Source organism: Drosophila tropicalis, unplaced genomic scaffold, assembly GCF_018151085.1.
Source record: "Drosophila tropicalis isolate 14030-0801.00 unplaced genomic scaffold, ASM1815108v1 contig_593, whole genome shotgun sequence".
In the NCBI taxonomy this organism is placed as follows: Eukaryota; Metazoa; Arthropoda; class Insecta; order Diptera; family Drosophilidae; genus Drosophila; species Drosophila tropicalis.
Genome location: NW_027173070.1, coordinates 22416301 through 22488389, shown reverse-complemented (window position 1 = coordinate 22488389; position 72089 = coordinate 22416301). Strand labels below are relative to the sequence as shown.

General features: G+C 37.0%; 2 protein-coding genes across 4 annotated transcripts; one reads left to right on the top strand and one right to left on the bottom strand.

The window, feature by feature from the left end:
- Window positions 1-21780: 21780 nt before the first annotated feature.
- On the bottom strand, window positions 21781-36349 carry twz (BTB/POZ domain-containing protein twz). Its single transcript, XM_068290494.1, has 5 exons — window positions 36062-36349; window positions 35748-35810; window positions 23470-23577; window positions 22919-23400; window positions 21781-22842 (listed from the first exon to the last, which is right to left on the bottom strand). The coding sequence occupies exons 3-5, from the start codon at window positions 23562-23564 to the stop codon at window positions 22403-22405; spliced, it is 1017 nt and encodes a 338-aa protein (XP_068146595.1). The 5' UTR covers window positions 23565-23577; window positions 35748-35810; window positions 36062-36349; the 3' UTR covers window positions 21781-22402.
- Window positions 36350-54085: 17736 nt separating this feature from the next.
- Window positions 54086-55974, top strand: LOC137577400 (uncharacterized). Of its 3 annotated transcripts, none has more exons than XM_068290856.1 (4): window positions 54086-54260; window positions 54342-54873; window positions 54934-55054; window positions 55623-55974. In XM_068290856.1, exons 1-4 carry the CDS (start codon window positions 54112-54114, stop codon window positions 55811-55813), a joined length of 993 nt encoding a protein of 330 aa, XP_068146957.1. In that variant the 5' UTR covers window positions 54086-54111; the 3' UTR covers window positions 55814-55974. The 3 variants fall into 3 exon arrangements, with proteins under 3 accessions (XP_068146957.1, XP_068146956.1, XP_068146958.1); XM_068290855.1 differs by having other exon boundaries at window positions 54321-54873; XM_068290857.1 differs by lacking the exon at window positions 55623-55974 and adding an exon at window positions 55114-55264 and having other exon boundaries at window positions 54321-54873.
- The last annotated feature ends 16115 nt before the right edge of the window (window positions 55975-72089 follow it).

The window sequence follows — 72089 nt, the reverse complement described above, 5'->3', positions numbered from 1 at the left end:
CCGAGATCTGCGTGTTCATACAGACGGACGGACGGACATGGCTAGATCGACTCGGCTGTTGATCCTGATCAAGAATATATATACTTTACAGGGTCGGAGAAGCTTCCTTCTGCCTGCTACATACATTTTTGCGACTTTAATACACCATTTCACCCTATGGGTGTGTATGGTATAAAAAAAAGCTAGAATAAGCTAAACATAAAAAAAAAATAAAAAATGAGCTTAGCACAAAAAAACACCAAAATAATAGATTTATGAATTTTACGAAAGTAAGCAAATTATTTCATTAACTTCATTTACTGATTCGGCATATTTGACAGATGATTTAATTTCTTCTAGGTACTTTTTTGGCCGATGGTAATTATGATAACATTTGCCATGACATTTGCGTACCCACAAAACAATCTTCCAAATCATCATTTAAAACATTAATATTGGCGTTTGAAGGAATTATGATATTTTTAAGCGCATTGATTGCCGTACAAATTTACATAATTAAGAAGTTTCAACGAATCAACCTGTCATCCTCATAAAGCATATTCAAAATGTTTGCTTTGTGACAACTTTCATTTGTCTAGTTTAAAATATGCCAATATGGCAACACTGCACACATGGGCAAATCGATAATCGATGATTTCTACTATCGACATTTAAAGGAATCGATGACGGCGTCAATCGGACTTTGCCCAGCTCTAGTCAAAAGCGAACCTGCAAATCATTCGCTTTAGTTGTTTTGAGTGGCACGTGGAATAAGAACGAAAAAGGTGTTCAATTGAAAAGAAGAAAACCTGTGAAGGTTTTTATTATTGTATGAACTTATGCTTTTCAGCTTACACTTCCATAAAACAGCCAAGGAATCTAACCCAGATCTGAGTTTTTTAGTTGACTAATAAATTTTCTAATGAACGTGGAAATATGTACATATGTACATATATGTATGTACATATGAACATGTGTATATGTATGTACATATATATACATATGTACCTATGTTTTTACATATGCATGTGTACATATGTAAAATTTTGAATCTGCAATTCGTGATTCGTTTTACAACTAGAAAGCTATTTTAAAGCAATCCAAAATTCTAAGCAATCCCGTCCATAGACTAATAATAACACCCGAAGTTAACGTTATAGAATATAATTGTTTTTCAGCTACATTTAAAGCATAACTGGGAAAAGGTTTTCAAAGTGCAGTTGTAGAAGAAGAGACGGTCAAGTGCGTCGCACCGAAATTCGGTTACATTGCATCATATTTTAACTCATCGAGAACAATAATACCAAAAAAATACCAGCAAATGAAATTTATTGACCATAATATGACAATGACAAAAAAAACTTTAAAAAATCTTTCTATTAAAGCTAAACCAAATTTGGCTTTAACTGAACATTGCAATGACTTGGTGCTCCGAATTGACAAAGTGTATTTACTGTCTGTATTAAATTTACCAGACATTTTTTTATGACTTGCAACTAGTGCTGCAAAAACATCGATATTTTTTAAATAAAAAGTCTCTCTCGCTCCTTAATCGCATAGAGATATCTCTGCCATTTGGATGGCAAAAGTTTTTGGATTTTCTTTTCGCTTGAGCGTTCCAGTTTAATTCTAAGGTTGCGTTTTTGGCACAGTTATTAACAGGCACGTGTCAAACGTAAAGAAGTCATTGATAATTGTCAGTGTTGAAGACCGATCTGTCCTATGTGAGCTATTTGATATAGTGGTCTGAATCCGAGATACACAACCCGTGCAGTATAAACAACGGACGGATTTGAACTTGTCTTGCCATGCCGATCAAGAATATATATGTATATGTCGGGACGGTAACACTTTTACTGAATTCACTCATGTTTTTATACTTGTGACTTTTAACTTAATCACTTTTTATTTAGAACTGTGTGGTTAGGGGTTTATTATCCTGAACTCTCTTCATTGGTCATTGACTTCAATAGAACTGCAACTATATCGGCAACTGCAACTATAAATGTACAAAATTTTAGATACAATTTTCCACATAATTCAACGTGTCCTTTCGAAGTACATAAGAACACAATCTTTTTTTCGGAATGTTCTAGAGTATATAACTCTTTAATAATTGCGTGAAAGAATGAAAATTTTAGAAAGGATGCCTCCGGGAATCGTTTTGATACCTCATCGTATATTTTGGGGTTCTTCTCAGCAAAGCACTTTAATACGTCGATTGAATGGTTGTGGAATATGCGATCGATTGGTTCATTGGTCAATTCAACTGTGTTTGAAAAGCATCAAAATTTTAGCTTCAACTTTATTTTCTTGAAGAATATGTACCTAAATTAACCTCTTTGTTTCCATAATCTTATGCGTCACTCGCCATGATCAAAACATTCGTTTTAGACTTGTGACAAGACAATTTCATCTGAGTCATTCATTGGCCATTTGACAAAATGTAAAAAATTTTAGATAGTCCTTTCGAAGTACAATCTTTTTTTTTTTTGGAGTGTTCTAGAGTATATAACTCTTTAATAATTGCGTGAAAGAATGAAAATTTTAGAAAGGATGCCTCCGGGAATCGTTTTGATACCTCCTCGTATATTTTGGGGTTCTTCTCAGCAAAGCACTTTAATACGTCGATTGAATGGTTGTGGAATATGCGATCGATTGGTTCATTGGTCAGTGACTTCAATTCAACTGTGTTTGAAAAGCATCAAAATTTTAGCTTCAACTTTATTTTCTTGAAGAATATGTACCTAAATTAACCTCTTTGTTTCCATAATCTTATGCGTCACTCGCCATGATCAAAACATTCGTTTTAGACTTGTGACAAGACAATTTCATCTGAGTCATTCATTGGCCATTTCACAAAATGTAAAAAATTTTAGATAGTCCTTTCGAAGTACAATCTTTTTTTTTTTTGGAGTGTTCTAGAGTATATAACTCTTTAATAATTGCGTGAAAGAATGAAAATTTTAGAAAGGATGACTCCGGGAATCGCTTTGATACCTCCTCGTATATTTTGGGGTTCTTCTCAGCAAAGCACTTTAATACGTCGATTGAATGGTTGTGGAATATGCGATCGATTGGTTCATTGGTCAATTCAACTGTGTTTGAAAAGCATCAAAATTTTAGCTTCAACTTTATTTTCTTGAAGAATATGTAACTAAATTAACCTCTTTGTTTCCATAATCTTATGCGTCACTCGCCATGATCAAAACATTCGTTTTAGACTTGTGCTTTCAAGACAATTTCATCTGAGTCATTCATTGGCCATTTCACAAAATGTAAAAAATTTTAGATAGTCCTTTCGAAGTACAATCTTTTTTTTTTTTGAGTGTTCTAGAGTATATAACTCTTTAATAATTGCGTGAAAGAATGAAAATTTTAGAAAGGATGACTCCGGGAATCGCTTTGATACCTCCTCGTATATTTTGGGGTTCTTCTCAGCAAAGCAATTTAATGCGTCGATTGAATGTTTGTGGAATATGCGATCGATTGATTCATTGGTCAGTGACTTCAATAGAACTGCAACTATATCCGCGGTATGTTGCTGTATAACAAACTCTTAAATGAAGTTTTATATTGTTTGAAAAACGAAATTCTGAAAACTGTGTTTGAAAAGCATCTGCCCTGATCGACTATAAAGCGCGTTGCTACACCAATTAGAGAAAATTGAAGTCTTCATGGCCTTGATACAGCTCTCTGGGTCTATTTTGAGGGTGTGATATAGGTGTACGAATTTTGTAAAGCCATCAATTTGGACGATAATCTACTCTTTTAAATCACTTTTGCCGCTCAATTGGTCAGTAATATCCACGTGGACAGAGTGTGACTTGGCCGTATATTTACGGATATACTTTGTCAAGGGTCTTTTGCCATCCTAGGTGCATGATCGACTCATGTACCTGGTTCACCACTGACCTTCTAAAAGTTCGAGGTACAACAGTTAAACATCGTGTTTTACCCATTTTTTGTATTCTGCAAAACAACATTCCTTCTCTTAAATCATATGTTTTAACTATGTATATCGTCAGACATCTCGTTGGAATTCAGCACGCAACACTGGTTCACGTACTTCTGTTAAAACAACCCCTTTTTGTTTGTTAATGCATCTTTTTAACGTTGATTTGCCAAGTGTCCGGGCTGGCCACACTTAATACAGGTAACTGACGGCTTATCCTGCTGAGTTGCAGCATTAGCTTTTTGTTGTATTTTCATTCTGCACTCGGCAATTTTGTGTCCTCGTTTCCCAAAGAAACGACACGTCAGGCCCAGAATCGTAATCACGGTCAACATTACGGTGCTTTTGAAATGTGAATGCACCAAGTTCAGATTGTAGTCCACTCCTAATTCGTTGCCAGTGGTTGGCCACATTCTAACAGCTATTTCTCTATGTTTTAGTTTTGCCAGTTAGCGTTTAAAGTTGTCACCAAACGGGTAGCGTAAACAGCGAGGCATTTGCCATTAGTTTTGCGGCTGTTCAGCAAGTTTAATGAAGCAAGTAAGTCGACTCGTCGACTTGGGTATACCATACACCTGGTGAAACAAATATTTCAAATTTCGAAGACCAAATGTATGTCTATTAAATTGTTTTTACATGTCTTATACTATGTGCTATCTCGCTCACTCTACAAACACACGAGCACTCTAGCGCCGCCACTAGCCAACGTCCAATTCTGGCCTTGTGGACCGCGTAGTAAAATACGTTCATAACAATATTTTGCATGTTTTTAGTCCGATTTCAATAAAATTTGGTAGTTTGGTAGAAATAGATAAGATTAATTAGGCTGCCAATTTAAATGCGATAGTCAAAAAACTACAGGAGGAAATCGGTTTTTTCTAAATTATAAATTCTCCGCGCATACTATGCTAGTATACATACTAAATTTGGTGACTTTAGCTTTGTTAGTTTTTGATAAAATCAGTTTTGTTTAATTTGTGGGGGCAGAAGTGGGCGTGGCAAAATGTTTAAATAGCCAATATCTGCGCGTCTATTAAGCTAGTCTACATACTAAATTTGATGTCGGTAGCTATCATAGTTTTTAAGAAAAACAGTTTTATGTGATTCCTGGGAGCGTTGGGGGCGTGGCCGAAATTCCAATTAACTCTGAACATTTGCATACTACACGAGTATACATACCAAATTTGGTGACTCTAGCTCTTATAGTCTCCGAGATCTGCGTGTTCATACAGACGGACGGACGGACATGGCTAGATCGACTCGGCTGTTGATCCTGATCAAGAATATATATACTTTACAGGGTCGGAGAAGCTTCCTTCTGCCTGCTACATACATTTTTGCGACTTTAATACACCATTTCACCCTATGGGTGTGTATGGTATAAAAAAAAGCTAGAATAAGCTAAACATAAAAAAAAAAATAAAAAATGAGCTTAGCACAAAAAAAACACCAAAATATTAGATTTATGAATTTTACGAAAGTAAGCAAATTATTTCATTAACTTCATTTACTGATTCGGCATATTTGACAGATGATTTAATTTCTTCTAGGTACTTTTTTGGCCGATGGTAATTATGATAACATTTGCCATGACATTTGCGTACCCACAAAACAATCTTCCAAATCATCATTTAAAACATTAATATTGGCGTTTGAAGGAATTATGATATTTTTAAGCGCATTGATTGCCGTACAAATTTACATAATTAAGAAGTTTCAACGAATCAACCTGTCATCCTCATAAAGCATATTCAAAATGTTTGCTTTGTGACAACTTTCATTTGTCGCGGTTAAGGCAAAGTTAAAGCTAAGTTAAGATAAGCTATATTTCAAGCTAAGAGCATTTTAATTATTTTCCAAGCTATTTGATTTTAAAATAAGCTAAATCTAGCTTAAAATATGCCAATATGGCAACACTGCACACATGGGCAAATCGATAATCGATGATTTCTACTATCGACATTTAAAGGAATCGATGACGGCGTCAATCGGACTTTGCCCAGCTCTAGTCAAAAGCGAACCTGCAAATCATTCGCTTTAGTTGTTTTGAGTGGCACGTGGAATAAGAACGAAAAAGGTGTTCAATTGAAAAGAAGAAAACCTGTGAAGGTTTTTATTATTGTATGAACTTATGCTTTTCAGCTTACACTTCCATAAAACAGCCAAGGAATCTAACCCAGATCTGAGTTTTTTAGTTGACTAATAAATTTTCTAATGAACGTGGAAATATGTACATATGTATGTATATGTATGTACATATGAACATGTGTATATGTATGTACATATATATATGTACATATGTACCTATGTTTTTACATATGCATGTGTACATATGTAAAATTTTGAATCTGCAATTCGTGATTCGTTTTACAACTAGAAAGCTATTTTAAAGCAATCCAAAATTCTAAGCAATCCCGTCCACAGACTAATAATAACACCCGAAGTTAACGTTATAGAATATAATTGTTTTTCAGCTACATTTAAAGCATAACTGGGAAAAGGTTTTCAAAGTGCAGTTGTAGAAGAAGAGACGGTCAAGTGCGTTGCACCGAAATTCGGTTACATTGCATGATATTTTAACTCATCGAGAACAATAATACCAAAAAAATACCAGCAAATGAAATTTATTGACCATAATATGACAATGACAAAAAAAACTTTAAAAAATCTTTCTATTAAAGCTAAACCAAATTTGGCTTTAACTGAACATTGCAATGACTTGGTGCTCCGAATTGACAAAGTGTATTTACTGTCTGTATTAAATTTACCAGACATTTTTTTATGACTTGCAACTAGTGCTGCAAAAACATCGATATTTTTTAAATAAAAAAGTCTCTCTCGCTCCTTAATCGCATAGAGATATCTCTGCCATTTGGATGGCAAAAGTTTTTGGATTTTCTTTTCGCTTGAGCGTTCCAGTTTAATTCTAAGGTTGCGTTTTTGGCACAGTTATTAACAGGCACGTGTCAAACGTAAAGAAGTCATTGATAATTGTCAGTGTTGAAGATCGATCTATCCTATGTGAGCTATTTGATATAGTGGTCTGAATCCGAGATACACAACCCGTGCAGTATAAACAACGGACGGATTTGAACTTGTCTTGCCATGCCGATCAAGAATATATATGTATATGTCGGGACGGTAACACTTTTACTGAATTCACTCATGTTTTTATACTTGTGACTTTTAACTTAATCACTTTTTATTTAGAACTGTGTGGTTAGGGGTTTATTATCCTGAACTCTCTTCATTGGTCATTGACTTCAATAGAACTGCAACTATATCGGCAACTGCAACTATAAATGTACAAAATTTTAGATACAATTTTCCACATAATTCAACGTGTCCTTTCGAAGTACATAAGAACACAATCTTTTTTTCGGAATGTTCTAGAGTATATAACTTTTTAATAATTGCGTGAAAGAATGAAAATTTTAGAAAGGATGCCTCCGGGAATCGTTTTGATACCTCCTCGTATATTTTGGGGTTCTTCTCAGCAAAGCACTTTAATACGTCGATTGAATGTTTGTGGAATATGCGATCGATTGGTTCATTGGTCAGTGACTTCAATTCAACTGTGTTTGAAAAGCATCAAAATTTTAGCTTCAACTTTATTTTCTTGAAGAATATGTACCTAAATTAACCTCTTTGTTTCCATAATCTTGTGCGTCACTCGCCATGATCAAAACATTCGTTTTAGACTTGTGACAAGACAATTTCATCTGAGTCATTCATTGGCCATTTGACAAAATGTAAAAAATTTTAGATAGTCCTTTCGAAGTACAATCTTTTTTTTTTTTGAGTGTTCTAGAGTATATAACTCTTTAATAATTGCGTGAAAGAATGAAAATTTTAGAAAGGATGACTCCGGGAATCGTTTTGATACCTCCTCGTATATTTTGGGGTTCTTCTCAGCAAAGCACTTTAATACGTCGATTGAATGTTTGTGGAATATGCGATCGATTGGTTCATTGGTCAGTGACTTCAATAGACTTGCAACTGTATTCGCGGTATGTTGCTGTATTACAAACTCTTGAGCGTACTCATTACGCGCTCTACTTGACCCAGTAGCAATTAAATGAAGTTTTATATTGTTTGAACAAGGAAATTCTGAAAACTGTGTTTGAAAAGCATCTGCCCTGATCGACTATAACGCGCGTTGCTACACCAATTAGAGAAAATTGAAGTCTTCATGGCCTTGATACAGCTCTCTGGGTCTATTTTGAGGGTGTGATATAGGTGTACGAATTTTGTAAAGCCATCAATTTGGACGATAATCTACTCTTTTAAATCACTTTTGCCGCTCAATTGGTCAGTAATATCCACGTGGACAGAGTGTGACTTGGCCGTATATTTACGGATATACTTTGTCAAGGGTCTTTTGCCATCCTAGGTGCATGATCGACTCATGTACCTGGTTCACCACTGACCTTCTAAAAGTTCGAGGTACAACAGTTAAACATCGTGTTTTACCCATTTTTTGTATTCTGCAAAACAACATTCCTTCTCTTAAATCATATGTTTTAACTATGTATATCGTCAGACATCTCGTTGGAATTCAGCACGCAACACTGGTTCACGTACTTCTGTTAAAACAACCCCTTTTTGTTTGTTAATGCATCTTTTTAACGTTGATTTGCCAAGTGTCCGGGCTGGCCACACTTAATACAGGTAACTGACGGCTTATCCTGCTGAGTTGCAGCATTAGCTTTTTGTTGTATTTTCATTCTGCACTCGGCAATTTTGTGTCCTCGTTTCCCAAAGAAACGACACGTCAGGCCCAGAATCGTAATCACGGTCAACATTACGGTGCTTTTGAAATGTGAATGCACCAAGTTCAGATTGTAGTCCACTCCTAATTCGTTGCCAGTGGTTGGCCACATTCTAACAGCTATTTCTCTATGTTTTAGTTTTGCCAGTTAGCGTTTAAAGTTGTCACCAAACGGGTAGCGTAAACAGCGAGGCATTTGCCATTAGTTTTGCGGCTGTTCAGCAAGTTTAATGAAGCAAGTAAGTCGACTCGTCGACTTGGGTATACCATACACCTGGTGAAACAAATATTTCAAATTTCGAAGACCAAATGTATGTCTATTAAATTGTTTTTACATGTCTTATACTATGTGCTATCTCGCTCACTCTACAAACACACGAGCACTCTAGCGCCGCCACTAGCCAACGTCCAATTCTGGCCTTGTGGACCGCGTAGTAAAATACGTTCATAACAATATTTTGCATGTTTTTAGTCCGATTTCAATAAAATTTGGTAGTTTGGTAGAAATAGATAAGATTAATTAGGCTGCCAATTTAAATGCGATAGTCAAAAAACTACAGGAGGAAATCGGTTTTTTCTAAATTATAAATTCTCCGCGCATACTATGCTAGTATACATACTAAATTTGGTGACTTTAGCTTTGTTAGTTTTTGATAAAATCAGTTTTGTTTAATTTGTGGGGGCAGAAGTGGGCGTGGCAAAATGTTTAAATAGCCAATATCTGCGCGTCTATTAAGCTAGTCTACATACTAAATTTGATGTCGGTAGCTATCATAGTTTTTAAGAAAAACAGTTTTATGTGATTCCTGGGAGCGTAGGGGGCGTGGCCGAAATTCCAATTAACTCTGAACATTTGCATACTACACGAGTATACATACCAAATTTGGTGGCTCTAGCTCTTATAGTCTCCGAGATCTGCGTGTTCATACAGACGGACGGACGGACAGACGGACATGGCTAGATCGACTCGGCTGTTGATCCTGATCAAGAATATATATACTTTACAGGGTCGGAGAAGCTTCCTTCTGCCTGCTACATACATTTTTGCGACTTTAATACACCATTTCACCCTATGGGTGTGTATGGTATAAAAAAAAGCTAGAATAAGCTAAACATAAAAAAAAAAAAAAAATGAGCTTAGCACAAAAAAACACCAAAATATTAGATTTATGAATTTTACGAAAGTAAGCAAATTATTTCATTAACTTCATTTACTGATTCGGCATATTTGACAGATGATTTAATTTCTTCTAGGTACTTTTTTGGCCGATGGTAATTATGATAACATTTGCCATGACATTTGCGTACCCACAAAACAATCTTCCAAATCATCATTTAAAACATTAATATTGGCGTTTGAAGGAATTATGATATTTTTAAGCGCATTGATTGCCGTACAAATTTACATAATTAAGAAGTTTCAACGAATCAACCTGTCATCCTCATAAAGCATATTCAAAATGTTTGCTTTGTGACAACTTTCATTTGTCGCGGTTAAGGCAAAGTTAAAGCTAAGTTAAGATAAGCTATATTTCAAGCTAAGAGCATTTTAATTATTTTCCAAGCTATTTGATTTTAAAATAAGCTAAATCTAGCTTAAAATATGCCAATATGGCAACACTGCACACATGGGCAAATCGATAATCGATGATTTCTACTATCGACATTTAAAGGAATCGATGACGGCGTCAATCGGACTTTGCCCAGCTCTAGTCAAAAGCGAACCTGCAAATCATTCGCTTTAGTTGTTTTGAGTGGCACGTGGAATAAGAACGAAAAAGGTGTTCAATTGAAAAGAAGAAAACCTGTGAAGGTTTTTATTATTGTATGAACTTATGCTTTTCAGCTTACACTTCCATAAAACAGCCAAGGAATCTAACCCAGATCTGAGTTTTTTAGTTGACTAATAAATTTTCTAATGAACGTGGAAATATGTACATATGTATGTATATGTATGTACATATGAACATGTGTATATGTATGTACATATATATATGTACATATGTACCTATGTTTTTACATATGCATGTGTACATATGTAAAATTTTGAATCTGCAATTCGTGATTCGTTTTACAACTAGAAAGCTATTTTAAAGCAATCCAAAATTCTAAGCAATCCCGTCCACAGACTAATAATAACACCCGAAGTTAACGTTATAGAATATAATTGTTTTTCAGCTACATTTAAAGCATAACTGGGAAAAGGTTTTCAAAGTGCAGTTGTAGAAGAAGAGACGGTCAAGTGCGTTGCACCGAAATTCGGTTACATTGCATGATATTTTAACTCATCGAGAACAATAATACCAAAAAAATACCAGCAAATGAAATTTATTGACCATAATATGACAATGACAAAAAAAACTTTAAAAAATCTTTCTATTAAAGCTAAACCAAATTTGGCTTTAACTGAACATTGCAATGACTTGGTGCTCCGAATTGACAAAGTGTATTTACTGTCTGTATTAAATTTACCAGACATTTTTTTATGACTTGCAACTAGTGCTGCAAAAACATCGATATTTTTTAAATAAAAAAGTCTCTCTCGCTCCTTAATCGCATAGAGATATCTCTGCCATTTGGATGGCAAAAGTTTTTGGATTTTCTTTTCGCTTGAGCGTTCCAGTTTAATTCTAAGGTTGCGTTTTTGGCACAGTTATTAACAGGCACGTGTCAAACGTAAAGAAGTCATTGATAATTGTCAGTGTTGAAGATCGATCTATCCTATGTGAGCTATTTGATATAGTGGTCTGAATCCGAGATACACAACCCGTGCAGTATAAACAACGGACGGATTTGAACTTGTCTTGCCATGCCGATCAAGAATATATATGTATATGTCGGGACGGTAACACTTTTACTGAATTCACTCATGTTTTTATACTTGTGACTTTTAACTTAATCACTTTTTATTTAGAACTGTGTGGTTAGGGGTTTATTATCCTGAACTCTCTTCATTGGTCATTGACTTCAATAGAACTGCAACTATATCGGCAACTGCAACTATAAATGTACAAAATTTTAGATACAATTTTCCACATAATTCAACGTGTCCTTTCGAAGTACATAAGAACACAATCTTTTTTTCGGAATGTTCTAGAGTATATAACTTTTTAATAATTGCGTGAAAGAATGAAAATTTTAGAAAGGATGCCTCCGGGAATCGTTTTGATACCTCCTCGTATATTTTGGGGTTCTTCTCAGCAAAGCACTTTAATACGTCGATTGAATGGTTGTGGAATATGCGATCGATTGGTTCATTGGTCAATTCAACTGTGTTTGAAAAGCATCAAAATTTTAGCTTCAACTTTATTTTCTTGAAGAATATGTACCTAAATTAACCTCTTTGTTTCCATAATCTTGTGCGTCACTCGCCATGATCAAAACATTCGTTTTAGACTTGTGACAAGACAATTTCATCTGAGTCATTCATTGGCCATTTCACAAAATGTAAAAAATTTTAGATAGTCCTTTCGAAGTACAATCTTTTTTTTTTTTGGAGTGTTCTAGAGTATATAACTCTTTAATAATTGCGTGAAAGAATGAAAATTTTAGAAAGGATGACTCCGGGAATCGTTTTGATACCTCCTCGTATATTTTGGGGTTCTTCTCAGCAAAGCACTTTAATACGTCGATTGAATGGTTGTGGAATATGCGATCGATTGGTTCATTGGTCAATTCAACTGTGTTTGAAAAGCATCAAAATTTTAGCTTCAACTTTATTTTCTTGAAGAATATGTGACTAAATTAACCTCTTTGTTTCCATAATCTTATGCGTCACTCGCCATGATCAAAACATTCGTTTTAGACTTGTGACAAGACAATTTCATCTGAGTCATTCATTGGCCATTTGACAAAATGTAAAAAATTTTAGATAGTCCTTTCGAAGTACAATCTTTTTTTTTTTTGGAGTGTTCTAGAGTATATAACTCTTTAATAATTGCGTGAAAGAATGAAAATTTTAGAAAGGATGACTCCGGGAATCGTTTTGATACCTCCTCGTATATTTTGGGGTTCTTCTCAGCAAAGCACTTTAATACGTCGATTGAATGGTTGTGGAATATGCGATCGATTGGTTCATTGGTCAATTCAACTGTGTTTGAAAAGCATCAAAATTTTAGCTTCAACTTTATTTTCTTGAAGAATATGTGACTAAATTAACCTCTTTGTTTCCATAATCTTATGCGTCACTCGCCATGATCAAAACATTCGTTTTAGACTTGTGACAAGACAATTTCATCTGAGTCATTCATTGGCCATTTGACAAAATGTAAAAAATTTTAGATAGTCCTTTCGAAGTACAATCTTTTTTTTTTTTGGAGTGTTCTAGAGTATATAACTCTTTAATAATTGCGTGAAAGAACGAAAATTTTAGAAAGGATGACTCCGGGAATCGTTTTGATACCTCCTCGTATATTTTGGGGTTCTTCTCAGCAAAGCACTTTAATACGTCGATTGAATGGTTGTGGAATATGCGATCGATTGGTTCATTGGTCAATTCAACTGTGTTTGAAAAGCATCAAAATTTTAGCTTCAACTTTATTTTCTTGAAGAATATGTACCTAAATTAACCTCTTTGTTTCCATAATCTTGTGCGTCACTCGCCATGATCAAAACATTCGTTTTAGACTTGTGACAAGACAATTTCATCTGAGTCATTCATTGGCCATTTGACAAAATGTAAAAAATTTTAGATAGTCCTTTCGAAGTACAATCTTTTTTTTTTTGGAGTGTTCTAGAGTATATAACTCTTTAATAATTGCGTGAAAGAACGAAAATTTTAGAAAGGATGACTCCGGGAATCGTTTTGATACCTCCTCGTATATTTTGGGGTTCTTCTCAGCAAAGCACTTTAATACGTCGATTGAATGGTTGTGGAATATGCGATCGATTGGTTCATTGGTCAATTCAACTGTGTTTGAAAAGCATCAAAATTTTAGCTTCAACTTTATTTTCTTGAAGAATATGTACCTAAATTAACCTCTTTGTTTCCATAATCTTGTGCGTCACTCGCCATGATCAAAACATTCGTTTTAGACTTGTGACAAGACAATTTCATCTGAGTCATTCATTGGCCATTTGACAAAATGTAAAAAATTTTAGATAGTCCTTTCGAAGTACAATCTTTTTTTTTTTGGAGTGTTCTAGAGTATATAACTCTTTAATAATTGCGTGAAAGAACGAAAATTTTAGAAAGGATGACTCCGGGAATCGTTTTGATACCTCCTCGTATATTTTGGGGTTCTTCTCAGCAAAGCACTTTAATACGTCGATTGAATGGTTGTGGAATATGCGATCGATTGGTTCATTGGTCAATTCAACTGTGTTTGAAAAGCATCAAAATTTTAGCTTCAACTTTATTTTCTTGAAGAATATGTGACTAAATTAACCTCTTTGTTTCCATAATCTTATGCGTCACTCGCCATGATCAAAACATTCGTTTTAGACTTGTGACAAGACAATTTCATCTGAGTCATTCATTGGCCATTTGACAAAATGTAAAAAATTTTAGATAGTCCTTTCGAAGTACAATCTTTTTTTTTTTGGAGTGTTCTAGAGTATATAACTCTTTAATAATTGCGTGAAAGAATGAAAATTTTAGAAAGGATGACTCCGGGAATCGTTTTGATACCTCCTCGTATATTTTGGGGTTCTTCTCAGCAAAGCACTTTAATACGTCGATTGAATGGTTGTGGAATATGCGATCGATTGGTTCATTGGTCAATTCAACTGTGTTTGAAAAGCATCAAAATTTTAGCTTCAACTTTATTTTCTTGAAGAATATGTACCTAAATTAACCTCTTTGTTTCCATAATCTTATGCGTCACTCGCCATGATCAAAACATTCGTTTTAGACTTGTGACAAGACAATTTCATCTGAGTCATTCATTGGCCATTTGACAAAATGTAAAAAATTTTAGATAGTCCTTTCGAAGTACAATCTTTTTTTTTTTTGGAGTGTTCTAGAGTATATAACTCTTTAATAATTGCGTGAAAGAATGAAAATTTTAGAAAGGATGACTCCGGGAATCGTTTTGATACCTCCTCGTATATTTTGGGGTTCTTCTCAGCAAAGCACTTTAATACGTCGATTGAATGGTTGTGGAATATGCGATCGATTGGTTCATTGGTCAGTGACTTCAATTCAACTGTGTTTGAAAAGCATCAAAATTTTAGCTTCAACTTTATTTTCTTGAAGAATATGTACCTAAATTAACCTCTTTGTTTCCATAATCTTGTGCGTCACTCGCCATGATCAAAACATTCGTTTTAGACTTGTGACAAGACAATTTCATCTGAGTCATTCATTGGCCATTTGACAAAATGTAAAAAATTTTAGATAGTCCTTTCGAAGTACAATCTTTTTTTTTTTGGAGTGTTCTAGAGTATATAACTCTTTAATAATTGCGTGAAAGAACGAAAATTTTAGAAAGGATGACTCCGGGAATCGTTTTGATACCTCCTCGTATATTTTGGGGTTCTTCTCAGCAAAGCACTTTAATACGTCGATTGAATGGTTGTGGAATATGCGATCGATTGGTTCATTGGTCAATTCAACTGTGTTTGAAAAGCATCAAAATTTTAGCTTCAACTTTATTTTCTTGAAGAATATGTACCTAAATTAACCTCTTTGTTTCCATAATCTTGTGCGTCACTCGCCATGATCAAAACATTCGTTTTAGACTTGTGACAAGACAATTTCATCTGAGTCATTCATTGGCCATTTGACAAAATGTAAAAAATTTTAGATAGTCCTTTCGAAGTACAATCTTTTTTTTTTTTGAGTGTTCTAGAGTATATAACATTTTAATAATTGCGTGAAAGAACGAAAATTTTAGAAAGGATGACTCCGGGAATCGTTTTGATACCTCCTCGTATATTTTGGGGTTCTTCTCAGCAAAGCACTTTAATACGTCGATTGAATGGTTGTGGAATATGCGATCGATTGGTTCATTGGTCAATTCAACTGTGTTTGAAAAGCATCAAAATTTTAGCTTCAACTTTATTTTCTTGAAGAATATGTACCTAAATTAACCTCTTTGTTTCCATAATCTTGTGCGTCACTCGCCATGATCAAAACATTCGTTTTAGACTTGTGACAAGACAATTTCATCTGAGTCATTCATTGGCCATTTGACAAAATGTAAAAAATTTTAGATAGTCCTTTCGAAGTACAATCTTTTTTTTTTTGGAGTGTTCTAGAGTATATAACTCTTTAATAATTGCGTGAAAGAACGAAAATTTTAGAAAGGATGACTCCGGGAATCGTTTTGATACCTCCTCGTATATTTTGGGGTTCTTCTCAGCAAAGCACTTTAATACGTCGATTGAATGGTTGTGGAATATGCGATCGATTGGTTCATTGGTCAATTCAACTGTGTTTGAAAAGCATCAAAATTTTAGCTTCAACTTTATTTTCTTGAAGAATATGTACCTAAATTAACCTCTTTGTTTCCATAATCTTGTGCGTCACTCGCCATGATCAAAACATTCGTTTTAGACTTGTGACAAGACAATTTCATCTGAGTCATTCATTGGCCATTTGACAAAATGTAAAAAATTTTAGATAGTCCTTTCGAAGTACAATCTTTTTTTTTTTTGGAGTGTTCTAGAGTATATAACTCTTTAATAATTGCGTGAAAGAACGAAAATTTTAGAAAGGATGACTCCGGGAATCGTTTTGATACCTCCTCGTATATTTTGGGGTTCTTCTCAGCAAAGCACTTTAATACGTCGATTGAATGGTTGTGGAATATGCGATCGATTGGTTCATTGGTCAATTCAACTGTGTTTGAAAAGCATCAAAATTTTAGCTTCAACTTTATTTTCTTGAAGAATATGTACCTAAATTAACCTCTTTGTTTCCATAATCTTGTGCGTCACTCGCCATTATCAAAACATTCGTTTTAGACTTGTGACAAGACAATTTCATCTGAGTCATTCATTGGCCATTTGACAAAATGTAAAAAATTTTAGATAGTCCTTTCGAAGTACAATCTTTTTTTTTTTGGAGTGTTCTAGAGTATATAACTCTTTAATAATTGCGTGAAAGAACGAAAATTTTAGAAAGGATGACTCCGGGAATCGTTTTGATACCTCCTCGTATATTTTGGGGTTCTTCTCAGCAAAGCACTTTAATACGTCGATTGAATGGTTGTGGAATATGCGATCGATTGGTTCATTGGTCAATTCAACTGTGTTTGAAAAGCATCAAAATTTTAGCTTCAACTTTATTTTCTTGAAGAATATGTACCTAAATTAACCTCTTTGTTTCCATAATCTTGTGCGTCACTCGCCATGATCAAAACATTCGTTTTAGACTTGTGACAAGACAATTTCATCTGAGTCATTCATTGGCCATTTGACAAAATGTAAAAAATTTTAGATAGTCCTTTCGAAGTACAATCTTTTTTTTTTTTGGAGTGTTCTAGAGTATATAACTCTTTAATAATTGCGTGAAAGAACGAAAATTTTAGAAAGGATGACTCCGGGAATCGTTTTGATACCTCCTCGTATATTTTGGGGTTCTTCTCAGCAAAGCACTTTAATACGTCGATTGAATGGTTGTGGAATATGCGATCGATTGGTTCATTGGTCAATTCAACTGTGTTTGAAAAGCATCAAAATTTTAGCTTCAACTTTATTTTCTTGAAGAATATGTACCTAAATTAACCTCTTTGTTTCCATAATCTTGTGCGTCACTCGCCATGATCAAAACATTCGTTTTAGACTTGTGACAAGACAATTTCATCTGAGTCATTCATTGGCCATTTCACAAAATGTAAAAAATTTTAGATAGTCCTTTCGAAGTACAATCTTTTTTTTTTTGGAGTGTTCTAGAGTATATAACTCTTTAATAATTGCGTGAAAGAACGAAAATTTTAGAAAGGATGACTCCGGGAATCGTTTTGATACCTCCTCGTATATTTTGGGGGTTCTTCTCAGCAAAGCACTTTAATACGTCGATTGAATGGTTGTGGAATATGCGATCGATTGGTTCATTGGTCAGTGACTTCAATTCAACTGTGTTTGAAAAGCATCAAAATTTTAGCATCAACTTTATTTTCTTGAAGAATATGTACCTAAATTAACCTCTTTGTTTCCATAATCTTGTGCGTCACTCGCCATGATCAAAACATTCGTTTTAGACTTGTGACAAGACAATTTCATCTGAGTCATTCATTGGCCATTTGACAAAATGTAAAAAATTTTAGATAGTCCTTTCGAAGTACAATCTTTTTTTTTTTGAGTGTTCTAGAGTATATAACTCTTTAATAATTGCGTGAAAGAACGAAAATTTTAGAAAGGATGACTCCGGGAATCGTTTTGATACCTCCTCGTATATTTTGGGGTTCTTCTCAGCAAAGCACTTTAATACGTCGATTGAATGGTTGTGGAATATGCGATCGATTGGTTCATTGGTCAATTCAACTGTGTTTGAAAAGCATCAAAATTTTAGCTTCAACTTTATTTTCTTGAAGAATATGTACCTAAATTAACCTCTTTGTTTCCATAATCTTGTGCGTCACTCGCCATGATCAAAACATTCGTTTTAGACTTGTGACAAGACAATTTCATCTGAGTCATTCATTGGCCATTTGACAAAATGTAAAAAATTTTAGATAGTCCTTTCGAAGTACAATCTTTTTTTTTTTGGAGTGTTCTAGAGTATATAACTCTTTAATAATTGCGTGAAAGAACGAAAATTTTAGAAAGGATGCCTCCGGGAATCGTTTTGATACCTCCTCGTATATTTTGGGGTTCTTCTCAGCAAAGCAATTTAATGCGTCGATTGAATGTTTGTGGAATATGCGATCGATTGATTCATTGGTCAGTGACTTCAATAGAACTGCAACTATATCCGCGGTATGTTGCTGTATAACAAACTCTTAAATGAAGTTTTATATTGTTTGAACAACGAAATTCTGAAAACTGTGTTTGAAAAGCATCTGCCCTGATCGACTATAACGCGCGTTGCTACACCAATTAGAGAAAATTGAAGTCTTCATGGCCTTGATACAGCTCTCTGGGTCTATTTTGAGGGTGTGATATAGGTGTACGAATTTTGTAAAGCCATCAATTTGGACGATAATCTACTCTTTTAAATCACTTTTGCCGCTCAATTGGTCAGTAATATCCACGTGGACAGAGTGTGACTTGGCCGTATATTTACGGATATACTTTGTCAAGGGTCTTTTGCCATCCTAGGTGCATGATCGACTCATGTACCTGGTTCACCACTGACCTTCTAAAAGTTCGAGGTACAACAGTTAAACATCGTGTTTTACCCATTTTTTGTATTCTGCGAAACAACATTCCTTCTCTTAAATCATATGTTTTAACTATATCGTCTGACAGCTCGTTGGAATTCAGCACGCAACACTGGTTCACGTACTTCTGTTAAAACAACCCCTTTTTGTTTGTTAATGCATCTTTTTAACGTTGATTTGCCAAGTGTCCGGGCTGGCCACACTTAATACAGGTAACTGACGGCTTATCCTGCTGAGTTGCAGCATTAGCTTTTTGTTGTATTTTCATTCTGCACTCGGCAATTTTGTGTCCTCGTTTCCCAAAGAAACGACACGTCAGGCCCAGAATCGTAATCACGGTCAACATTACGGTGCTTTTGAAATGTGAATGCACCAAGTTCAGATTGTAGTCCACTCCTAATTCGTTGCCAGTGGTTGGCCACATTCTAACAGCTATTTCTCTATGTTTTAGTTTTGCCAGTTAGCGTTTAAAGTTGTCACCAAACGGGTAGCGTAAACAGCGAGGCATTTGCCATTAGTTTTGCGGCTGTTCAGCAAGTTTAAAAACATTGCCGACGGCGTCTCCACTGTGCAGCACTGCCCAGCATAGCCTCACCTAACGCCATAATCATGGGCTGCTCCGTCATTATGATGTCTGCGGTAATGCACCATTTAAAGGCGTCAGCGTCTGCATTATCAGAACAAATTTTGGCAAAACCCGTGGCGTTAGGGTTTCCTGCAGTTCACGTGTTGATGCTTGCATGGTTTTCACAAGCTCCGGCAGGTTTTGAGTTTGCAATAACACGTCCTCAGAGAACGCTGGAGGTGATGCCGATCCCACTTCTGATGTCGGGACGGTAACACTTTTACTTCACTTTTTATTTAGAAACGTGTGGTTAGTTCCCAGTGGTTTATTATTCTGAGCTGTCTAGCCCGGGGACCCTCTTTATATTGGACCTGACCAGGGCTACAACTGACACACCTGTCAATCCATTGGAACCAACTAGTAGGCCTTGACTTATTACCAACAAATTTAAAAAAAAAGTGAAAGTAGAAAAAACAAAACAAAAAAAAAATTATTTTTTGCTTTTGCAGCGCATTTGCCGTCGTGTGTCTTAAACGCAATTTTCGTCTCACCGAGAAATGGGAAGTGCCGACAGGAATACACATACGCTCCTCGCAACCAATCCTTGGGCAATTTGGTCACTGAAGTGCAGTTAGCTAGGCAGCAGATTAAACGGTAGTATCCATTGCTCCTCATAAGGAAATACCTTTTTACTTCCAAACCATTATCTGCTGCGTGAAAGAGTTTGAAAAAATTCAAAGGACATAATATGTCTATAAATCTTCAAAACTTTTTTTCTGCAACACAATTAAAGTTATGCCTACCCATCGCCTGGAGGATCGCGGTCCGATAAACATGTTGTTTATAGACATTTGAAGTATCATTAGAAATTGACGGCCCAGTGCAAGGAGGCGTAGAATTCTTGGGACAGACGAATGTAAAGTAGTCTTGTTTGGTGGTGCAGAGTCTAAACAGTAAATACGGAATACCACATAGAAAAAAAGTTGTGTATAATGGTCTAAGCATCATGAAAAAGGCTATGCTACTATCCACCATAAGGAATACGTTTATAAAACCGACATATCAGCAGGAGAACGATCCAAAACATATGAGCAAGCTCGAATTAGCTTTTTTCCATGGAAAATTTGGAAAAAAAAGTCCTATAAAGTTAAACATTGGAGAATTATCCAAGCGGCACATCTCAGTTTAGCATAGATGGGTTCGATGCAGCAAAGGTGCAAAGCCATTATTGCCGATAAGGGGTTCACGACTAAGTATAAAGTCCTTAGAACCAAAGAAGACCTGAATTTGAAGCTTTAAATAATTTTGAATCGATAGGTTCTTATATTTAGTAATCACTGCTCTTTAAGTATTTCAAAAACTCCTTATCAGAGATTACCTGACCTTTCACTAAATATTCAACTATAAATATTGTTCTTCATTATTGTCTGATCACATTTGATCTGATAATTATTTGCTATAGCAATGTCTATAAGCAATTTATAAGCTGTGTGAGATGAAGTATGAAAATCATAACTTTAATTTAAAAAGCATTTAATAGAAAATTTAAAAATTAGAAATTGAAACTGCTTTTATCACAAATGAAGTTGTTTATTATTTAGGTGTTTAATTTTTTAACTTGAATTTCAAGCATAATTTAAAAGCATATTGTAAAAATTGTCAAATGATTCTAACGCAAAGAAGGCGACGTTTCCGACCCCCTAAAATATATGAATGTCTGGGATTCAGAACGATAAACGATAGACATAATTAGTAGTCTATGTTAATAACATTATCTTTAGAATACTTAATGTTAAGAAATGTTTCCAGTATAGAGAAACGTTTGAATAAACGTAGAAAAGGGACAAAGAGAGTGCCTATTATACATTCGAAAACGAACAAAGGCAAAAAGCGAGGTCCAAGCGAGATGGCTAGATGGACTGAGCATGACGCGGATGGGAAAAAGCTGATTTATTAATCGTTGAAAGCAAATACAATAAAAAAAATTAAAACTCGTTAGCCTGGCCGATATATGTACATATAAATTAATGACAAAAGTCCCAGTCAAAGATTATCATAACGAAATTTCAATTTATAAGTAGTACCCATTGGCTTTCACACACGATAATCCATTCAAATTTAGCGCCCGCTGTTTTTTTATTTTATCCGATTCCCAGTATTTAGATGTCCGACAGTTATCGATAACTATCGGCAAGTGGCTGTTGTGGGATAACGGGTCTTCAAATATCTGTTTAAAAATGAATGCATTTTGTATTTTCTTTATTATTTTTAAATATTCAATTAAGACATTTTTAATGGATTTCCTATAGTGTGCATTGGAGGGGCAAGGGTGTAAACTGTTTTTGTTTTGCATTTTTTATTCGTTGGATATTATTATGATGCCCATTATAGTTTGTTATGGGTGTAGACTATTTGGATATACATATGTATTTTGAAAAGTTATTCCATAGTTTACATTCATAAAAGTTCAATTACATCAATTATGTACTACAAACCTATTGCTGGTGAGTTCATTATTATTATTTTAGTTTATCGTGTGTGTGTGTTTGTGTGTGTGTGGGTGTATGTGTGTGTCTTTGTTTTATAAGTTATGTTTGAGACTGGCTAAATTTCTTTTATTAATATATATACGTAAGTGTAAATTTAATAAAATAACTCAAACTAAAAACGAAACTTAGGATATTAACTCAATTCAGTGCTGGGCTCTGCGCGACGGCTTCCAAAAAAATGCACGGAAAAACTTAATTGGTAAACATTAAATAACATTTGGATTCAAAATTTGCATTCTGCGAATTAGACAAACTGCTCAGAGCAGCCCTAGCTGTGGGGTTGGATGATTACACGACGGTTGGAGGACCAGCCTATCACATTGGAACACGACGCGCCAGCAAATACTCGGAGAACTGTTGTCCCCCCACGCTCGCCTCAATGGTGAATCCGGCATTCAAGAGGCGCGTCAGCACCTGGACCGAATTCAGCTTGCAATAGCCATTGAGGGGGAAGCGTATGATTTGTCCCCAATCGCCCTGATTCCAGGACACCCCACTGCGGCTCGATTGCGTTGCCTGGCTGGCCTCCGGGAAGAGCTCGTCGAGAAGCGCCCGTTCCGCCGACAGCATGATGCGCTCACCCAAATCGGGTGAGATATGCAGGGCCACGACCTCGTAATTGCACTCTGGCGCTGCGCTAGTCCGCGGGCTTGTCTTGATATGACGCGCAGGTGGTGTTGGTGTGGGTGGCGCCACCAAATAGTTGCCATTGCGTACACGATCCTTGCGCATGCTCTCCAACTGCTTAATCATGGCTAAGGGCAACAGACAGAACGAACATACGATTAGCATATAGGTATAGACTTTAAGAGTCGAGTTAGATGTACTCACGCTCCACTTCGTAGTAGCGAGCCTCCTCCAGTAGCAGCTCTAGGTCGGGAAAATCTTCGGCAATTAGAAGTCTTGAGTTTCTCATAAAGTTTAAAATGTGACGGAACATGCCACCATCACGATCGATGAAGTAGTGCTGCTTCAGTGAGTCCAGCACAATCGGTATTTGGCCATTAAAGAGTTTGGCCAATTTCGATTCGGGATACTTGGTGAGTGTCTCCAGAGAGCTAGTGTAAATAGTTCCACCCACATCGATATGCACGGGCGCAGTGTACCGCGAGGCAGCTGCCACACAGGGAATTCCTGTGATGGGTTTGTGGTTGCCATGCAAATAGGAACTGGCCCCGGCCGAGGCAGCCGATGCTGCAGCCGCTGCTGCCACTGCCGCTGCTCCGGGCAAACCCAGAGGCGTTGCTGAGGAACTGGCGGGTGGCGTGGGTGAAGAGGAATTTGAGATCGTTGGCGAGACGGTGGGTGAAGCACTGCACAAAACAAAAAGGCAATGAAAAACAAATACCGCCACAGTAAATACAAAGAAACTAGTTCAGTACCTGATTTTAATGTCGCTTCTGGCATAAATGCGCCCTGTGGATGACAAGTCGCGTGGCTCCAGGCCCTTTGCATCTCTTTCGCGCTCTCGATCCATATCGCATTTTTTCCTGCAAAATCAATAAGGAAAATAGAAAAAAGCAATTAATAGAGATTAGCTAATATAAGCATTATCTTATGTAAAAACCAAACCAAGGCATGAGAACCAATTTGTCCAAAAATATAACTAAAATTGACTTTTACTCTTGGTTACAGCAAACGTGACAACAAAACTGCCGCAAATCGTCTGGGGGACTGAGATGGAGATGGGGAATGAGACAAACGATATCGCTTACAGCTCCACAGGGTAACGTTAAAAATCACCCAACCACCACAAATACACACACAGGCATATAGGCATTTTGTAAATATATCTTTATATATGTATATAAGATACTATATTATGTCCATATGGGCTTAGCCTTTGTTTCTCAGCTGATTGTGTGGGAATATTTGGTTTTCATTGCGTTTAAACTCACTTATGCCCATGCCCGCCTCAAGGGGACCAACTCTCGGTCTCAGTCTCAATCGCTCCTCCAGCTCTCTGTCTCTATCTGCATTGGCTGTCTGGCAGAGCTTCATGTCGTGGACAAGACTAATCGCCAAAAACGTAGTCGAGTGGAGTTAATGTTGCATCGACACAGCCAGAGCCGCAGCCGCAGCCGCAGCCACAGCCATTGGTATGGCAATTGCCTCGAGTGGCTCAGCTCGATTTTCACACGAAAATCACGTTGATTTGAGCATCGTTATGGTCGCGGTATATACGCGAACTCTAATTATGAAGTGTCAGCTGCAATGCGTGCATCATGACGTATACGCAATCCGCAATGTAAACCAAGTCAAACAAATGTCGGACGTTTGATGGCCTCACTGCTGCCCGAACTGGCCGGCCTAGCCTGCTTAACATGCTTTCTGCCTTTAGATGCTATCTGTGTCTGGTCTGCTCAACCGTTTTGCCCATACAAATTAATAAAACTCAATCAACTTGTTCCCAACGAGTTAACCATTGACAAATGTGCAAAGTTCTTTGGCGCATTAGCCCTGCAGGTAGGTTCTCAGTTGCAAATGTCTCCTATACTCTTGAGGTAGTTTCGTTATATTATGGCGCTTGCGAATCAAGTCTATATAAAATAACTCATAAACTCTGCATACTCTTCTCCAGGGGTAAGTATATTAACTTTCAAAAGTTGATAACATTTCAGCACTGTAAAATAGTTCCATTAAAATGTTAATAAACTTCTTAACTGCAGAATCTGATTAAAATTCATTTTCTCAAAAAACACAAACGATTAAATTCACTGTAAACAATAATGATCAAATTCTCGATTATTTTTTAAAAACTATTGTTTTTACAATAATATAAATTTGAAAAGATTTTCACAGCTTAAAAAAGTTTTAAAAAACTATAATTTAATTTAACATTAAGTATGAAAAACTGTTAACTTTTTGCAAATTTTTAAACTTACATTAAAAGAAAAGAGAATAATTCAAATTCAAAATTGATCATAAGTGCCTTAGGCAAAGACCAAGAAATGCATATTTAGGGGAATCCCCAATTGCACCTTGTGTATTTATACGTATAAACTTTCAGCCTTGTTGGAGATGAAATCAATTAGATAGCTTAAGATTAAGAGGTTAAGGTTAGACTTAGAAAGAATCGTATATATATTCACCTATAATTGATTTGGACATAATTCTCGTCCTTAGGAACACAGGAAGAGTAAGTTTGACTGTGTTAGATCAATGGATTAGTGGACAAAAATAATATTACGAAATTTCAAATACATTTAACGAGTGCCCTAATAGTTCTTTGTCTAACTAATGAAAATCATGAATTAAGTAAGTGTGGAAAGCATTACTTTTGGTGAGGCCATTTAAGCCTGAAGTTATCTAGACCATCTCTACCCAAACGAAATGGTGGATACAAATGAATATATTCTAGACTTATGGATACCACATGTTAATCCAAGTTTATGGTGGATACAAATGAATATATTCTAGACTTTTCCAAGTTTATTATTCATTTGGCTAGTCTACTGAGAGTATCAATTCTTCGCCATTTGATTTCGACAATACAATTGAAGCATTCAGGTTACTAAACAAGTTTGCTTTTTTAAAATGTTTGAAGCCCTTGGGCCATCTGACTGGGGCTGGGTAATTACGATTTGATTAACTTTAACTACATGAACATTCAAATACATACGAATGAGAGAATGTCGACGAAAAAATGCCACAGAGACGGAGAGAAACGTAGTCGTCGTAAAATAGGGTTAGCAAAGCAAAGAAAAACGAAAAAAAAAAAAAACTTGCACAAAATAAATGCCTGGAAGGTATTCTCATGACCAGCTTGAGCAGAGGGAATGAAGATGGAGACGATGGAAAAGCGGAACGCAAATAGGTGTAAGGGATAGGGAATAGAGGATAGAGAGGATTGGTGTGGGATTTTATTAATTTACAGCAATTATCAAGCATGACTAATGCGTTCAATCAAACCATATAGAATGATGGCTTAATGGTGCAGTTCCAGAAATTCCAAAAGACTATCTCACTCTAGCCTCCCGCTCTCTCTCTCTCTTTGCCTGTATGTGATTCTGGTTCTATCATCTTCCTGGCCACAAAACAATTCAATTTCAATTGCTTTGCGGCCCACTTGAGCAGGTGCAGCAACAAGAACAAGAGTAAGGAGCACACCCACACACACACATGGCCACATCTCTATACGCCCAATGCTAACGGTATTGTATATAACACAAGCACTGCAGTTTGCATCCTATTCTAGGCCATTATGGCCTAAGGTTGTATCTTTTCTATGCCGTCTAGGCTGAGAAGGATGTAGAGGGAAGGATGAGGCAGAAGGAATGGCGGGGAGCAAGCGGGGGGAGAAGTTGTTCGCAGCGCCTTTGGTTACACTTGAGTTTATCATGAATTTTGAAGAGTTGCCATGTTGTTGTGTTTTCTGCAATCCCCAACTGCCACTCCCCCGCTATCTCTCTCTCTCTGTCTCTTTCTGTCACTCTGACATCTACGCCCACTCATTCATCCATCCACCTTTATCCTGCTGCATGCATTTTCGAATTTTCAGTTTTGGCCATTGTCATTAACTCTTAACTCTTGCTGATATTGCATTCACCAATTCTGCATATACATTTGTGCAGTTTTGTGTGTTTCATTCTACTCATGATGATGATGTTTACATGCAGCAGAGACAGTGACAGATGTAGGCCCAGAAATACTGAGATATAAAGTTGGGGGAAGAGAGAGAGAGAGAGAGAGAGAGAGAGAGGAAGATATAGGAAGAAGGCTTATTAGTTTGGCATTGTTTGAGATTGTGATTTTGAGGCTGGGTTGCCTTATCAGGTTGCTGCATGGCTGCTGGCTAAATCATTTTGTTCAAAAAAGGACCCAGAAGTGGCCGTTGGCACATGCTCAATCTTCACCAAAAAACAAAAAAAAAAAGCAAAATAAAGTAACCCTTGCCCTCACCTACTATCCCATCCTATTCCATCTCATTCCATCCATTTGGACCATCTCCCAAAATAGTACAAAAGCGAAAACAAAAGCCAAGAAATGAGCTCTAGAGCTAGAGAGTTCGCATACATACATACTTACATACGCTCACCTAGCAAAAGGATGTGGATAAGGGCAAAGCATTGGATAGGGGGGATGGGGGAAAGCAGTGAGGATGAGTCAGAACAGCAGACGTTGACGACTGCGACGTTGACGACGACGACGTCGACTTCGACTACAACGACGACGACGACGACGACGCTGACTATGTAACCCTACAAAATGTCCTGCGGCCAGCCAACCTTCCGCACACAAAGGCCAGACCCAGTCCCAGTCCCAATTCTCCGCCCCAGACAACCGTGAGTGTCCTGGCTGGTTTTGGCCAAGTAGTAAGTGCAAGCAAGATGGCTATATGAAAAAGGGCAAAAGCTGACTACGCCCGCGGCGATCGTTTGGAATTAGTGCGGAAATCATGGATGGATACGAAACGAACCAAGCAAGCAGTAAGCTGAGTTGCTCTTGCTCAATATACAGTGAGACTTCACTAAAGAAAACTGCACATCAAGTGATCAGTAATAAAGGATATTTAAATCTTGACTTAACCAATGTCACTATGTCAGACAACAAGAGCAAATATTGCGCATAAAGATCTATCGAATTATTACTGTACTTCGAAGTCCTAGTGTACTCCTTGTGGATGGCATTTTTTAGGGAGGCATTATCTGCCACACATGCCAATCCGAATTTTAATGCTTCTGGGAGAGATAAATCTTGGTATTAGGCAAATGAAATGTCATTCTTGACTATGAAGCCTTTACTCTCCCAGAAATCACCTCGGCAATCACTCGACTGAATAGCCGATCTTACCGTACGACCTTAAGCTTTGCTTGCCATCTCTCTGTGCCTCATGGGCATATAAGAAAAAGCGAGATCTTATTAGTAAGATCATTCGTGTCTTAGAAATTTCTATTGGTAATTGTTTTCCCATTCGTGTATTCACTGTAATTGTGTAAGGTGCTTGTTGCTGGGTATTGAAACTTGGGGTCTTGGTGGCTCTCGCTCTCTTATTCTTCCTCTGTATCTTGCTCTTTCACTCTATCAATCTCTCTCACTCTGGTTTTTGGTTAGTATGGGCTCCTCTAGGGCTTTCCTTGCTCGTACATATGAGTCCATGAGAATGTATGTACGTGTGTGTGTGTGTGTGTGAATGTGTGTGTTGGTGCCTCCTCATTCATTTATCCTTGCAGTGCTGAAGGCAATAGGAGGCAACAGCAACAACAACAACAACAAAAGAGCATGCTAGTAACCACAACAGCAAGGATTCTCCACAACGAGTTTGACTCTGACTCAGGACTCACGGAATGAGTGGGCAAGGTAAGGCAAGGCGTAAACTGTGCAATTGGTTAGGTAGGTGAAATAGTGAAGGAGAAAAAGAGGTGGAGCAGCGGAGGAGGAGGAGAAGCGAGGAAGAAAGAGAGCGAGCGAGATGGATGTGAGTGGGAGCGGTATTCTGTGTCCGTTTTGGCTTTGGCTTACCTTACCCGCACCGACTTCCCCTGGGCATATCCATATCCATTTCCATTCCCACTTCCACATATGACTGTGTGTGTGTGTGTGTGTGTGTGTCTGTTGTGCCTGCATTTAAAGATATCATACCTAAGTTGCTCCTACCTCGGGCAGAGCACAACAAACCAGAAAACAACAAGAACAACAAAAACAACAAAAAAGGAGAAGAAAAAGAAGAAGAAGTAGAAGTAGAAAAAAATCCAAAATGAAAGTTTTCGAGGCAAAACCTTATCTCAATTTTAAAACGCCTCAAGTCAAAGCTCAGACCCCGTCTACGTCTCAGTCGACGTCGCTGCACACACACACACACTCACACACACACAGGGAGCGAATTCTCCTCGAAAGTTAATACGAAAACATTGAGAATGTTGGCATTAAAGTTATGCCCAAAGATATGAGTGAGTGTGTGTGGGTGGGTGTGTGTGTGGGTGTGGGTGAGGTTGTCTATGTGTTTTGAAAAGATTTATCAAACTGCAACAGTTGCAACATGGCGGAGTAAACGAGATTAGGAAGTGAGAGAGAAGAGTGGTAGGAGCCATGGAAAGGGCTTTCCAATTAGGCAAAGGATAAAAAATGAGACGACTAACTCCCAGTGAACTGATCTGAGTGTGTATGTGTGTGTGTGTGTGCATAGCCAAGACAAACATAAAGAGAGAAATCACAAAATGTCCGTGGGCCAAGTTAAGAAGAATTCAATGCCTCAAGTAATGGCCAGGCATCTGCTTCTTGCAATGTTCCTCCACTCTGTCCACCCTCGTCCTCCATCTCTGCTGTTTCTCCTTGACTTGTTTTCGTTTCGCAGTTGGCCAAAATCAAAACGCTGATGAGCAGGCAAATGAAAAAGTTTCGCTTTTTTACTGTTTTTTTTCTTTCTTTTTTTTTTTTTGGACAAAGTAAAACACAAAAAGCCAAAAACTAGGAACCAGCTCACACACAAACACAGAGCAGAGAACTTCTGCGTCGTCTTTCGCCAAAGGGTCCACAAAATGCTGGAACTGCGGCATATGGGAAATCAGTCCTCGCTTTGGTCCTTCATTCTCTAGCTACGAAAATTGCTAGCCAAAGTTGCAGAATGTGTGCGCCCTAGCAAATTGTACAAATATATGCGATATATGTATGTACATACGTGTGTGTGGGTATGCGAATGTATGTGTGTGTGTGTGTGTGTGTGGGAGTCTAGCAAAGTTGAGTAAGCAGAGAGAGAGAGGTCCTAGTAGAGTCCTGAAGTCCTGGAGAGTATGCTGAAGCAGATATTAAAACGCTGCAAGGCTTTCAAAAATAAACTTTGAAAAATTTATTAGAAAATATTAAATAAAAACGACGATTGCGCTGCATATGGCGTAACAACTGAAGGAATATGAGAGGATATGTACATACTCCCATACACACACACATACACACATACATACATACATCTATTTTGGATGCCATCAGGCGGTAGGTGGTGAAGGGAGGTTTTGTAGGCAAACGTATTCTTATGCAGAACAAACATTACTTTTACTCCAACCAACCGACAGAATATATAGACATACGTACATATATGTATGTATATTGTTTTATTTTCTACTAAATCCAAAATTGAATTGTAAGTCAAATGCGCAAAAGATCAGCGTCAAACAGAAAATATTCACAAATGCTATGTGAGCTTATTATAAACAAATATGTTTACACAATTCTATAAAAAATGCACAGTGAAAAAAAGATTGCTTCATAAGAAGGATTCTCGCCAATTGCCCTTATATACATATTATATATATAATATACACATATTTGTGTACAAAAAAGTTAACCTTATTACCAGCAAAGTCTTTCTGTATGTCAGCCTACTGAAGTCCTCGGTTGATGAGTTGTCCAAGTCACCCAGTCATTTGGGCAACTGAACAACGAGGACCCGGGTTCGAATCCCAGACTAGTCTATGGATGTAGTTTTCGTCTAAGCCCAAGGCCTTAGTTGCCAGTGCTTGTAAAATATAGTTAGGTTGATAGTTTACAACTATATCCTATACTTATAATAATAATAATGTCAGCCTACTAAGTATGAGTGGATTAATAACTAAATTTTAAGCGAATATTTGACAAGTTAACATACTCAATAAAAAAAACTTCAATTAATTTTAATCAGAGCAAAGGACGATCGTGTAATCGTACATGAGAACCCAGGAAATATGGAAAAAGTCGACTAGTCTAATCCCTCAAAATATCAGATAAATTGACAAATGGATTCGCAAAAAGTTTTCAAATTTTCTAAAGTAGGCTGTGACGTTTTCAGAAAACAAATTTATAATATTAACCAGAGGGCCGGGGCTAACTTCGACCGCGTCAAAGTCCTTACCTATTAGCCATCAATGTGGAAGAACGTTTTATCTAAAAAGGCTTAAGCTTGAGAAAGAAAGGCCTACAATCATAGGAAATAACGAAGATATTGATCAAAGTCACTGTTTTCCACCGATCGTTCCTATGGGAGCTATATGATATAGTCACCCGATCTTTATCAAATTCGGCACAGTCATTAACATATATATTAAATTAAGAAATGTTTAATTTAAAAGCAATCGCGTTAAAAGTAACGAAGTTATTTACAAAAGTCACTGTTTTCGACCAATCGTTCCTATGGGAGCTATATGATATAGTCACCTGATCTTGATCAAATTTGGCATAGTCGCTTATAGGCGTAGTAAACTCTCTAATATTAAGTTTCACGATAATAGCATAGAAAATAAAGAAGTTATTGAGAAAGTCACTGTTTGTGACTTGGCCGTTTGTATGGGAGCTATATGATATAGTCACCCGATCTTGATCAAATTTGGCATAGTCGTTTATAGGCGTAGTAAACTCTCTAATATTAAGTTTCACGACAATAGCTCAGAAAATAACGAAGTTATTGAGAAAGTCACTGTTTGTGACTTGGCCGTTTGTATGGGAGCTATATGATATAGTGGTCCGATCCGGCTGAATCCGAGATATACAACGCCTGCAGTATATACAAGCCTACGTGCAAAATTTCAGCTCTGTAGCTCTTACGGTCTAGGAGGAGTTTGCGTTGATCCAGACGGACGGACGGACGGACGGACGGACATGGCTAGTTGAACTCGTCTCGTCGTGCTGATCAAGAATATATATACTTTGTATGGTCGGAGATGCTTCGTTCTATGCGTTGCACACTTCTGACCAAAATTAATATACCCTTTTTGCAAGGGTATAAAAATGTCTTATAAATTAATAAGGAACAATCTTTCTTTTTTTCTATAAGTTCATTGCAATTCCTCCTGGAGCAACAAGTTTCTGTAAGGACTCGAATCCCATTTACACCTTTCAATTTCAATCTGGTCGCTTCATTTTAAAACTAAATTAATGTTTTATTACCAAGACTGTAGGTTAAATATTTCAAGGGAAAGAATGAAATAGTCGACTCCAAATTATTGTTTTTTTCAAAATTGGCAACCTTTGTACAGCATTATCATCAAATTTACCCTTCACTAGACTATGGACAATGTCCCTTTCTGATAAAAATTTTACTCAAAAGATTTGAGAGCCTAAATATAATCTCATAAAAGTTTCATATATTTATCCAAATTTATAAATAATCAAAATTAACAAAAATTGTTGTTAAAATGTCATTAAGATATAGTCAATTAATTTCTGATCCAATATTGCACAAAAGTTGTTCACTAGAAGTCAAAATGGACATGGACTTCCTCTGTTTTAGGGCACGACACCGTCAAATCACAAATGACATTTATTGAGGCCAACCACTGTCAAGGACTCGCTCCTACTCACGCCCATCTCTACTTTGAGTAGGGCGAAAATATCATGAAATGTTATATCCTTTTGTATTATTGCAGTTTTCGAATTCTACTTTTGAATTTCCTCATTCTCACTTCTCAAATACAACGAAGTAAAATGATATCCTGTAAACGTTGTTATGCCTTTTACCACTTTCTCGCTAAAAACGTTTAAACACTGAATCCCTCCGATCTGATATTAATATTGTTTTTATCCTTATTATTCTTGCCCATGACTTAACAATCTTGTCTTCGATCCTGGCTAATATTATTACCAACCGAGAGAAAAACTGTCTTTCATTTCAATGTACATATGTATGTATATTCTATAGATTCTCAGCTACATATACATATATATAAATCTATATAGTTTTTCTTCCTCTGTAGCGTATATTTACATACAACAGAACAAAACAAAAAAAAAAAAAACTGAAATTGGAATGAAATTGTTAAACCTGCTGCTTAATCAGCCGTACATAATAATTAACAGGCAGCATTTCCAGTCGAGTGGCGCTCAAACAGTATCTACATAGAACCACAAGGAGAAGTGCATTGAAGGCTTCTCCCTTTCTCGCTCTCTTGCAGCTCCATCTCTGTCGGTTTTTGCTGCAACTGGCAGGCAATGCCAATGCCAATTCGTATTTCCTAATTGGTGCAATTTGCGTGTGCATATTGCAACCATCCAACCGACGATAACAACAACAATACATACCAACAACAACAACAACAACGACAACACAACAACAACAAAATGCAACACAAAAGCAGGTGCAGCAACTGGGAAACCAAGTAACTGCGGCTTAACTGCATCAAGGGGCATATAAGACTGTACTCTAGCGCAACGAACAAATAATTACCACTATTAAAAATATATAAAAATGCAATTAATCATAATAATAAAAAAAACATTTATATAACAAATGCATTTACATTAAATTCTTAATTGAGCATATCTCCAAGCAAACTAGTCAGTCATTTATGGTTTAATTTGGTTATATAGTTTAATAGAATTCTAAGTACTATTTGGTAAGTAACTAAGCGAAGGTAACATAAACTTAAAAATTGCAACCTGTGCTTTGGTTTTCTTCACTTTATTTGCTTATAATTCTCAACTAGTTTCAACGTTGTGTTAATTATATAAATTTGAATTCAAAAGTTTAATAAGAAAGATGTTTTTATATATTAAATTTGATTATCTAAGATAAGTCAGAGTTACAGAGGAAGAAAAGCATTGAATCTTTAACTTTTCAGAGCTTCATTTTTCAAATTGGATCCTTATACTTTTGTGTGTTCCCAAATATTGATGTAAAGAATTTGAAACAGAGTGAAGTCAAAAAGACTCCAACAGAGTAAAGTCAATTGTTTCACAAAGACTTTAGTTATTTCATAGTAAGATGTGAAGTCGGTTCTTAGAAAAGGATAAAGATTGAACCAGCAAAGGCAATAACTAGCACATTAACCGACAAATAATAATTTAAATTTATAAATATCAAGGATCACTATCTAGATCCAAAAAATGTGTCGACTTGAATTATATCGAGGATTGTTATACTTAGGTTCACAAAAAAAACTGTCTTGTGTGAAATTTTAAGAGCATTTAGAATGCACCTAAATATATCCTTGTTCCAGTTTTTATGTTAATGGTATCAACATCTGAAAGCTGTTGCCTGTTGTTGTTGATAGCTGTCTTCTTACAATCAGCAGATTAATGAATGAATCAAATATTGAAAAACATTTCGACCTTTTCTTTAATCAAATAAATGTTAAAGTGAGGGTAATCGGCCAGTCGATTTGCAATTTATTTTATTTGTTACCAGAACCAGGCGGCTAAGTGGCAAATTGCCATAGCAATGGCATTCTGTTGATGCTGGTAATGATGCCGAATTGCAGCCTTAATTAACACACAGCGCGTTAAGCGCTTTTGTGATCGAGCTCAGAGAGTCTGTGCTCTCGGAATGGGACAGAACAAGGAGCAGGAGCAGGAGCTGAAGCAGAAGGAGAAGGAGATAGAGAAGGAGGTGGGAACTAACCACCATTGGATAAGGAGGCACAGACCGAGGCAGAGTCGGTGGTTGCCAAGAGCTACCGACAGCGATTGCCATTGAAATGCACATTCAGCAACAGCTTTTGACTACTCAAACGTAATGGAAATCACTTTTTGGTTTTATCAATGCACAGGTGCAAGTAGCTGAAGCTGAAAACGCAGAATGAAAACAAATTAGCTGCCGTGTGGCACGTGTGCGAATTGTGTGGCACAAACAAACAAGATTGCGACGACCCCGCCTCCTTTGCTTGGCTCTGCTTTGGTATCGAATGGCGGAATGGCGGGCACACAAGTCGCACACAAAAACACAAAACAAAGCGAAAAAACAATGGCAGAAAAGCAAAGGCAAAAGGCAAAAGCAAAAACCAGTTGCTTCGATTCAAGAAAGAGACAGAGCCAGAGAGTGAGAGAGGAAGAGGCTGTCGCGACAAGCGAAGGTCGCTGGCAGGGCACCACCAACAGGCCCCCAAAAACAGCTTCAGCCCCCACAGATTCCCCTCTTATGTTCGTCCTGCTTTTGTTTGGCTTTTATTTGAATACGATTTTCGACTGCAGTCTCGCTTTTGAACTTTGCCTCCTGACTTGGCTCCGATTCTACTCGCTTCTCACACAGCTTGTCGATTCGCTGAATATTTTGTGTTGTGTGTTTGTGTGTGTGTGTGTGTGCGAGTGTGTTGTTTGTAGTGGCCTTGGGGTCATTTTGGCCGCTTAGTTTTTTGGACCTGGCCGGTCACAATCGCACCACCATCGTATTTAATAGCCTTTAAGGTAGAAAAAATAATGCGACTCGTTCTCCTCAGAGTCATCGTCGTCGTCGTCGTCGGCGTCGTCGTCGTCGTCTGCACACATAACTCAGCCCAGGGCTAAGGTTGCCCAAAAATGCCCGTGGACTTTGTATGATTTTTTTTTTTTTTTTTTTTGTACTCTTCGTACTTTTGTTTATTTCTCCTTTGGTGCGGGTACACTGGGAGTAGCAGCACTTGAGGCAGATCATTTTTTTTTTCTTCTTCTCTTCTCTTTTTTTTTTTTTTTTAAACAGTCTTCGTTTATGGCGCACAATTTCTGACTTGGCATGTGGGAGAGACGAAAATCAGTTGCCCGAGGCTCTTTTTTTGGCCAACAAAATAACAACAGCAACAACAACAACACCAACTACAACAGAAAGAGGTTGATTTTGTGGCATGCAACTTGGATGGTTACCAGGTCTCGGTCGGTCGGTCGGTCGGTCGGTCGGATTGTCGGTCGAATCGTTGTTGAGTGAAAATTCGTTTATTACAGAATCTTTTTTTGAACTAATTTGGATTGTTTGATAAGATTGTTGTTGTGTTTTTTTTTCACTTACCGTTTGGGGCAAGAGGAATCCACCGTCAACGGTGATCTTTGATCCAATGCAACAAATGGAGTTCTGTGGAGCAGGAAACGAAATACATATGTTAAGTGGTATCGAATATAGACTTTCTCTAAATTATAGAAAAATAAATGTAAATGTTTGCCTGAGGCACAACTAAAGGCACCCGCATAATAATTAATTGTAAATTGTTATTATTATTTTTGTCTTTAACTTTCTACATAAATTTGGATCAGCAAAAGGGCTGCCTTCGGAAACTTTAGAGTATGTGTTTGTTTGTTAGATTGTTTTGACAACTTGGAACTCACAAAAAGGTTGGAATATTTAGGAAATGCACTTTAGCTGTTTTCTCTCTTACAACGCACGTAGACAATCAATTACGATTCGTTTTATTTCCCGCTATTTCCGGCAATTCTATCTCAACTTCCGTTTTCGCTTCTTTGGTATTGGCAAAAAAGAAACCGCAAGTGCAAGCTGCTGCCGTTAAATGTTTACTTCCGTTTAGCGGTTGCTTTTGCCGACTATTTCTGTGTGTGTGTGCGACTGTGTTTAGTTTTGTTGCCTACTTTCAAGCGCTCGCACTTGCATTCGCGTCGACGGTTGGAAACTAACTGAAATGCTGAAATTTTCGAAATTTCAATCCTTATCAGGTTGAGGCCACGAACATGTATCTTGCAGATACTTCAAACATGTATCGTGCAGATACTTCGAACTCATACAAAACGCTTCGAACTCATACGAAAACAGTTTAAGTTGCCGCGCATTGCAGTAAAGGATGTATAAAATAATGCAGGGCTTTGGTGGACTTTTTGGGAGGATACAAATTCAGATGGTTTACCTAATTTTGGATTCTAGGATTGCTCAGATTAATTAGGATGTTGGATGTCTCGCAGGAACTGTTTACTGTATGTTGCCGGTTTGATGTCGAACAGGTTCGAAACGGAGTGACTCGAGACTGAAGCCGGCGACCTTGAGATGTATGTATGTAGATTTGTGTACTCGTGTGTGTGTGTGAATGAGTTACGTGCATGTGTGTCTGTGTGTGAGAGAGTGTTTGACGGTGTGTGAGCGTTTAATTTGAATTGTCTATTTCCGGTTGATGGTGTTGTTGTAACTGTAAATAAAAGCAATTATGTATGTATGTGAATAAAATGCAAAAAGAATGGAAATTCTTCTATATAGATTCTAGACTCTATCTCTCTCTCTCTCTCTCTTACTCGCGAGATCGATCTCTCATGCTGTTAATGTCAAAGCCAGTTTGCTTTGTTGCAGCCTCTGGCTAGGGTAGTGGGGCGTATGTTGGAGGCTATATCCCGCCCAGTTACAGTAAGATTCGATGTATTTTTGCGATTGTCTCTATATCTATATCTATGGGGTGTATGTATGTGTGTGTGTGTGTGTGTTTGTGTTAATGACAAAGCATAGAACGCTGAGGGCCCCCTGGCCAAACGAAATGAAACTTTGTGCGGCATCACAGCTACAGCTCCCCAAAAGCAAAGAGACAGACAGAAAGAGAGAGCGAGAGAGATAGAGAACCAGAGACTTTGAAGCAGTAGAAAGATGAACGGGGCAACAGCGGAACAGCAATGCCTTAGGGATCCAAAAGGCGACTGCGACTGAGACTGAGACTGCGACGACGACGACGACGGCTACGAAACGAAGGCAGCTGAAATATTTTGCTGCCCTTGGGGCATGCAAAGAAAAACTTGTGATAAATATGCCTCAGGCTAAGTTTCAAAACATATATAGAGCAGGCGGGGGGGTGAGACCGAAAGGGAGAGATAGAACAGGGATGGAAATAATGGTAAAGAGTAAAGAAATGCTAGTACAACTACAGTAAGGATTGCATTTAGACAGCTGTAATTAAAATGAGTGAGAAGTTTTAACACCCCTTCCCCTTAGCCATCTCCCACCACCGTTGGGACACACCAATCTTCGCCTTGCTTCCCCCCTCCCCTCTATCATCATTCACGCATTTATGTCGCATTCGCATCATTTTTCATTGGCAATTGTTTCGCTTTGCCTTGGGCCATATTAATTTTCGTACATACTTCATATTATTTTGCTATTTGCATACAAGTTGCCTTACCCCTCCCCCCTGGGCATTGTGATAGTAGCAACTATGTATGTGCCCACATATATGAATATATAGGGTATGCATGTGGGATCGTGATTCTCTTACTCTATCGCCAGTGACATTTCAATTTTTCATATTCTACGACGAGTTGTTGGAAATTGTTGCAATTTTATCGCTCATTTCACTCATTGTGAATGGCAATACGAATGTGGGTGAGGGGTAGGTGATAAGGGGGGATGGGAGGGTGGTTAGGTAAAGGACTTTTATTGTTTCGAGTGAATGAATCGTCGGTTGTGGGGGTATGAGGCAGCCTTTTATTTTGATGTCGCTTTGGGTTTTTGCCATTTTAAATATTTTTTTAATCACAAGCTCACGCACACACACACACACCCATGCCAGCCACCCACACCGACACACATACGCAGTCACGGCTCACTCATACATACATATGGCAATATTTCAAGCCAATTTGCTGCAGTTAGCCGCCAGCGGACTGGCAACAAAATAATTCGACAAAATGTGTGCGGCGCGCTTTATGCTTTATGTTTGGTTAGCTTCAGGGCAGCAAAAGAGAGGGGAGGGGAATGGGACAGAGTGGGGGAGTCCGTGGTACGGAGTGGGTGGATTGTTTTGGGTTGCAAGGTGGTCAAATGATATGTATGGAAGTCAAACTTATCAGCTTTTTGGTCTTCATCTGGCAATTTCTTGTAATAAGATTTGTAATTGCTTTGCTCCCCCCACCCCCCTTCTTTAGCCTCATCCAATGTCAGGGCTCACTTCCACGCCCATTTATGGCATATTTATTCACGTAAATATGTAGTTTTTCATGGTTTGTGCATTTGCATGTTAATCAATATGGATTCGTGTATTTGTGGGCAAACAAACACAAAATGCCAATCCATATGCTCAGAATTTCCGCAATTTACACATGTATACACACATATATATATATATATATATATGTATGTATATATATTGTATTTTTTTGTTGTTCCGTTCAACCATCATCATTATTATTATTATTATTTACCACCACACACATACAAACACATGAGTGTGTGTGTGTATATTTTAAATATTTTTTATTATTAACAACGCAGAGAGTGAAAAAAAAGAAGGCTCATAAAATTCACAATGCCTGCCTTTAGGCCTTTTACTTAATGATGCCATTTTTGCGCCGCCAACTGAAATTCGCGTTAAATTTTTTAACACACGACTGAACTGCAGCAACAAATACAACATACCGATACATATACACACACACATACATCCATATATGTATGTATGTATTTAGGTCTACAGCACATATTTATGACCATATCGAGTCATTTCACTTACATTTGTTTGTTAATGATGCTAAAGTGACTCATACGCATTGTTGACATAAACAAAATGTTTTAGATCATTCTGTGCTCAACCAAGAACTTGTGGTTATCAAGTATTTCTTGCTCTGATTCTGATAAGACACACACGCCACAAGACTAAAGGTGTGACAGACAGTTTCAAAGCCCCTCATGTGATATATGGAGACATTTTGTTAGTTTCCTGAAGCAACTTTAAAAGAGGTATAACCCTTGAGTCTCATTGAATGACTTTATACTCTCTAGACTTCTAAAAATGTATATTTGTATGTATATTGCTTATTTGCCGTCCCACTGAAACTCAAACAACTCTTGTAGAGATATTTACAACAATTAGTCAGATGTAATGCGGAAGAGAAGACCTTTCCGACCGAATAAGGTATACATGTTCTTGATCAGCCGATAACACCATAACCGCCTGTTCTAAGCCTTCCAAATATATTTAACAAAAACAACAATATCTATGCAATCTAGCGAAAATATCGGGGGATACACTTTTGCAATTGAATAGAAAGTCTGGAGTTTGTGATAGAATTATAAATATTACCTCAATACTTGGCTTACTTTTATTTGTTTACTTCAATGCATACCTACTAAATAGATTCAAGTGTTCTAATGATTCTTCTATACCACATTACACCGCTATCAAGCCTGCCCCCCTAACCCACACCACCTTCTAATATCTTGAACCAAGAGCAATTTTTACAAATTTTGAAATTGTGTAAATCAATTGTATGCCCAATTGCACAAGCAGAAGTTCTATTGGCCTTATATCTAGATTCATTTATTACAAATACTTAACAACAGAAGAACTCGGAAAATATACTCCCTTGCTGGGCTTTTTAAACTTATTGAGAAATTTTTAAAAAATTTATCTAATTGATGAAGATTGGGTGACTATATCATATAGCTCCCATAGGACCGATCGGTTGAAAACAGTGACTATGATCAATATCTTCGTTATTTCCTATGATTGTAGGCCATTCTTTTGCAAACATAAGTCTTTTTAGATAAAACGTTCTTCCACATTGATGGCTAATAGGTAAGGAAAGAGTTACCAAAAAAGTTGCAAGGGTATACAAACTTTGACGCGGTCGAAGTTAGCCTCGGCCCTCTGGTTAGCTCTAATATGTATTTTAACTACCTGATACTTAGAAATGACACTTCAGGCATAAATAAAAATATTTAGACGACATCAGAAAAGACCATATTAAAGAAAGATGTGGAAAGATCCAGTACATAATAGTATGTTGAATCGTATCAAAGCTACCTGGACTTACTGTCGGTCGAATTTCAAGGCTTGAAAGCCTTTTAATGTAAGACATTGAAGCTTGGAGGACCATCCAGTTAAGCTTCAACAGAAAATGGCCTGGAGTCGGTTTGCTTTCAACATTTTTTATATGTCAGCAAGTTGATATATTGGAGTTTATTTCATATGATATAGTAACAGATTGACTGTCATTCCATACACTTGGAGAAAATACCATAGAGTTGAAGAAATTTGCTATTTTTCAGTAAGATTTTTCTAGTATTTGTTTTCCCATTTGAGTGATAATCTTTGATAGGTTTGATAGTCTAATCTAGATATAAAAATATAAAACAAAATAGTCTTTTGGAAATGTTTCTATTAATATAGATATTTGATTTGATTTGCTTTTCGTATACAACTTTCTATAGCATTTTTAGCTCAGTGTGTCATAATTATAATTTTCGTTCATGATTGAGCAACTTTCTGTGGCTATGATAAAACCAACCGAGAGGCAATTCAACTGCAATTGCGGACATCCTTCTGTCGTTAACAATGCGTGACATTTATCATTAACTGAACTGCATACATACATACATTCATACATATATACTGCCTGACATATGAGACTAACTTTTCAAAAAAGAAAAAAAAAACCATACGGGACTGTACATAACAATATGTGTATGTATGTATGTGTGCATTGTGCCTGTGTGTGTGCATAATTTTTAATGATTTACAAACTAGCCCCTAGCTTAAAAACTGACAGTTGATATCATCCAAAGACAGGCGGTATGAGGGAAATATAATGCAAAAAAGCAAAAATCGCCGCCAGTTATGAATGAGAGACGAAACGATGAAGAAGAGAGACCAGTTCTTCTGTTCTTCATTTCCAGGTTTTCGGGGTGCAAAAGAAATGCAAAGGAAGGAGAACGGAAAAGGATTGCTCGAACATGCAACTTAGGAATGGCGGGAAGTAAGGTAGGCTTACATATGTGTGTGTGTGTGTTTGTGTGTATATATGTAGTAGCAGTAGAAGAACTGCACTGAAGGCGACGACAAAAACAAAAAAAAAAAAATACAGTGGAAGTTAAAAATAAGTTAACTTAAATTTTGCTGCAGGGCTTCTCTGTTGCATTTTGCATATAATGAGGGTGCCCACATGGCGGAGCGGGCTTGCTGCTGGTTCCCCTTGTCACCTGGCCGCAATTTTGGAGACAATTACAAAGGACAAAACGTCAACTGTGATTGTGGCCATAAACATACACAGACACACACGCACACTCACACTCAGTCAAACACACACGTTATACCAGTTGGTAGTCATAATTATAGGATGGTCAAAGCAATTTTTGTTATTTTTAAATTATGTTTTATACACTGCAATTTGTTGGCAGCTGTAGCAACAATTGACCCACTGCATCTCCTTTGGTCCCGCCACCAAATGTCAACCAAACAAAACACTTGTCCAAACAGTCCAACCTGGCCCACCCACCCATCGAAGCGCTTGTCATCCACCCACCGCGCCACATTCATATGTGTATGTGCAACAAGTTAGTAAGTGAATAACAAAGCGAGAACAAAACAAAAAAATATCTATGTTATTCACCTGCTTCCCTTCCGCTTTGGTGGACACACTAAAAGAGACTAAAAAGGGGGTCTAAACATTAGCGGGGAGTTCACTGTTGCGACTTGGCCCAAACATGTTGCTGGCAAACATGTTGCAAGCGTTATCAGCTGGAACGTAAACACAACCACCAACCGTGGTTCCACATTTCAGCGAGCAAAGCCAAACCAAAATATGTGTTTCTCAACATCTATTCTTATCCAAACCTCTAAGCTGCTCCAAAAGTATGAAATACGGTCACCTTTTCGTCTAGTGTTGGTTAAATATCAGGCTATTGCTAACGCCACTTCGATTTGACCTACAAAACTCTTTTGTGGGTTTAGATAGATTATATTATTGAAAATGAAAATATCGCAAAAACCAATATCGTTCCAGTGTTGGAAAAGATGTTTGGTGAACTGCTTTCTCTTATCTACAACATTAGATGCTTAACTTTCACCGATTCTAGAGCCATCGTAATAGCCAACTTTACTTTGTTGCAGATTTACGATTTTAGAAGCAGTGTGCAAGCCCCTAGTAAGCAAAGAAGACAGCAAACTAAGTATCCATATCCGCAACTCAGAGCTAAAACCCGTCAGACAACCGAACGGGAACTCCCCGCACCCGGCATGGCACCCCGCCGCAACATTCACCTTCTCCTGCCTGCGTTTGGCCGGAGGGCATTCGCTTGTAATTATAATATTTCAACCCAAATGTGACCTAAGGCCATGCGCCAATGATGGATTTCAACTCTCTGCTCTGGCTCTGGCTCTCTGCCTCGGTCGCTGCCTCAGCATATATAATATTGCCGAGGTGTGCCGCTGTTCCGAATTTGTTGTCGATGTTGCTGCTGCTGCCGCTGCTGCTGCCGATGTTGTTGTTGTTTCTGTTGTTGTTAGCTGTGCAATTTGTGGCCTGGGGGTCCAGCGGATTGGCCTGGAGCCATACATGTGAATAAAATTACATTCACTATTTTATATAGACGATATATGTATACATATTTGAATTGTTATGTATGTATGTATGTTTGTATGTGGGGAATGTATATAAGTATCTGGGATAGAGAGAAAATCGTATGTAGGTAGAAATAATTGAATTGGTACCATCAGCTAAATCACTGTGAACCGACAGAGTCAGGGCAATAACAAGATTAGATCATAGTTCGGACCAAAGTAGTCGTAGTAGTAGTAGTTGTAGAAGAAGGAGAAAGAAGAAGAAGTAGAAGTAGAAATATGGCCGCTGGCCATCTCACAATGGAAAAGGGTAAAACATAAACGAAGCACTGCCACTGACAATCCACAATCCACTAACCAAAGTCTCTCACCTCCCCCGTCAACCCATTTATTCCTCTTTCTCTCTCTCTCTCTCTGTCTCCTTCTCTTATGTCTCACACTCAACATTTGTATTTATGCCAGCTGAACATTAATCAAGCCAAACAACCAAATAACTTATGGCCATGGCTAATAGAGACATTGCCAGTTGGTTAGTTGGGAAGGCTGGGATGATGGCTTTGCTAACCAAAACAGAAACTGAAACTTTTCTCTCTCCCTCCAGTTGGTTGTTGGTGTTGGTCGAAGTGTGAGTGTGTGTGTGTGTGTGTGTGTGTGTGTGTCTAGGTGTACAAATAATAGCTGGACTATCATTTTAAGCAATTGACACAGATTTCCCCACTCGGTTATAACTTAGACTAATGGTTGTGTTATAATTTTTGGCAAAATTATTCCTGTTCTCTGCTCCAACAATCATCGAGGATGACAAATATACGGCTCAAATGCATTTATTTGGTAATTCAATGGATGTTCCAAATCATATGTTATCTATGAGAATTTTCTTATCATAAGATAAGTTTCTTGTTTATGGTCTATTCGAAAAATATCTTTAGTCGAAATTCTCTAGCAACTCAAAGGGAAGATATAAAAATATTCTTCTCAATAGTTTTTCCTCGACTTAAGTTATCAAGAGTCAAGAGTCGACTCCAATTCGTGAAATCTTAAAAAGTTTGGTCTAAGCATATATACATATTTATATACATAAATCCTTCAGGAATCGACTTTTATCTTTACAAAGATATTTTTAGATTGTGCTAGTAATTTTTGCGGTCAATGTTAAGAGGCAAAGTGGAATTAACAATTTTTAATAGTTTCTGTAAATTGCTGTAAAACTTTTAGTTGCATTTAGTTGATCAGTATTTAATTATTATAATTAATATAATTTTTGCATTTATTAAACCCTTTTTAGACGTCTATATTAAGGACCTTTATGGATGAATCTAAAGAGAGCCTAAGAAGTATCGCCATCTTAAAGGGTTTTTGCTTTTTCTAACTCGCCTCACGACCAACTGTTGAGCCTTCAAAGGGCAGAATAAAATTATTCTTTATACTTTTAGCAGTTTTGTTGTTTTATACCTGGTATTAATTTAATTGATTTCCAAAATCTTGGCTCTTTAATTAATTTTATAACCTTTTCAGGAGACACAAGCTTTGCCGTTCTTTTTTCGCTTCATGTAGTTTGAATTCCCAACTGCTTTTAGCGTTGAAGACATGGTATGGCCATTAGAACTTTGGATTCTTTAGCAAAGATCAGCTGACTGAACTTGGTGGTTCTTGAAATAGCTCAACACACAACCTTCTTACCTTTTCTGCTGCCTAAGATTACAAATCTTATAAATTATAAAGATTTTTGGACCTCAAGAAGGCTAAAACTTAGTTTTGATCAACTCCAAAAAGGTGGAAATCTAGACAAACATTTTACAACATATCAAAAGGTTGGACAATTAGTAGGAAGCCAAAAAATGATAGAGTTAAAGCCTTAATAAAAAGTGTTTTCACTAAGTTGTAATTCCCAACTAGTTTCAACGCTCAAAATATGATATCGTTACCACAAAATCTGCTTATAATAAATGGTCTTTCTTCCTAGTGGTCCTTCAAAAACCTATACAGACAACATTATCTTTTCCGAACGTTCGTAAGATTTATTGACCTCAAGCTAGCTATTTTTTTATTTGTCCTAAAGTTATTAGGAGTAAGTGTAGCTTCTGTTCATATCAAGTAGTTTTTAGTTACCTTATTTTGTTGAGTTTGTTTCAAAATTAATATCCAATTACTTTACTGAAACACGTGTGTGGTCTGATAAGAACGAACAGTTTTGACTGACAAAATTGAAGGACGACATTTCTGTTAAGTAAATAAAAGTCCCTCAGAAGGATTGTCTTTATCTTGCCGAAATATCAATACTTACTGTTTCCGATTCATCTCGTTTCAGTACTTGGGCAATGGGTAATTGAAAATCATTGGATTCTGTGACCGGCTTTTGCAATTTAATTCACTTATGCATGTGATGTTTATATGTATGTATGTGTGTCTGTTTGTTTGTACGTAATCTTGTAATTAAATTGACATTAATTAAACTTACGCCACCTGCTGTTGCCGCCGTTTGCTGCTGCTTGCTGCTGCTGCTGTTGCTGTTGCTGCCTGGCTATGGGTGTTGCTGCTGCTGTTGCCGTAGTTGCTGCTGCTGCTCTCAAGTGCTGCTCATTAAGCAATTAAGGGATAATTATCAACGGAGTTGCCTTTTTGCAATTTTCATGCGCAAAGTGTTAAAATCACTTAATAGGCAGCTCATATTGGTCCATGCCCATGGTATTCTTGTTGCTGTTGTTGTTTTTGTTGGCAGCCGCCGACATTTTCACCTGAGTTCCTACATGTGTGCTTATGTATGTGTGTGTGTGTGTGTGTGTGTGTGTGTTTGTGTACGCACGCGGCTGTTTGTTTAAGTGTAGCGTTAAACGGGCAACTGACAAGCAGGCAAAACCACGAACAGTCACACCTGTATGCTCGTTTTGCATGTGAGTGTGTGTGTGTGTATGTGTGTGTGTAATGTTATGCCAACAACAACAGCAACAACAACTAGACATTGCCCATGAGTGATTCGCTGAAGCATAAGCCTCACATAAATGCAGTTAAAAGCGAACTTACATGCAGACACACTGACACTTTGGCAGACAACTAACCAAACAGCAGCCAAAGGACCGCCAACAGCTACCAACAGCCAACGCCAGTCAGTCAGTCAGTCATTGAGTCAGTAAAGCAATTTACAGACATATGTTGCACACAAACAGACACACACACTCACACCCAATTTAAACACAACGCTTCTCCCTCCAGAAAAGGTCGACTAGAAGGATTGAGTCAATAGCATTGAGATTCAGCTTGAAATTGACACGCAAAAAATTGTAGAACTCGGGCAACTAATTTAATAATTCAGAAAATCACCGAGTTGGGGGCAGTAATCAATTTCAGATCGACACATCCTAAAATAATGAAAGCGATTATGTTAGACTCAATAAAAATATGACTTCCAATATATAGAAAAGAGGAGAAAGTGATAAGGAAGCAACTTCTTCAAAAACTACGAAATTCTTATTATATTTTAACATATTTCTATTTAAAGGATTCGAAAGCAATTAATGTTTAAAAATGTTATGAATTGTTTCAGGTAATAGAGAAAGAGACGTTACTGGAAGATAGGTGACTAACTTTACGAGTTAAACTATTCCAGTAGATATAACAGCCACTTCAAAAAGGTATAAAAAACTGTCTCTATTACTATATTGAAAAGCGATTCTTTCAGAAAATCGGAGAGTGAACAAATCTGCAATCCCAGGTGATGAAAGGGCGAACTATGAAGCTAACTATAATTTACCAGCACTAGCAACTATGGTCTCCATTTGTCCTATCATTAGGTGCAAAGTACATCCATACAGTAAAACGGGGTTTGGTCAAGGATCCTCGTTGTTCATGTGCCTAATTGACTGGGCCACTAAGACAACTCATCTGCCAAAGACTTCATAAGATAATGTTCTTTCAAAACACAGTGTCAATTGTAGCAACCTTTGATGTTTAACTTCCAGATAATAACAAAAATAGGATTCTCTAGTAATTATAGTAGGTTTATAGAACATTCGATTATGTTGAAAGGGAATTTGGTCAAGAATATTTGGAACGGGGAAATATTACAATGGATTTGCTTGCCAGCTTTGTGGTAATCTTCCAGATCATTTTATCAATTGATTTTTTAACTGAGGGAAACTCTCATAAAATCTGTCCCCATGATAATTCATTATCTGATACTGAGCGATCCAACTCCTTGATCGATTATTTCGATCTTAATTTAGACACAAATAAAGAACTTCGTGATCTGATCGTTTTCGGTCACAATGGTCTCCGAAATCGTTTGGCAGAACGGTTAGATGTCTGCGACATGATAACCATGTTTTGGGATACCAAATTGTCTGACATGGCCCGTTGTCGTCACCTTAATTGTTCCAGCCACCAACAGGACATGCAATGTAAGCAACAATTGGAAACAACTGTGTTTTTCAAATTCGGCAATGTCACTGCCCAAGATTTGGCCTGGAGTATGTTTCTGTGGCCTAACTTTCAAATGGAGAACTTCATACAAAGGGCTATATTCCATTGGTACAGGGATCACATGAGGCTAAAGCCACCCAAGAAAGTCTACCACCGCCAGAACTATTTTTATGAGCTACACTTTGAGAGAACTAATCGATTTGCCCAAATAATTAATCCGCCAACAAATGCTGTGGGTTGTTCCCTTGCAAAGTGAGTCACTAAGATTAAAAGGCTAAAATAGGCATTCGAAAATAATTTGATAAGGTCAGAAGAAGAGTTTTCTAATGGAATTAGAAGAGTTTAAAATAAGCTAATTCTAAACAATTTAGTTGAAGAATAGAAAGGACTTGAAAGGAACGGATTAGCAATTAAAAGATGTTTGATTGACTAGTTTGAATTTCGATATCTCTTGAGGAACATAAATAGGTTTTAATTTCGTTGGTTTATGGCAAAGAAGGATTTTGCTATGGTCTTAAGAAAGATCAAAAATTAATTAAATCTTTGGTTAAATCTGGTGGAAGATCAAATAGCTTAGATCATTTCTTGGGCAGGACAATAAACCTGGTAGAGTATATTTCAACGAGGGTGAAATTTCGACAGAGTAATAAAATGTCAGAATAATGTCCCTTCAGAGATAGCTTAAAGAAATCTTTTAATAATTGTTTTGAGAATCTTCAGAACTTATACAAAAGATGAGTGATCTATATCATAAGACATCATATCATCTATACATATTACAAATTTGCCTCTTATCTATCTCTTAATGACATTTCTTATCTATCTATTTAGATTATCAGCTGGGTTAAGTCTGGTGTGCTACTATATGGCCCTTTTGCCACCAGTAAACGCTACAATATATTTACGTGAGCGACCCTCCGAGTACCAATGTCCTTTTAATTATCCCGTTCACGATGAATTGTTTTCCCATTTGTGCAAGTACGCAGAATATCGTCCTGAAGTCGTCACATAATATATATTAAATATGTTAATGGATTTCGATGAAAGAGAGTGTCCTAAGTAAATGTTTAAGTAGATGCAAAGTTAATCATCGCCCCTCCCATCACACATACCACCAAATGCCCAATCTCCGCACCACCTGGCATGTGAATGTGACCCTTATCATCTTCATGGGTCTTGGTCTCTCTGTACCAACATCCCAAAGCGAACACTTTCGCCTCAAACCAAATGCAAAAAGGCCACATAAATTCCTGTTTCTGGTTTTGTTTAAGTTTTTGGTTTTGGTTTTGGTTTTTGGATGGTCCGGCTGGGTCTCTCCTCTTGTCTTTTGTGTGTAGTTGGTATTAACCATGGCGTGAGCTGGAGATGGAAAAGAGATGGTCATAAACGGATTGCCCCGAGGGGTTTTTTGTGAAACTTGCCTTGTTGTTGTTGTTGTTGTTGCACACTTTTCAAAAATGCCTGTCAATGCGTGACATTTCATATTTAAGTTTATAATCTGCATGCATTACTTTTTGGGAATCGCACAATAGGGAGAGGGTGGGAAGGGGGAGAGAGAGACACAGAGACACACACAGAGTTGGAAAAGATAAAAAGAGTGGAGAGAGGAGAGGAGGGGTATAGTCATGTAGAAAATTTAATGGCATACAAAATTAACTGGAGGCTAATTTTCAATAAAACTGACAGATATCTGTGTGTGTGTGTGTGTGTTTGTGTGTGCCTCAACTAAATTGCAATGAAATGAGACATAAACAAATACAAGCAAAAACAAATGACTGTTTTAGAAATTAAACAAAAACTTAATAAATACCTGGAAGCAATAAAGTTGCAATTAATAACGGGGTTTTCCACACACGCACACACACACACTAACACAGTGCCTCATAATCCCTCATTCCCACTTACTCCCCCACACTCTTTCTCACTCTTTCTCTTGCTGTCTCTTTCTATCTATCTGTTGCTGTTTACTGAATGCTTGGAACATGTTGCAATGTTGCAACAAACCAGTTCCATGCCTTATCAGTATCGGCAATAACAAATCCACGGCCCCCTTCCCCCACTCACAGTCAAACCTCTTCACACCACACACACACAGGGATCTCATTCCCGTTCTATTCCTTTGCCGGCAGGCTTCTACGTAAACACAACGAATTCCAAATCCAAATCCGAATCCACGTCCTCATCATCGACACGAACATGTTGCGACGAGATGAAGATTGCCCCAAGGCAAACACACCGAACCTCCTCATATCTCTCTGCCTCAGCTTCAGTGAGAGAGTTTTGTTGTATTTTTTTTTTTTTTTTTTTTTTTTTTGGGGGTTTTTTACGTTGCGATTGGGCCCAGACTCCGTCAGGGCCTTGCTTGTTGGTTGGTTGTCTCCTACTCCTCCTCCTCCGATCCACCTTCTTTTCCTGCAGTGGCTGCTGCTCCAGCTCCTCAACCTCTCTACCTCTACCTCAGTACAGTTCCACCTTGGCCTCGGGACATTCGCTTGTAATTATAATATTTCATCCCAAAAGTGGCTTCCAGGCATCAGTCAGTTTCGTTTGCGGTATGTGGTAAGGGATGGCAAGGGAAATGAAAAGAAGGGCAGGAGTGTAGTAGTAGCAGCAGCAGCAGCAGCCCGAGGATTTGGCCAAGAAGAGACGGAGATGTAGAATTGGCAACAATGCAGCAGCAGCAGCGCAGCGCAGCGCCAACAATGATGAATTTTTGAACTCAACATATATAGAGAAGGGGATACAGTGAAAACTGCCGAAACTGAATCTCAATGTCCAAGGTGGCTCCTTCGAGATGGTAGCGTGAAACGATTGCTGTAAGTTAGTCTGTCAATCAATACCTTATTTATTAATAAACACAAACTAACATCTTCACTTGAATCACCTTGACCATCTAAATCGAAAGTTATCAGTCGTTGTCTAAGACCTCGCAGGTTTTAAGGTGTCACCTTGTAAGTATATAAGCCAATGATGTCGAACATTGGCCAATTCTTATTTCGTTTATGTTCTATGAATATGAAAAGTCAATAATATATAAAAATGTATATAGCTTCGCCACAGATCTTTGATCTAATTGTAAGCCTAATCCAATTGTGTACGATATTTTGTCACTCTGACATCTCTAGAGCTGTTAAATGACCCCAAGGATTTTCATTTCGTTTTTGTGTGTTTGCCTTTTAAATAGGTAATAGATATGAATGTATGTATGTATGTCTGACTATATGTGTGACTGAATGTATTGGTTATATCCTAACCCGAAATCCCCCGTTCAAATTAGCCTTCAATGGCTAGCCTGAACGTAATAAGCCGTCACACTGCAAACGCTTTTGGGGGAAAAGAAGGAATGACGATGGAAAAACGCTGACACTTGAAAATGAAATGCAATTCGGCTGGTCCTCGAACTGTGGCCTCGGTTGTGTCGCCTGTCATTGCAACGGTATTAAGTGCAATCCAAATCCAAATAGCTTGACAGAAAACAACGGATTTCATGGTATACCCACCACTCGGATTTCCAGTTAAGCGTTTGCGTTTTGCTTTTTGTTTGGCATTGTGATAAATTGAGCCACTCGCCCGGCAGCTACAATCATATTGAATGCTAAAATAATGCTCATCTGGAGCAGTCGCTAGCCTGGCCACTGCCCATGTTCCCATGTTCCCATGTCCCTATCCCTGGCCTTGGCTTGCTGCTTCAGCTCTATATTCATATTACCACATCGTTTGCGGCGACATTTAATTAAAATTTCTTTCTGCTGATACGTTTGGCCAAAAGTTTTGGGATTTCGCGTTTATCGGCTGCAATTTAGTGGCTTGAAGATAACTCTCGTCGCTTAATAGGCAAATGCAGTCTGTGTCGAGTTCACATTCCGAGTCATTGGGAGCCATAAAACGACGCTTAATGACCAATTGGTGGAGCCAGGACTCTGGCCAGGGACCTTTCTCTCTCCCCCCACTCTGTGTGCGGTTGGCTCTGACTTGGCGGCTTATCAGGCCGACTGGCTCTAGCCATAATTGTGGCTGCACTGGAGGTCTGTGAGTGTGCCAATGATATTACACATACGCCGCATAGGCTGCATTTTAATTTCCTGACTCCGTGGTTTTTGCTTGGGTGGCGGAAACGGAAACTAGTAGTGCCGCCTTTTGCACTGCCATTTTGAGAGACTTCCTTTCTAAGGGAGTTCTTTAGTGGAGTGCAGTCCTTTTCTTTTCAATTTGTTATAGAACATTTCGTTTTTTCTGTTAATTGTTCAAATGTATGCGAGATATATATATATATATATTTTCTGCAAACAAATTATGCGCTTCAATAAGCAAAAAGCGGGGCATATGTCAAAAGTCTAAAGCATTTTAGGCACAAAATTTAATTAACATTCAAATGAAACAAACGAACTTCCCCACAGAGGGTGTGAGTGTGTGTGTGTGTGTGAGTGTGTGCAATGAATTTGAAAGCGTTATTCATGTAGAAATTTATGCAACTGTCAGTAGCACACACAACAAAATCAAATTCCAAAAATTGCAGTTTGTTCTTGTCTCGAGTAAGTCAGCTAAATAAATTGCCATTTCGCATAAATGATTGAGCATTGGCTCAATTTTGTATTCATTTCTTTTTCCTTTTTGTTCTCTCATTTCGTCTTCCATTTCATGTCGAATGCCTTTAATTAGAGACAATCATAACTAGTTTAAAGAAGAGGATTCCGCATCGTCGAGTCGAAGTCAAGTCCTAAGTGCCCGCAAGGTCTACTTCTTGCCTCGAATTGCTGCCAGCGATGGGCGAAGGAGCCACCAAATGGGCAGCAGAAGCAGCAGAAGCAGCGGCAGCAGCAAATACATGGCAAATAAAAATAAACTAAAAGAAAAAAGAAAAAACAACTGCATTTTAGTTGCGCCCTACCAACATGGCCAAAAGCTAAACAATTTTACACTCTCCAAAAAATCCTTTTAAAAAAATAAAATAAGTTCACATTTCAAATATAATTTCATACTCTAAATTACAAATAGTAAAACATAAATTATCAATATGATCAATAATCTGAGACTTCAAGCCTTAACTAGGAATACTCATGATAAACTTACTAAACTTAAATACTTTGAATTTTAGGAATGCTTGGACCAATTTATATAGAAGGGAATCAATTTTTTAATTATGTAACCAGAGTATGACCCTTTTTGAAGTGAATCAAAACTGGGCTAACAATTTTTTGTTTTAAATGTGTTTTTATCTTTTAGCTTCCTCAATACGAGGTCAATGACCTTTTATATCAGATCGCCCAGAATGTATTCCCTTGTCTATTGTTTCCTAAAAGTCTAGAAGATATTAGTTTCTTGATCCCCATCTGTAGATCTTTAACATATTTGATTGCCCTTTAGATATACACATTCATTTGAAGATATAGGCAACAAAATTTGTCGCATTGTATGGATTTATTATGTTTTTCAGCTAGAGTTGGTCTATAAATTTCAGGTACTGATTCGAAATCTTCAGACATGCTGTTTCTTTTTGCATTTTTTGAGAGTATTTCCCGAAAATTTGGAAAAAATAAACCCTGCAAATATGTTCAGAGACTTATAAGGACACTACAAAGTGGACTCCTGTAACTTCAGATGATTGGAAAACAAATAGCTCCTAAAAGATAAACCTAAATATCTAGTTTTTTAAGTTTCATTCTTATTTAGGGTTCAATTGTCTATATTCATGTAAATATCTGTAATATTCATAATAGCTTCTATCAATCAGATACTTTCTGGAGTTGTTAATGTATAAATAATTCCAAGAAAGGATAATTTAACTTTGATTTGTTTTCAGTGTAGGAGTTTTGCTGGGCAAAGGCTTGTACATTTACCGAGTACATACCCCCAAAGTTGAAGGAGCCGCCGATGCTGTTGCTGCCGGTGCTGGCGATGACTGTACGAAAAAGCGTCGCTGCGTTAAAAAAAGTGCCTCCGGCTGGAAGCGTCGGCAGCGGCAGCATCAGTCGTACGCTTCGCTTTACTAATGTTGCCCCAGGACCTAGTCGTCGCTTTGATGAGCGAGACAGCAGCAACAGCAAAGGATGATGAGGATGAGAACATTGTAGAAGAGAGAGCGAGCCATTTGCAGAGAGAGAGAGAGAGAGAGTGAGAGGATGAGAGATCGTGGAATGGGCAGGAGCACAGTACGGAAATGGCCTAAGGATTTGCGCTTGCGCAATTGTTTAAAACAGGGACCGTAAATAATGATTATTTTTTTTTTCTTTAAATGAAAAAATCATTTACTTATAGAGGACTTAGAAAAGAATAGATTACACCAAAATATTTAATTCGATGCCATCTATGCATTTTTGGAAAGATTTTTAAAAATTCAATTTTTTCAATTTTCTTCAAAAAAGATCATTAATTTTGAGTAATTTAATAAGAATCATCCATAAAAATCTTTTTTGATCAAAAAAAATAAAAATCAAAAATAATGATTAAAAATGATTTTTATTTTTTTCGCTCAAAATAAAACTCACTTTTGAAAAACGGCTTCCATGTTAAATATTTTCAAAATATTTTTGCACATCCTTAAAAAGGAGTTCAAGGACTACCACTCCATAAAATTTTTTTTTTTTTTGCATTAGTATTAATACCAATTTTATCATTGTTTTCATTTTTCATACATTTGTCAAAAGCTAAAGCTTTAAAATTCTTACCAACTATAGAAAATAGAACTGCTTACAGCTATCTATGATATTTATATCAACTTTACACACATCTCTACACAGATATATATATATTTTTTTAAAATCGAAAATGCCGTACAATAGCAAGAAAATGCAAAAGTCGAATTCAAGCCAGATTCATATGTATAAAAATAGTAATTTTGTGGCCCAGTCGTAAGTAATAGATCAAGTCCTAAAGATTCTATATATAGGTTCTCCCAACAACAACAACAGAGCATCCTCGACATATTCCAGCAATATTAACATCACGGCAGATGGTCAACACTTGGTCAACGGAGTCAATAACATCAAGGAGCGTTATCTGAGGGCGGAACCTAAATTGCCGAACCTAGAAGAACGTGCCGCCATGTCAAGTAATAAAAGCCTCTATAAATTATCTCAACAATTGGCTGAAGTCAGTGAGGATGAGAATGAGAGTAAGATATACTTGGATACCGAACCTGAAAAGCATCGCAAGAACGAAAAATTCAAGCTTAATCAACTTTGTGCGGATGTGGAGGATAGTGACAGTTGCCCAGCTCCTGATGAACCCAAAAGGAAATACCTACGAAAACGGAAAAGTCATCGGTCATCCGCAGAAGACAGTTTGACTCAGGATAATGTCGGTGACTATATCAAGGAACAGGTCAGATTGATGACATTAAAACGCTTGGCCGAAGATGAAAATGATTGGCTCTGTGAAAGTCCCAAAAAGGAAGAGGAAAACTTACAAATATTGACTGCTCGCAACAGAATACCCCAAGCCAATGTTTCACCCCGTGCCAAGGTATTTAATAAGTTAGTTACTATATAATTTCCTAACCAAATAATTGTGCCCTTCTACAAGCTAACTAAGAAACGTTTTGTCGATAGAGGTTCCAATCCCATAAGTGAATCCGAATATTCTCTACAGTCATTGAATTTCAGATTGAGCAACTTTCCAGGCAAACAACTTCTAAGAAAAATTGGTAAGTTCTTTCAATCCACAGAATTTAGTTTATTGGGCAAGAAGGGTCTATTTTCTTAGTGCTTCGCTTGGGATCGGCCAATGTATCCAGTCAAATCTTGACATTAAGATGTAAGCTTATGATGTACACTTACAGTTAAGTGTTTTAGAATTGTGAGACCTCTAAGATGTGATATGGCTGTTAACTTTTTCAGTATGTGGTATATATATGGATCAGACAAAAGCATTGCAAAAAAGTCATATTCGACCTCTTTGAATTCACTTTGATAATGCAGAGTCCTTATAATATTTCTCAAGTTTCGTTGCCAATTTGAGTAAGGGTAAAGATATGTAAGACAAAGTGATTAAAATCTCTTCTATGGGTGTCCTAATCCAAATCTTAATAGCAACTGTGAGACTTTAGTTAAAAGAAAAGGTGGAAATTCTAAAACCTAGTATATCCAATCGCAAATCTAGCTGTTCATAGAATATTTGCTAGGTCAACAAAACTTTTAGGGTCTAACATTTCTTAATTTTTGCAGCTTACAAAAGTGTCAAAATTTCTTGCCCCTGTTATTTTTTTTTTTTAGATGCTTATTATTACATATATACTCTGATCGTGCATATGTTTTTTATTGGATATTTGATATATATTCTGTTTGTCGACGTTAATGAGTATTTGAATGAAGAACGGCGTTATTTGGCCAAGATGGAAACTGCCTTTTTCCCGCTGAAATTTGTGTACTTTCTACTGCGTTTGCTGAGTGTGCGCATATTTTAACAGGGCCAAGAACAAAGAAACCAACAAATGGTGGCAAAAAAGACTACAGGACTTATATTTAAATTTTGGAGTTTTTAATCCGAAACACATACATACATACATACATATATTTCATATTTGAATAATAATAAAATTTGATATGTTTTATTCTCTACACAAAAGTGTAAAATATTTATAAATGAATATTATTCGGGCATAAGTGTTGAAATAAACGAATGCGCTTGAACGCCTCCGTCACCTGCCACGCCCCGCACCGTTTGCCAAATGAAAAATAAACAGTAAGCCTTTGTTGCTATGTATATATGTATATATATATATATGTACTTTGATATCAGCCAGCACACGTATAAAAATCGCCAACAAAAACAAAGGACTAACCATAATAAAAGCGGCATAGAGACACGCCAAAATAAACGCGGCAAAATTGTAAAGTGTTAGAAATAATAAATTATTGCTGTTATTCTAAATGGGTATTAGAAATTGTTCATATGTTCATGAATAAATTTAACTCTCGTTTCATGACAATGTGAAAAGTTTTAGTTGAAACAGAACAGAACACAAACAGAAAGATCCTTTAAAAACCTTTGGAATGTGGAATTGAAAAGGACTTTTCTATTTTTCTGAAGGACCATCGGAAAATAAATTAAAATTTTTACAGTTAAACAGAGTATACATATATCGATCTTTATCCGAATGGAAGTATAGAGTGCTTGTATTATTATAGAACTAAGATATTTGGCAAAGACTTCTTAGGGAAACCATTTCCCTGGGGTCACTTTGTTGGCTCTTACTGGTAAGTTCTAACTTTTCTGTATTGGACCCTATTCAAATATGTTCTAAACTTATAAGAAATTATTCAATTCTGTGGAAATCCAGTATTATCCTTGCCTAGCCCAGATTGAAATATTTTTAGTGTTTTTGGAATACTCACAAAGCTTTTTACCCTTGCTGAAAGTATATGTAATATCAAATAACATTTCCGTTCCGTTTGCAATCTCATTGAAAGTTTCTTAACTTAAATGTTTTGTTTTATTAGTATACATTTATTGCTGTTCTAGCATATCAAGCTTGAATTAGCAACACAGTGAAGTTCTAGTCATAGAATTGTTTAATTTATATAATTGTATCTTTTTGCTGACTCGACAATAGAAGGAATCATTTCAAGCTGATGTTTTCCTTTCAACTTAAACAACGAGCCAATAAAATATTGAAGTTATGCAACGTTATCAATCGAAAACCTTGGTACTTTGGTATGTTTCCAATGTTGAAATTCATAAGGACCTTAATATACCGTTTGTAAAGGATGAAATAGCAGAGTTTAGTATTAGATATATTGAGAGACTGCACAACCACTCCAACTTATCTAGCTCTAAGTCTACTTGATTACATATATTAGACGTTCCAAATAGAATTTAACTTTTGTTTTATATCTGTACACACACATAAATATAAATATATATACCAAATAAAATGAAGCTCCTGTAATAATGTACATACACATGTATAAATACTTAAGTAGATTTAATTACTCATCTGTATAACTTAAGAGTTTATATATAATAGTTGACTCAGTGGAGCTGACCATTCCTGTTATCTTTTATGTATCTTCAAATTTACTGATTGTCCAAGATTGTCCAGATTGTACATAAAAACAGAGGGCCGGGGCTAACTTTGACCGCGTCAAAGTTTGTATACCCTTGCAACTTTTTTGGTAACTCTTTCCTTACCTATTAGCCATCAATGTGGAAGAACGTTTTATCTAAAAAGGCTTATGTTTGCGAAAGAATGGCCTACAATCATAGGAAATAACGAAGATATTGACCAAAGTCACAGTTTTCGCCCGATCGTTCCTATGGGAGCTATATGATATAGTCACCCGATCTTTATCAAATTCGGCACAGTCATTAACAGATATACTAAACTAACAAATGTTTAATTTGAAAGCAATCGCGGTAAAAGTAACGAAGTTATTTACAAAAGTCACTGTTTTCGACCGATCGTTCCTATGGGAGCTATATGACTTTGTATATAGTCATCCGATCTTGATCAAATTTGGCACAGTCGTTTATAAGCGTAATAAACTCTCTAATATTAAGTGACTTTGGGGTTTGTATGGGAGCTATATGATATAGTGGTCCGATCCGGCTGAATCCGAGATATACAACGCCTGCAGTATATACAAGCCTAGGTGCAAAATTTCAGCTCTGTAGCTCTTACGGTCTAGGAGGAGTTTGCGTTGATCCAGACGGACGGACGGACGGACGGACGGACGGACATGGCTATTTGAACTCGTCTCGTCGTGCTGATCAAGAATATATATACTTTGTATGGTCGGAGATGCTTCGTTCTATGCGTTGCACACTTCTGACCAAAATTAATATACCCTTTTTGCAAGGGTATAAAAACATACAATATATTATTAAAATAAAGAAATACCATCCTGCAAAAAGACATCTTGAAAAGGATGCAAATTGTAAAAATTAAACATTTCAAAGAGCTTCTTAATTGACCAACCTTTATGGCCTTCTTCTTTAATAGTCGCATTTTACCACCATTTTAGTCCCTCTAAGGACTAATTACAGATGAGCTTTCTGGCTCTTAGAGGTTTTCCAATCTCTTGAACATTTTGTTAATTTTTTCTGCAATGCCATCTACCTTGGCTCAGTTTTTGCTCAAATATTGCAAATGTGATATTAATATGGAAATCAACTAAAAAATATTTACCGCGACAAAATACTTTCTCTTTATAAAATTGTTCACCATCAATGTACCGACAAGATACCCTTTATATCCACCGGATATGAATTCAGTGAATACAGGTAATAGATATCCCATTTAGCTTCGTGGCAGATGTGTAGAAATCCTTGTTAAGTATTTTCAAACGAGTGGAACACGGGTAGTTTCGCGTGGTCCATCATCCTTTGAATTTAAAGAGTTAATTGGGAAAGGAGTAACTCCGCGTGTAACCCTCTTTCTGGTTGCGTGTGAGAGTGTGCTTTGTGGGTGTATGTGTGTGTGTGTGTGCGTTTATTGTTATCACAACAACATCATCTAAATTATCATGGCCAAAGGCGACAACAACAACTATAGCAACAGCAACAGCAACAGCTTACAACGTAAACACAAGACGAACAATGCGACTGGCGACGAGTCTCGAGACACCAAAACATGAACATTTTTACTAATAAATTGCTAAAGGCCGATTTCTTTTTCTACCCTACAACCCATAGATATTAGATGGGTATCTACTGTACATAGCTAATTAAGGAATGACCACTTTATATAGAGCTTGTAATTGAAACGAATATCTGGGACTTTCTTGTTCATCTTATCAGTATTGGAATATTTTTCAGTATAATTTGAGTATTTGGGCTCTAAACCATAAAGTGAACTTGCAAGATTGTTTTCAAGTTTCTTATCCATTAATCACCCTACACCCTTCATGTAATACCGTTTATCCTTAAAACATGTAACCACCAACTTCAACCAAGAAAACTTGCTGATTGTCCCAGGACAGATTGCAAATTCGCTTCACCGCTGTCAAATAATTTTTGGCATATAACTTTATATAACTTTTTGTTGTGTATTTTGAGTTATTTGTCACTTAATTATAGGAGTCAGTAAATTCCGACCAATACTGGGTAAGAAAAGAAGTATAAGTCGTTTATAAGTGAAGTATACAGTTCTGGTATAGAATAAAAGAATTCTTAACTAATCACACTCGATTATAATAATTGGCTTAGGCAAAATGTGTAAATACTTATAGTAATAGTAGTACTTACACAATATACATTAAAACTTAAAGATATTCTGGAAAGCAATACAAATAAATCATAAGTCAAAAAAGAAGTATTGCCTTGGATTGCAATTTCCTTCAAACGGTTTCAAAAAACAAAGTATAGTTAGAAGAAAGTTTCAACGTCTTCAATTCGTGAGTTTACAGAAGAATTCTTCTAACAAGTCAAAGGACGATAACAACCGTGTGGCGCTTGATAAGTACTAAATAATATTAAGTTTTTCACATTAAAAAACATGTTTAATATATAATTGTAGTCGGCCAACTACTTTGATCTTAATCATGTTAAAGTAAAGTGGGACACTTTTTATTTAGAATACAAATTAAAGCACATTTTATTCCTAATAAATTAATTACAAGGGCAACTTCAGCTGATCAGCCGAATCACCGATTTGGATAAATTTTGGATAGTTTCGGGAGCGGGTTGAACCAGGATTTCTTCACTTTTAGGCAGGAACTCTCCCCCTTACACCTGCTTTAAGACCCCCTATAAGTCACCGAAGCTAACTATAACTTTAAACGCAATTTTCAGGAAAATAAAGAATAGTGCGCCGAAATATTTCACACAGTTTTAAATGACGGTTCTTTCTACAACATATCCAAAATTCATCCAAATCGGTGATTTGCATACCTGAAGTTCCCCTTGTTAGAGTGAGATGGGCTTACTAGGCTTAGTTTGGGTATGAGTTAAATTCTATTTAATTCCTTTTCGTTTGCCTAGTTTTAATTGTTCACATTCTAAGATCAAATAGTTATTGGCCTAATGAAGGTATTCATTCAATGCTCTTTCTACTTTACAAATTCCTATATTATAGTACATTGCAAGTCCTTAAAATACTCTTTAGAATGCTAGAACGCAGTTAAAACTTTTTTGCAGAGTCACGTTTTCTTAATTTTTTTGTGTGGCGCCTTAATTGACGGTAAAATACTGACAATTTGTAGTAACTATAGTTATTATTAGAATTTTGTTTATAAATGAAGTAGTTTTTATTCAAAACTGTAAGTAATGCTATCAGGATTGATTAACCTGATATTAAATTATCCAGTAGTGAACAACAAATCTTAAACAAATAATCTCATAAGCGAATAGTACATATATAAAGTAAAATTTTAAGCAACTTAAAAAAACAATATACAAATGTTTATATCAAGCCTTGCCTAACACCTCAAAAAACTTCTTGAAAGTAAAAAAAAATAAGGTAATAACAAGGTGTTCATCAATGTGCAAGCAATTAACAATAACAAAAGGACCTTTCCACTGAGTAACCAAAAAATAAACCGAAAAAAAGGATAACATGAATGCAATCGAAATAAATGGGGTCTTAGCCAATCTAAGCATCTTATTGTTAGTTAAAGGTCTCAGCTACCACTTCTAGACTGATTTAGATATATTTTATTAACTGAACTATTTGTATAATAAATTAAATAACTAATTCCTTTAAAATTGACATAAAAGAAGATTCTCTTTTTGAATTCGAATGTTTCAAATTACAAATGAATTTCATTTGGCTAGGCTATTAAAAGGCAATATTATATCTAAATTACTTTTGTTAAATATCTCCATTAACTAAATCGTGATTTGTTGTTTTCTTCTTCTTTGTTTTAAACAAGATGAGCCGATCAACCGATCAAGCAATCAACCATTAAAATTGTTTTTCCCAGTTTTAGTTATCTTACAAAGATATAATATGTACATATATATAAATGGATTTGCTCGAAGGTTAGCTTCAAACTCCGATTCAACCAAAGGCATTCTCTCACATATATGAAAATGTGGGAACTTTTTGTGGCACACACAGATACACAGTCAAACACTCAAGCACACACACACACTGACAAATTGAAACCTATCTTCTTTTCAAGCAACAATGCGGCAAATTCGCCTTGGGCTATCCTTTAGTACGACGCTCATTTATTTCACAGTCGTGGACAAGATAATCGCCAATGTCCGCTTAGACAAAGAGAGACACTGAGAGCCAGAGAGACGCAAAAGGGACAAGACAAAGGAAAGGAGGAAAGACACAAAGCCAAATACAAGAGAAAAACGAAACAAAAATACTTTTAGGCCTCAAGTCAAAAACTTTGACTTGTTGTATATGCCCCAAGGAAATGTATTTCAATAATTTTCACACGAAAATCGTTTGGTAAATGAAGTTGTTGTTTTTTATTTTATTTTGTTTTGGTTTTTCGTTTTGTCTTAAGACTTAATTTGTGTGTCTCTGTCTTTCAGTCTGTCAGTCAGTCAGTCAGTCAGTTAGTCAAAGCTCAACTAGCAGTAGCAACATGCAACTAGCCTTACACACGTCTTAAATGAATGCATCTTTTTTTTTTTTTTTAGTTACCTGCCTCTGCATCTGTCCGGCACCTTTGCAATGCGTTCCGAATGTAATGTGGGTTCCACCAGTTTTTCTACTGGGAATGGAAACAGACATTAAATGAAACTGAAACTGTCACAACGTCAGTCAGTCTGTCTGGCTGGCAGGCTGACTGACTGTCTTCCTTCGCTGTATGGGGCACCTTTGGCGCTCTTTCGACTTCATTTGGGGATATTACAGTCGTTGGTTGGAATAGTCGTCGTTGTCGTTGTCGCTGGCGTTGACGCTGAAGCTGAAGCTGGCGTTGTCATGGGCAACATTGGAGCCAGCACCTCCTGGGGCCCTGTTTCGCTTGTAATTATAATATTCCAGCCAACCCAAAATGTTGCCGCTGGCCAAGCACAAGCACAGGAAGATGGAACGGCGTCATGCGGAACTGGAACTGGAGAACTGGTGGTAGAATGTTGCACGACTACGACAACCATCATGATGATGGCGATGACGATGATGATGATGATGATGCTCATGACGTTGCCCGCAGTCTTTGCGGATGACCTCGAGCGCCACAAATGCTGATTACGTAGTCGTAGTCGCCTCTACTACCACAGCCGTCTCCCATCCATTCATTCATCCATCCATCTCTCTCTCTGTCGCTGTGCAACTCAAAGTGAAACCTTTCTTTCCAGCCCTCTCTATGTGTAGGCGTATCGTATGCGCATTGCTTGGGGGTCAACCCATATCGAGAGAACCCCTTACCCGGGTAGACATTTACATAGCTTCAGGAATTTCAATTTATTTCATTGTCCTCTTCCATATTCCATATTATCGTATTTGCAATTTTGATTGCCATTGCGTTTGCGATTGCAGTTTGTCAGTTTTCTGACCAAAAATTCAGCGCAAATAAAGAAGAAAAAAATTTATTATCATCGCTGATTGACAAAATCAGAAAGTGCATGGATCGAAAGGATTAAACATTTCTTTTTAATTGCCATAACAGACCATTAAGGCTTGGGGGTCTTTATATCACATAATTTTATTATTATATGCACAAAGACATATGTATGTATGTATGTACACAGACGTATGTATGTATGTATGTTTGCCAAAATATATGATGATAACTTGATATTAAAGTAAATAAACATAAATAAGACACAAACAGAAGAGACACAAACTCTACGATTGGCAGTTCACAAGCAAAACAACAAATGTCAGCTCAATTGTCGAGCCCCAAGGGCTTGAATCTGATTTTTATATATCTATGTATGTATGTATGTACATCTATGTATGTATCTACATATGTATGTAGGTACATTCCCATATTCATTTATTCGTATATTCCTATCTATTTAACAACAATTGCAGCGACATTGATAAATTATTGACTGACCGCCATTACCCTATGGAACCCAAAGAGTGTAATGGTTCCCATCAATTGTTAATGAACAAGCTTAAAGAAACGACTAAGACGAGAAGCAACTACCTGATTACTCTGTAGTTTTTAAGACATTTACTATAAAGTAGTTTAAAAATAAGTAATCGCTTGAAAATTGACACTCTTTTGGTATATTTTTTGGTTTCGCCTAAAGCAAGGCAACAAAGAAGTCCTTTTTGGGGCTTATCAAGAAAATTACAAAGACAATAATCTAGAGCTCTTTAAATTATGCTGGAAGCTCTATGATATGGTGATCTAATCCGGATAAATTTGATGCCTGCAGTATATAGAAGCCCTAATGCAAGGTCCATAATAAGAGATCGAAGAATAGACATGGGTTAATAGAGTCGTATCCTTGTGTATATTAGGTTGGGTCAATTTGTTTTGAAGAAGATATTTCATAATTATATTATTTTTTCTCCAAGTACTATAGTTTAAAATAAACTCCTAGCTGGGGCTAAGAAGCCTCAAGATTTTAAACTGAGGTATGTTAATATATTTAAAAAAAAAAAAAGGAACGCATTTTTCAAAAATGTTGGACATAATTCTGATTCATACTTTAACAACAAAGTTCATTAGTATTTAAAATTGTGAGGTATATATAATAATTACTCTACTTTTCCGACAAAATATACAAAATTTGGTATTGACCCGTCCTAATGATACCCTTCATATGGTTGTATATGCCTTCCACATAAAGGAATGCACAATTCTATCCATTCTGCAAGACTCAAATAAAGACAGGGTTTCTTTAGGTATAGCCAATTTATATGTTAAAATATATAAACCAAATATACATACCCAAGGATCAGAAATATTGCTTCATTATAAAATTATATTCGTTTTAACCCATTGTACTTCGTTACAAGTTTGTCTGAAGTCGATCAAACTTTCCTTCGTTATAAGCGAAATATCTACTGAATGCTTTACTTTTATAAAACTTATTCAAAGTTAAACAGTTTTTCAACAATTAAATTTATAAATTAAGTTTCGGACATTAGATTACGGCAAGTTTTTACAATCTTATAGATTTAAAAATAGTTGTAGACTGGCAACTAACAAAGGGTATTCGTTAAGTCGGTCTATAGTTGCAAAACTAGAGTAAAAGTCATAAAATCAATGGCGAAATTGCATTATTTCTTTGCATCAAATAGAAAAATGATAGCAAAAATGTTATATGATATGGGTTGAATGGACTTGGCCGACAGCCTTCTGCTTGCTGCAGATTCATTGTTAAGTCCACAAAATGCCCAAGAAGCAATAAAAAGAAAAACGATAGAGAGTTTAAAACTACATTTTCTGCATTTTCCTTTTTCGAATATTAATTACAAGGCTCATCAAGAACAACAGCAACATCATCATCATCATCATCATCATCACGATGTAAAGCATTGTGAAAATTGTTACTCGTTTATTGTCTGTTCTGTCTGTTTTGCCTTTCCTGATGATGACCATCATGGAAATGAAATTCAGCACCTTCATTAGGGGAGAAACACTGCACAAATGTCATGTTCAATTTTTGAATATATCTTTCATATTTTTGGAATTGCAAACTTGTCCATCATCGAACAATAAACACAACAATTACTTGCCAAAAAAGAAAAATAACATAAAAATGATGGAAATATTTCACTAGACAAAAAAAAGAGGCATAAAAATACACAGAAATAGACTTTGCCACAACTAAAACACAACTGGACTCGGCAAGTACATAAATCAGAAATGGATGAAATGTGTTCTTGTATCCTTTGATGAGAAAGGAAAGTGTATTCAAGTGCACAACCAGAAGCAATGGAAAACCAATTTTAATCATTGGATTTAAACTATTATAATCCAACTAAGTAATATTTTTGTCCACTTTGATTGTCGAATTCAGACGCCTGCAAAATTACCAATAAAATTTGCATCATTTGAAATTTGAGTGCACTCTTAAAGTAGTAAAAACTTCTTATTTTCACATATTAATATTTTAAATACATATTTTAAATGCCTGAATTAAATGTCAATAACACAGGGAATGTAAATTAGTATTTGTAATACATCTTGAATCGTGACCTTCCTAAAAGCGACTGCTAATTGCAATTAAGAAGGGACAACTCTCTAGAGCCATGACAGAACGTCAGTCTAGACTTTAGACTCAACCAGATCGGCTTACCTCCTAATAAAAATGATCAGAATCCTGTTATTTTTGAAGAATATGTCAAAAAATTCAACAATTGTTTAATAAATGTGCCCGCTAATCTGAAAGTTCATCAACAAATCTTTAAGAGATATCCGGCCAATAATTAACTTTGGCACTTTTGGGGTGTGGCATTACCATGATCCTCTTTCTTTAACCACTAGTTTATCATGAAACTAATTATGTATGTCTATGTAGAAGCTTCGATTTAAAGTTATAATTTGTTTATTAATCACTGGAATGTACTTCTGGTTCCGTGGCCTGATTAATTGTAAGACTAAAACTACTCCAGAGATCGGGGCCTTAAATATACATTAAGAGGCCTGATCAACGTCTATTGATCGTACTGTGGTCGATGTTCAGACTAGGTCACTTTTCCGTTGAAGTCAATAAAAATGGATTGGTTACAAAGGTGAATAGAAAAATGCTTATGCTATATGATAGGAAGTTAATATTGGGTCAAGCGTTAAATTGCTTACTCTACAAGTGGATAGTGTAGATTAATATGGGTTACAATGTACTTCCTAGGGTTATAGGATGTGTGTGTTGTCAACGTGACTATTAATGAGAAGGGGTATACTACCCGGAACTCATTCAGCAGTTTCTGGTATTGCGTCTCGTCTTGCTGCATCATAGTTGGTCGGGGTTCAGGGCATGGTTCTATTTGTTCTATAGGAGTCGGCGTATCTTGGAGAAACGCATGTTCTAACTTACATATAATATGGATTGTTCTGACTGGAAGAGTCCATTTCCGAGACAATTGAAGCATTGCAGCTATTAAAATTCAGACTTTTTAGTCTTTGTATTTAACAAAAAAGTTAGTAGAGAGAACCAAGTTTAAGATGCTTTAATGCTTTCCCCTAAGTCCTCGTTATTTGTTTGTTGCCAAATTTAAAGTTTTCATTCTAAAGTATTGTGTAACCCTTAACCCTTTTTGCCAAAAAACGAAAAAAAAAAAACTCACCTACTCTAAGCAAATAGTTAGCCGATAGCAATAAATCAGTTAAGAGACTCTTGACCAAATATAAAAACGAATACGAAAATTGTTAAGCACAAATTGCAAACAATAAATAACCGAAAAAATTGTAAATAAAGTTGCTGCTGTTCCTGCTGTTGCACAAATATTTCATAAAGTAACGAATCCGGCTTAAGGCTAAAGAGCAGATGCCAAAACGAGCAACGGTAAGACAACGGACAGCCACACACCGAGGCGAGGCCGAAGAGTATGTATTTGTGGCCAACTTAATACACACTCACACTCACACACACTCGGACTCTTTACACATGCTAACTGCAGTCCAGCTCTTGGTTTTCCTCAGTCCTCCGTTGTTCCTTCCAGTCGTCTCCACTGCGTTGGCGGCCATCGTATCGACAAAACCGAAAAGTAAAAGGGCCTCTAGCCAATGTTGCAAGCAGCAGCAGAGATAAGCAAAGCGAGGCGCAGCAGGAACGAGAGGCAGGACAAGAAGGAGGAGGAGGCTGCGGCAACTTAACATTTTGCTTGGCATACAAAACAAATTTCATACTTAGCCCAATGCTTAAACTCTTCAATTGGCTAAAAGCGCTTTTTGCACTGTGCTATCTAAATGTGCCACGATTATGGTTATTATTTGGCCTTGCTGCGGCTGTGGTCTGTTTTTGTTTTGTTTTTTCGCTGACGTTTTATTTGTTTACATGAAAACGGAATATTGGGGTCTATTAGTTATGCTTACATATGTAATTTGGATGATGCAACTGCGGCAACTTGTTTGCTCTGTACTTATGAATAGCCAACAACATGGAAGTGTTTTTATACCATGCACCCATCCCAATGTTTGAAATGGTTTGTAACAGTCGCCAAAATGTATGTAACAGGAAGAAGGAAGCATTTACGAGCCCATAAAGTATATATACTCTTGATCAGGATCAACAGCCAAGTCGATCTAGCCATGTCCGTCCGTGTGAACACCTAGATCTCGGAGACTATAAGAACTAGAGTCACCGAATTTGGTACTTAGACCCCTGAAATAGCTACGATGTTTAAGTTTATTTCAAATTTTTGCCATGCCCCCGAAAATTAGATATTTTCGATTTTCTCAAAGACTATACTGGCTATAGATATCAAATTTGGAATGTGTACTGGCTTAGTAAACGCGCACACGAGTTTTACTACGCGGTCCATAAGGACGAAGTTGGCTGTAGGCTCGTGGCGTGTTTTTTTGTGTGAGTGAGCAAGATAGCATATACTATGAGGCAAGTAAAAGATATTTAATAGGCATATGTACATTTGATGTTCGAAGATTAAAATATATTTTGACGTGGTGCATGGTATACGGAAGTTGGCGAGAAGACTTACTTGATTTTAGTTGAACTTCACAATAATTGGGTAAAAAAATTTACCTAGTCATGAAATTATTAACAATAAAAATTTGCTTTGCAACCTCTTTTTTATCCTTTTAATTAAGCTACGCGCAATAAGTAAGTGGGACAAAGACTTATCACATTATTTTGTCCCAAATATGCAGTTTTTTGTTTTCTCTTTTCCTTCTATATTTTAGCTGTATTGCTCTTCAGCGATGATAAAAAAAACTGTGAAAATGTATTACAGGGTTTCCCAGATACATTAATTTTTAAAAGCCAACATTGAGTTTTGCGAACGAAATAAGTGAATGGGACAGATTGATTTGCTGTCATTTCTGGTTAGATAAGCACATGAAATTGATACAAATTTGTTTAAATCTTTTAAAATTAACAAAAAAGAATTGATTTTTAGGTTTTATTATATTTGTTGCTATTCTTAACTATTTTTTTTATTAAAAAAAGGCCAAGTTTCGCAATCTTTTCCGATGGAGAGCGTGGAGAATTTGTGGCACAGTGTGATGTGGAGATCTTAATTAGCAAAATTAAAGAAAATTTTGGCGAAAATAAAATTATGATAGAAACCCCCGTTCATATATTTAGTGACAACTGATTACGAAATCTATCTATCGAATAAAATATCACCGCATCCCAAATAGGTAGTAATTTTTCTCTATTGATATCCACGAGACGTGTGCACAAATCCTGCAGTGATCATGTAATGCTTTATATTGAAAATAATTCATCAAACTGGAGCTTCTGAATAGGCATAAAGCTTACTTATTTCGCGCATCTTCAATTGCGTTTCTCAAAATTTTGCCGCCTACATAAATTGATTGCATATTAATTGAGGTGTTGCATGGCAACTGTTCAATTCTATTGCATACTTTTCATTGCAAAATTTACTCGTTTCATGTTAAACTTGATAAACTAGCGAATTTCTCTTTAACGTTTTAGCCAACTTTTTTTTAAAAATTACTTTATTTTTAACTTTGTTTGCTGTTTTTAATGATAATTGGTAGAAATTTATCTTAATATATTTAGCTTGGGCTGAAATTGAACATCAATTAAAATAATATTAAATTAAATACTTGCTTCCAACTAAATTACTAATCCTTACCACATAGTCACAGGTTTGTTAAGGAAGGAAGTTGCAAAGTTTTTTGATCGGCAAATGTTTCCAAAACTAGTTGAGAATTACAACATCATGCAGTGGGAAAAGAAGTCATAGCTTGAAACACCTCCCGATCCCGAGAGTGCTGGAAGAAGACATTTAAATCGGCGGTAAACAAACAATTTTTATAATAACCTGGATACAGTTGTCCTTATTTTTGTTTGGCTGGTCATTGTGGCTGAAATTGGTTACCAAAAGTACTCAAAAATATTTTTTTAGGCCATCAAGTCAAGGGAATGATGCACTATTCTTATAGCATGAACTCAATCTTGTCTTATAGCATACCTGATATAACCTCCACACTCATATATATACATGTTTATAAAGACTTGGCGGTCATATAAGAACACCATGAGTTTGAGGCAACAACAAAGGCAACTACTTCTGACAACAGACCGAGGAATAAGAGCAGAAGGAAAAGAAGCCGCAACAGCGGTGGCAGGCAGGAGCAACAACAACAAATTGGAATATATCGCTGCCAGGCATAACGGTGTTCATAATAATGATGGCGTGGTCTCTCTCTCTCACTGAAAAGAAGCATGACTATGAGACTGGAGGAGAGGCCACGACCAGAGAACCAGAACCAGAGCCACGACCAGGACCAGGACCAGAACCGTGGCAAGGACAACATGGCCGCAACATAATGAAAACGAAGGGAATTTCACTGCTCCGCGAACAACACGGTGGGTAGTGAATGTTGGAGGGGAGGAGGAAAGCAACGCACGAAACCGCAAAAATGGCCGCCGGCCATTGCATGTTCTCAAGTGCTTCCGGCTGAGAGGTTGCCTACCATAGCCACAGCAATGAGGAGAAGCAAGTAAAAGTAGAAAGAGGACGAGAACGAAGAGAAGCTATGAGCTACCTACCAATATTGTCATGTGGTTTTCTTTTGGTTACAATGGTGGGGGAGGGAAAGCGGGATCGGGATTGGGGTCGGTCCGTGAATGGGAATGTGAATGTGGCGAAAACTCCTGGCCATTGAACGTCATGGGGACGGAAATGAGTCAAGCGTGACATTTGCTGCTCCGCTGCTTGGCTGTTTCTTTGCTCTTGCTCTTTATCCTTTCCTCGCACATACGTGTGTGTGTGTGCGAGCCCTTGGGCTACTCAAAAGGAAACTTCTCGTATACGGCAAATTAAAAAATCCCTCAGCCAGATGTCAAGTAAAGGGAAAACTAGCATCGTGACAGCTAAAAGTGAGCTAGCGAAACGTTTCTCTTAGCAATACCAATTATAATTAGCTGCAACACATATGCCAATTGGCTAAAGATAGTAAGCGAAAGAGAGAGAGATAGAGCAAACTTCAACAAATTATTAGATATATCCAAAGTACTTTCCCCTTCTACATATCTCTCGCTCTCTTTAACTCTCACTGAAGAGTGACCTAAATGCCCATCTCTAGGGCCAAAGGGCAACATTTCAACATCAAAACAAATGCATAACAAAGGTGTATAGAACACAGACACACACACATACACACACCCACATACACAAACGGACAGAAAACATATATCATGAATATTTTGATCAAAATTGCCGCTATACAGGACCTCTTTCAGGGCCTCTTTCCCTTTTTAGGACACACAATCAACCTTTGGCAGCGGCTCGCGTTTTTGACATGCCAGAGGCCAAATATCGATGTAAAGAATTAAAAACATAGGTACATATGCGTAAGAGTGGGCAACTTGGGAGGCGTGGCCCTCTAAGCATTTATAGAGAACAGGCAGATACAATAAAACATGCAAATATGCGCCCAAGGACATTGCAACAACAACAACAACAGCAGCAAGAAGGACAGCAGCAGACAGCGTCAAAACAGAGCGGCAAAGAACGCAGCCCAAACATCAAACACACACACATACACAGACAGGGAGAGAGCCAGAGTGGAGGGTCCTTTTTGGTGGCGGCATGACCGCAGGTGCACATCCATATATGTATATATGCATGAGTGTGCGTGTGTGTGTGTGAAAGATACCAAAGGGTATAAAGTTTATTTAGCTTTAGTCGAAATTAAAGGCCTTTGTATATTAAGCAACTACACACACACACACACACACTAACACAGAGCCCAACCAATACATACATAAATGCAGTGCGATAACCACTACACACCCACAAAGACACCCATACCCTTACACACACACACACACACAACGCTCATAAAATATGCCTGCGGACATTTAGCAAAACCTCTAAATATACCAAAAATGAAATTTACACAAAATACCAAAAGAAGAAAAAAAAAAAAAAAAAAGAGGAGAGAAAACAGGAGCAAAATGGATGGGAATATGAAACGGAATTCGTTACAAATGGTAGAGAAGGTCGCTTCAGGATGCCGCAGGATCCATCCGCGTACCTCAAAAACCTCGAAAGCTGTAAACTTTGACCCCCGTGTATGCTCTCGCCTCGTCTCTCTCTCACTCTATGTCTCCCCTTTCTCTCTATGTGTGCGTCTGGTTATGAAAATACTTCGACTGTATTTTGATTTCATCAAAAACGCTTTTGTCCACATTACCAAAAACAGGACATTTATGTGCAACAATCAAATATATGTGTATATAAGTAAGCACAGACACACAGGATATAAAAAAAGGAATACATTTGTTCCAGCTCGTAAACTGTTAAATTGCTCTTAAAAATAAACATGCACAGAGAGAGATTTTCAGATATTTAGTAGCCAAAGAACAACAAAAGGCATACAATTCAAAATCGAGGTAGACATTCTTTTCTCTTTTATGTGACATCTTAGATTTTACTGAAATATTCTATCTGTTGGACATATTTAAACTCATTTTTTCTTAAATACCCTTCAGCATCATTATCAATGTTTTTTACTTTATGCAAATTGTTGAAACCCAATTACGGGCGTAGAAGGGGGATTTAACTTGGATGTAGAATAAGGATTACAAGTAAACCCCAATCGTTTCCATTACCCCCGACGGAACTAACTTTCAGTATTGCTTCATCGGGGCAGAAAAGTCACCTATGTCAGGGGGAGGCAATATTCAAGAAATAAAATTGTCATTACTAAATTCACATT

Coding starts and splice junctions, on each gene's coding strand:
- twz (XM_068290494.1), bottom strand. CDS start 23,564: ATGGATCGAGAGCGCGAAAGAGATGCAAAGGGCCTGGAGCCACGCGAC. Junction 23,401..23,469: donor AGAAGCGACATTAAAATCAG/GTACTGAACTAG, acceptor TGTTTTGTGCAG/TGCTTCACCCACCGTCTCGC. Junction 22,843..22,918: donor TCGCTACTACGAAGTGGAGC/GTGAGTACATCT, acceptor TGTTGCCCTTAG/CCATGATTAAGCAGTTGGAG.
- LOC137577400 (XM_068290855.1), top strand. CDS start 54,112: ATGATATTTATATCAACTTTACACACATCTCTACACAGATATATATAT. Junction 54,261..54,320: donor AGTAATTTTGTGGCCCAGTC/GTAAGTAATAGA, acceptor CAACAACAACAG/AGCATCCTCGACATATTCCA. Junction 55,055..55,622: donor ACAACTTCTAAGAAAAATTG/GTAAGTTCTTTC, acceptor TTTTTTTTTTAG/ATGCTTATTATTACATATAT.